The sequence below is a fragment of the Monodon monoceros genome, unplaced genomic scaffold, assembly GCF_005190385.1.
Source record: "Monodon monoceros isolate NGI ecotype Baffin Bay Population unplaced genomic scaffold, NGI_Narwhal_1 Super_Scaffold_3, whole genome shotgun sequence".
Taxonomy (NCBI): domain Eukaryota; kingdom Metazoa; phylum Chordata; class Mammalia; order Artiodactyla; family Monodontidae; genus Monodon; species Monodon monoceros.
The window spans coordinates 44944301-45016389 of NW_021703780.1; the positions used below are offsets into that span (position 1 = coordinate 44944301).

The window sequence follows — 72089 nt, forward strand, 5'->3', positions numbered from 1 at the left end:
TTGGGTCTGGGCAGCAGGAAGTAGCCTCTTCAGCCTGCTTAACCTTACCTGCTAATTATACCAACTCAGTGGCTCAACCCTTATTTATAATGATATTTCTGTTAAGAAAGACTCAGAAGAAAATCCAAATCCTTAGAGATAGCTAAATTGTTTCTGATAAAATGAGACAGTTTTGTCCAATGAGGAAAATCATTATAGATTTTAAAATTCAACTACAATTTTGACTTTAGTTGCATAATTGCCTGCAGTATGTAAAATGAAAAGTTGATTCAAACATCCTAAAAATTGGGACCCCAAGTGCTTTTGTTTAAATTACTGAGTTTAGTGACAGTTTACTGGATACTTGCTTCAGGGATTAAGTTGTATACGTATTGAGTATTATAAAGTATAATGGCTTTATGTAAAAAATGGTTTAATATGGAAAGAATTGAAAAGGGCCTCTTGGGGAAAAGTTCAGTGTTCCAAACAAAGTGTGTGTGAAGTAACTAAGGTGAAACAGATTTTAAGCTTTTAAAGTCTGTTTGCTTTTGTAGATTTAGCCAAAAAGAAGAATAAAGACTTGAGGTAAAAAGTAATAAGACCCCATTTTTATGCTCAAATAATCTTAGGTATGGTTCTCTGTTCCACTTGATAACAGAAATCATCTTTGCTTTTGCTTATGCCAGACACCTAACAGGAATTTCCCTTTGGAGTCCCTTAATCTCGCTTTTGTGCATTTTTTTCAATACATTACTTGTTTGGAACAGTTATCTTTCTTTTTTGTAATCAGGTAACTTCCCTTAGGTGTTTTTATAAGCATAGCTATTCTGTGAGTCTATTGCAGTGACAACCCATCAGGAAAAGGAACAATGTTAAGTCAACAGTGAATGGTTAAAAAAAAAAAATCAAGAAACCAGAACCCCTGAGACATAACCTCCTTATCTGAACTATAACTATTAAATTCATTTTATATTTTATTCAGGTTCAACCTCCCAAGGCAGAAAGAGTCACACTTGGAGAATGCCTTTCAAAATAAATTGGAAATATACAAAAAATTGGCTTGTGTGTTTGTTGCTATTCTTAACAATATAAAAAAATTATAAATCATTTCAGTTTTGTTACTAAGAAACATTGGCTCTACATAGAAAATTTATTTTCATTATTTATATTAACTTAAAAATATAAATTATACAAACACATGAATGGAAAATAAAATAGCATGAAAGAGCTGGTTATGAAAAACAGCAGTTCCTAACTGTAACCGTTTCCACCCATCCCACCCAGGCCTGATCCCAGGGGCAAAACCTCTCAGTGGTTTCCTCTGTTGCAGTTGACTTCTGCCACTCTTTCTTTTCTTACCAACTGTGGACTTTATTGTCAACTTCCACTTTCCAACCCCCCAAATTTTTGCCTACTATTGCTGTTTTATTTCCTCAGTTGTTTACCTATGCAATCAGTAATATACGTAATATAGATACCATACTTAACCTTGATCTCTTTCCTTTAACTAGAGTCAGTATCTCTTGACTCCTCAGTTTGTCAGAGAAGAAAATTAGTGCCCCTGCCTGTTCTTTTCCCTCTCTTTTCCTCCTTCTGTAACCAAGCAGGGCCCTATGGGGCCTTCCTGGGAAAGACTGCCCCCCTCATGCTCTCTGCCTACCTCTTGTTTGTAGAAAAGCTGTAGTCTCCCAGGCCTCCCCTGACTCACAAAAGGCTGGCTCAAGAATTAATGATTGAAAGAAGGTGAACATGTAGTAATAAGAAATAGCCAGGAGAACTGATGACAAATTAAAAAGTAAATCACCATATAGCAGAGTCATAGAATCCTTAGCTCCTCTCTGAAGGATATGTCCATATTCCTGAATTATTACATAGACACTAAAACCCTCACCAGATAGAAGAAGTTAACTGCATAATGACCATGAGCACGTAGCCCCCAGACCAGCTGGAGCGTAATATGTATAAGTGCAGGCAGAGATTGGATGGTAAGTCAGCAGTGTAGTAAATGGTGATAATGACCATCCACAGTATTCTCAAGAGTTTTTCACATAAAATAAAATTTGAATAGCCTCATCCACCAGAGGGCAGACAGCAGAATCAAGAAGAACTACAATCCTGCAGCCTGTGGAACAAAAACCACATTCACAGAAAGACAGATAGATCAAAAGGCAGAGGGCTCTGTACCAGATAAAGGAAAAAGATAAAACCCCAGAAAAACAACTAAATGAAATGGAACTAGGCAATCTTCCAGAAAAAGAAATAAGAATAATGATAGTGAAGATGATCCAGGGCCTCAGAAAAAGAATGGAGGCAAACATAGAGAAGATGCAAGAAATGTTTAACAAAGATCTAGAAGAATTAAACAACAAACAAACAGAGATGAACAATACAATAACTGAAATGAAAAATACACTAGAAGGAATCAATAGCAGAATTACTGAGGCAGAAAAACGGATAAGTGAAGATAAAATAGTGGAAATAACTACTGCAGAGCAGAATAAAGAAAAAAGAATGAAAAGAATTGAGGACAGTCTCAGGGACCTCTGGGACAACATTAAACTCACCAACATTCGAATTATAGGGGTCCCAGAAGAAGAAGAGAAAAACAAAGGGACTGAGAAAATATTTGAAGAGAATATAGTTGAAAATTTCCCTAATATCAGAAAGGAAATAGTTAATCAAGTCCAGGAAGCACAGAGAGTCCCATACAGGATAAATCCAAGGAGAAATATGCCAAGACACATATTAATCAAACTATCAAATATTAAATACAAAGAAAACATATTAAAAGCAGCAAGGGAAAAACAACAAATAACACACAAGGGAATCCCCATAAGGTTAACAGCTGATCTTTCAGCAGAAACTCTGCAGGCCAGAAAGGAGTGGCAAGACATATTTAAAGTGATGAAAGGGAAAAACCTATAATGAAGGCTACTCTACCCAGCAAGGATCTCATTCGTATTTGACAGAGATATTAAAACCTTTACAGACAAGCAAAAGCTAAGAGAATTCAGCACCACCAAACCAGCTTTACAAAAAATGCTAAAGGAACTTCTCTAGGGAGGAAACACAAGAGAAGGAAAAGACCTACAAAAACAACCAAAAATAGTTAAGAAAATGATAATAGGAACATATATATCGATAATTATCTTGAATGTAATAGGTATAAATGCTCCTGCCAAAAGACATAGACTGGCTGAATGGATATAAAAAACAGACCCGTATACATGCTGTCTACAAGAGACCCACTTCAGAACCAGGGACACATACACACTGAAAGTGAGGAGATGGAGAAAGATATTCCATGCAAATGGAAATCAAAAGAAAGTTGGAGTAGCAATTCTCATATCAGACAAAATAGACTTTAAAATAAAGACAATTCCAAGAGACAAACAAGGACCCTACATACTGATCAAGGAATCAATCCAGGAAGATATAACAATTGTAAATATTTATGCACCCAACGTAGGAGCACCTCAATACATAAGGCAAATACTAACAGCAATAAAATCAACAGTAAAACAATCATAGTAGGGGACTTTAACACCCCACTATCACCAATGGACAGATCATCCAAAATGAAAACAAATAAGGAAACACAAGATTTAAATCATACATTAAACAAGTTGGACTGAATTGATATTTATAGGACATTCCATCCAAAAACAACAGAACACACATTCTTCTCAAGTGCTCATGGAACATTCTTCAGGATAGATCATATCGTGGGTTGCAAATCAAGCCTTGGTAAATTTAAGAAAATTGAGATCGTATCAAGTATCTATTCTGGCCACAACGCAATGAGACTAGATAGCAATTACAGGGAAAAAAATCTGTAAAAAATACAAACACATGGAAACCAAACAATACACTACTTAATAACCAAGAGATCACTGAAGAAATGAAAGAGGAAATCAAAGATTTCCTGTAAACAAATGACAAAGAAAACATGATGACCTAAAACATATGGGATGTGGCAAAGGAAGTTCTAAGAGGGAATTTCATAACAATACAATCCTACCTTAAGAAACAAGAAACATCTCAAAAAAACAACCTAACCTTACACCTAAAGCAATTAGAGGAAGAAGAACAAAAAAACCCCAAAGTTAGCAGAAGGAAAGAAATCATAAAGATGAAATCATAAATAAATGAAAAAGAAATGAAAGAAACGATAGCAAAGATCAATAAAACTAAAAGCTGGTTTTTTGAGAAGATAAATAAAATTGATAAACCATTACCAGACTCATCAAGAAAAAAAGGGAGAAGACTCAAATCCATAGAATTATAAATGAAAAAGGAGAAGTAACAATTAACACTGCAGAAATACAAAGGATCATGAGAGATTACTACAAGCAACTGTATGCCAATAAAATGGACAACCTGGAAGAAATGGACACATTCTTAGAAATGCACAACCTTCCGAGACTGAACCAGGAAGAAATAGAAACTATGAAGAGAACAATCACAAGCACTGAAATTGAAACTGTGATTAAAAATCTTCCAACAAACAAAAGCCCAGGACCATATGGCTTCACAGGTGAATTCTATCAAACATTTAGAGAAGAGCTAACACCTATCCTTCTCAAACTCTTCCAAAATATAGCAGAGGGAGGAATACACCCAAACTCACTCTATGAGGCCACCATCACCCTGATGCCAAAACCAGACCAAGATGTCACAAAGAAAACTACAGGCCAATACCACTGGTGAACATAGATGCAAACATCCTCAACAAAAAACTAGCAAAAAGAATCCAACAGCATATTAAAAGGATCATACACCATGATCAAGTGGGGTTTATCTCAGGAATGCAAGGATTCTTCAGTAAATGCAAATCAATAAACGTGGTACACCATATTAACAAATTGAAGAATAAACACCATATGATCATCTCAATAGATGCAGAGAAACCTTTCAACAAAATTCAATACCTATTTATGATAAAAACTCAGCAGAAAGTAGGCATAGAGGGAAATTTCCTCAACATAATAAAGGCCATATATGAAAAACCCACAGCCAACACCACCCTCAATGGTGAAAAACTGAAACCATTTCCACTAAGATCAGGAACAAGACAAGTTTGCCCACTCTCACCCCTATTATTCAACATAGTCTTGGAAGTTTTAGCCACAGCAATCAGAGAAGAAAAAGAAATAAAAGGAATCCAAATAGGAAATGAAGAAGTAAACCTGTCCCTGTTTGCAGATAACATGATATTATACATAGAGAATCCTAAGGATACTACCAGAAAACTACTAGAGCTAATCAATGAATTTGGTAAAGTAGTGGGATACAAAATTAATGCACAGAAATCTCTAGCATTCCTGTACACTAATAATGGAAAATCTGAAAGTGAAATTAAGTAAACACCCCCATTTACGATTGCAACAAAAAGAGTAAAATATCTAGGATTAAACCTACCTAAGGAGACAAAAGACCTGTATGCAGAAAAGCATAAGACACTGATGAAAGAAATTAAAGATGATACAAATAGTTGGAGAGATATCCCATGTTCTTGGATTGGAAGGATCAATATTGTGAAAATGACTCTACTACTCAAAGCAATCTACAGATTCAATGCAATCCTTACCAAACTATGAATGGCATTTTTCACAGAACTAGAACAAAAAATTTCACACTTTGTATGGAAACACAAAAGACCCTGAATAGCCAAAGCAATCTTGAGAAAGCAAAACAAAGCAGGAGGATTCAGGCTCCCTGACTTCAGAGTATACTATAAAGCTACAGTAATCAAGACAGTATGGTACTGGCACAAAAACAGAAATATAGATCAATGGAACAGGATAGGAAACCCAGAGATAAACCCGCACACATATGGTCACCTTATCTTTGATAAAGGAGGCAAGAATATACAATGGAAAAAAGACAGCCTTTTCAATAAGTGGTGCTGGGAAAACTGGACAGGTACATGAAAATATGAAATTAGAACACTCCCTAACACCATACAGAAAAATAAACTCCAAATGGATTAAAGACCTAAATGTAAGGGCAGACACTATCAAACTCTTAGAGGAAAACATAGGCAGGACACTCTATGGCATAAATCACAGCTAGATCCTTTTTGACCCACTTCCTAGAGAAATGGAAATAAAAGCAAAAATAAGCAAATGGAACTTAATGAAACTTAAAAGCTTTTGCACAGCAAGGGAAACCATAAACAAGACAAAAAGACAGCCCTCAGAATGGGAGAAAATATTTGCAAATGAAGCAACTGACAAAGGATTAATCTCCAAAATTTACAAGCAGCTCATACAGCTCAATATCAAAAAAACAAACAATCCAATCCAAAAATGGGCAGAAGACCTAAATAGACATTTCTCCAAAGAAGATATACAGATTGCCAACAAACACATGAAAGAATGCTCAACATCATTAATCATTAAAGAAATGCAAATCAAAACTACAATGAGATATCATCTCACACTGGTCAGAATGGCTATCATTAAACAATACAAACAATAAATGCTGCAGAGAGTGTGGAGAAAAGGGAACCCTCTTGCACTGTTGGTGGGAGTGTAAATTGATACAGCCACTATGGAGCAGAGCATGGAGGTTCCTTACAAAACTAAAAATAGAACTACCATACGACCCAGGAATCCCACTACTGGGCATATACCCTGAGAAAACCATAATTCAAAAAGAGTCATTTACCAAAATATTCATTGCATCTGTATTTACAATAGCCAGGACATGGAAGCAACCTAAGTGTCCATCAACAGATGAATGGATAAAGAAGATGTGGTACATATATACAATGGAATATTACTCAGCCATAAAAAGAAATGAAATTGAGTTATTTGTAGTGAGGTGGATGGACCTAGAGTCTGTCATACAGAGTGAAGTAAGTCAGAAAGAGAAAAACAAATACCATATGCTAACACATATATATGAAATCTAAGAAAAAAAATAAATGTCATGAAGAACCTAGGGGTAAGACAAGAATAAAGATACAGACCTACTAGAGAATGAACTTGAGGATATGGGGAGGGGTAAGGGTAAGCTGTGATAAAGTGAGGAAGTAGCATGGACATATATACACTTCCAAACATAAAATAGATAGCTAGTGCGAAGCAGCTGCATAGCACAGGGAGATCAGCTTGGTGCTTTGTGACCACCTAGAGGGGTGGGATAGGGAGGGTGGGAGGGAAGGAGATGCAAGAGGGAAGTGATATACGAACATAGGTATATGTATAACTGATTCACTTTGTTATAAAGCAGAAACTAACACACCATTGTAAAGCAATTATACTCCAATAAAGATGTTAAAAATAAATAAATAAATGGCAGAGTTAATATTTGAAAAAAAAAGGATGACTAATGAGAATAAATAAATAAATAAATGAAATTTGAGAGATATTAGTAATTAAACCTCAAGCTTGTGCTTGTAAACTTTACAGGAGTCATATAATATGTACTTGGTGTTTAAAATTTCTTCTGCATTCTACTTTATCATATATGTCTAGTCAGAATCAGACTACTTTATTTAAGAGCAAATTACTGGTAGCAGTATATGGCTCTGAAAATTAGTGCAGTAGTGTTTTACTTTTTAGGCCCGTGTAGTTGGAAAAGAATAGTTCACTTGCATTATGAATTTGTTTAATTGATTTTATCATAAAGAATAGAAATAACTGATTACATCTTTTAATACCATTAGCAGTAAATCACTTTAGAAAAGAATATTCAGGATTCATGAGCTATTTTATCTCTGCTGTAATACTTTATTTTCTTATCTCTTGTGTTAGGTTATGGATGAAGCCACCACCCCGAGCTCCTTCCCCCAGTTTCCTCCCACAGGAGCCCCCTCTCCTGGAGTCTCTTGCCCTTCTTTCTCTGAAAACTCAAACTTTATTTACTTTATCCTGAAACAATATCTTCTTTTTCATATTCTCAAAATACTTTATCTGTACCTCTCTTGCAGCACCTACCACTTTACATCATGTAAATATTCTTGGTGGTAAAGGTCACACTCTACACTTAGGTCCAGATGCCCTGGACTTGGCCAGTCTGAGGGCCTCCTCTGAGGCTCAGGGAAGTTCTTACCAGCCTGTGAAGCAAATCTAAAGCTTGAATTGTTAATACAAGTAAATCAGGGGCTTCTTTATCATTCTTGTGCCTTGGGGGATGAATAAAGGGCAAGAAAATGTCAAATTTTTTTTCACATGACAAGTACTAATATTAAAAAATAAATAAATAAATAAAACAAAAATAACATCCTGGTTCCAGACAGCAAAGATGGATCCCTAAAATGATCTCTTTCTAGCATTAAAAAATGATCTTACCAGGAAAGTTACATGTTAATCTAATAAAAATTAGTGACTCACTTCAAATGAGAAAGTAAACAAGCCAGGCGTCCACTTTGGCATCACCATCTTTGTAGCAAGGGCACCAATACTGCAGGAGGAACAGCTGGCCCTGAGGACAGGATGACCGATGTGTCAACACCCTTTGTTCCTGCCTTTTAAACAAGCACCTGGAAATGGCGATCCAAGAGGAAACATTCTCTGGGTCCAGGGAGTCATAAAGCACACATACCATCACCTCAAATGAGAGACACATGGGGTTCTTACTCGCCTGAGACTGCAGGTTCAGGGAAGAAAAACTAGCATTGCCACTTTCCTGATGTTTATTGCTCTCAGTTAAAAGAAGCTTTCTTTATTCTCTGCTGAGAGTATGATGCACCAAGAGGGCTTATTAAGAGTAGCTTTAATCCTCGTGAATTAGTTTTGGAAAACCAGAATAACATATTTACCCCGTTCCTTAAATCCTCTAAATCAAGAGAGAAATCGAACAAGTAGGAGAATAAAGGGCAGGGGGTGGTCAGATGGGGAAAATATCTAGAAACTGAGGCAGGAAAGAAAGAGCTGAAGAAACTGGTTGTTTAATCTGGAAAAGAGAGAATTGAGAGGGTGTCCTCCTGATAACTTTTCAAATAGGACAGCTATATTTTTTGTGTGTCAACAGAGCAAGCAGACCTAAGACTGATGAAAATCCTATACTGGGAGGTAGATTTTAGCCTAAAGGAAGGGGAAAAATATCTGTCACCAACAAACCAACAAACAAACACAAACTTTGACCATAAGAGAAAATAATTGCTTTCTCATGAAGTAATTAGTTCTGGGTCATTGGATGTGTTCAAGCAGAGATTGAATGACCACTTTTAGGGAATAGTACAGAAAAGAGTCCAACATCTGATAATGGTTGGGTTAAATGGCCTGTAAGATTCCTCTGAAATCTAACATTTTATGTTCCAAGAATGTACCCAATTTTATGCCTTGGATGTAAGGTTCAGGAAGCCATATTATTTCTAAGCAATTTTCTGTGTCCCATTTAATAAAAAATAAAGAAATAAACTAGTTTCTAAATGAGAACGAAATAGAACTGGGGCTTTATATTTTTCTGGGCAAAAGAGGCCTTCCATATCTTTTGTCCTATGCTTTCTAAGAAAATAATACTCTAAAATCTAACACTTTCTCTGTTTAATATTTCCTTTTGTGAAAGCTAGTTTCATTTCTCACCTTGTAAGGAAAGACTCAGCTCCAAGTTTCATAATTTTATGATTCCCTTTACCTCAGAGAGCAAGGCACAGTTTAATTCAGACTGACCTGGGATACTTATTTAAAAGTTAGATTCCTGGTCCCACTTTAGCAAATGAACCAGAATCTTTGGGATGGTGTCTTTGAATCCTAATGTTTAACACATACCTTCTGATGACTCCTATGCATATTAAAGTTCAAGAATGTGTGCAATGGATCTTCACATCTGGGGTTTCAGTATGTCAGCATGGTTTATTCTCATGTTATCAAATCTCCAAAAACCCACTCTTTCTTGTGGAAGGAAGAAATAGTTAACTTTAAAAATATTTTTCTTGATGTAGTTTTTTCATTTGCTGGCTTTTGTTTATCAACTTGACAATAAGAAAAATCACAATATATTTGTTTTTGAATATGAGCATATACTTTTAATCTCATAGCAGAGCTGTGTCAGGGGATTTTGAAAGAAGAAGGAAACATTTTTTATATTTTATTTGTTCCTGTAAAAGTAGTTGGTGATGGGTTAGCTTATTATTTACAGCAGTATGCCACTGCATCCAAAGGTATAAGTCAGGTACCGATGCAGTCAATAATAGTGTGTTTCACTCCATGGTTTAAACATTCACAACCTTGAGAGAGTAATTGTGTTTTTCCAGGACTTTTTTTTATTGTCAGTGACAGAAATGACACGCAAACTAGCTTAAGAAAACAAAAAACTTATGTAATGGGAGATGATAAGAATGGATTTTAGGCACGTCTGGAGTTGAGAATCAAATGATGTCAGCAGAAGTTTGTCCTGAGCCATTCTTTAGCTCTGATTTTTTCTGGATTAACTTCATTCTGGTAAAGTGTTCCCATGTGGTGACAAAGACAGCCATCATCAACTCTAGTCTTACATTGATCACTCTTAGTGGTGGTCCCAGAGAAAAGAAAGTGCATCTTTCCAAATTCTCCTTGCAATGACCTTCCTTGGCCCACAAAAGTCACATGCCCATTCTTGACTTAGTCCTAGTGGTCAGTGGGATGAAGTGCTTGAGTTCTCTGATTGTCCTTCCTAGACCACACATCATCTTTGGAGCCAAGGTCTGTATCACCTCATGGGTCTCTGAGGATATGTGAGTCTGAGCATTGTTTTCCCAAAGGAGGAGATTTGAGCAAAAGAAAGTAGCTGATGTTCTCCAATGGGATGACTTATTAAGTCCTTCTTTCAACAGACATTTATTTTTTTAATTTTTTTGTGGTATGCGGGCCTCTCACTGTTGTGGCCTCTCCCATTGCGGAGCACAGGCTCTGGACGCTCAGGCTCAGTGACCATGGCTCATGGGCCCAGCCGCTCCGCGGCATGTGGGATCTTCCCAGACCAGGGAACGAACCCATGTCCCCTGCATCGGCAGGCGGACTCTCAACCACTGCGCCACCAGGAAAGCCCCAGACATTTATTGATCATAAAATATTAGAGAGTTAGAGAAGAACCCACACTGACTTCCACTCAGATTCAGTCCAGTGGGTGGAACTGGTCTTTAGCAATTGCTATGTATAATGGTAAGGGCTATAGTGGAGGTAGGGATGAAATTCTGAGGGAACGAAGAGGAGCATGTAAGTGGGACTCAGTAATTTAAAAAGAAAACATCAGAGGTGACAGTGAGATGGATCTGGAGAACGGGTGGGGGCTGTAAGGTGGACACAATGGGAAGGGGAGCCCAGGAAAAGGGACCGGCAGGTATAAAGACACATACTCTAAAAAGGAAAATAAGTAAGAGTATCATCTCCTTAGATGACACCTAGATAATCAAAATAGGCTTTACAAGCAAGCAGGTTGAAAAAAATCATGACTTGGTAAAATTTGAGTTTCTTGTCTGTTTTGGCTGAAAGCCAGTGCAACTTACTGTAGATAACTCAATCTCTATTAAATGGAACTGCATTTCCACCTGTAAGAAAACTCTATTGTGGAAATAATGATTAATTTTTAGATCAGGTTGTTAAGATAAAATGTAAGAAAACTCTTAAAGGCATTTGCAATGAAGTTTAACAATTTTCCTTCTTACTGAAGGAAAAAATAACATGGCAGCAATTCAGGAAAGGCACACTTAAAATTCAGTGAAATGTAGAAGCAACAGAAGTTAAAAGTGAAGCAGTTTTCTGTGATTTCAGTTATTTTTAAAGATGATAAAGACAGCTATTAATTCCATAGGCCATTGGTGATGATTCAAATGTAGAATATTATAAATATGATATCAGTTTAACATGTAAAGATAAAAATGACTTTAAATATTTTGAGGTGGAGTGGAGGGCAGAGGAGCAAAGGAAAAGAATGAGTGAGGAGGTGGCATGATCATAAAATAATGTTTGGATTCAGTTTTTCACCGTGACTCTGTAGGCATTAGGTTCAATAGTATGGTCTGCTTTAGAGAGACCAAATAATCATGTAGTGATGGTGCAGATGAGGATAATAAGAGCATTGTTTTAAATCCTGTATCTCTATTGCCTTTCATTCTCAAAATGACCCTTTAATTGTAGGCTCAGTATCATCCCCACTTCAACAATGAGGTTGAGTAGCACAGCCATTGTTAGACCCAGGGCCCTGACCCACAGGGAGTGATAGTGGAGTCCAACTTTGGATAATAATGGCTAGTAGCCATTATTTAACATCTACTCTAAGCCCAGACTTACACGTGCTTTATCTATTTTGCTTTATCTATTTTATCTATTTTTTCACAGATGTCCTGTGAATAGGTGTTATTTTAAACCTATTTCACAGATGAAAAATGACTTGAGATGTTGAGAAAATTGTCCAAGGAAAGTTAATAAATGCCCAAACCTGGACTTAAAAGTCAGCTTCTATGTTGATCTCTTTCCTGTATGGTCATAATGAACAGTGGGAATCCAGTTCCTCATTATCTTTCATGAATACACAGTAAATGCCTATTTAACGACAATATGCTACTCTGCTGAGACTTTAATAGTAAAGAATTACTAAAGAACTTAAATATGGTAGTCACAAAAGTAGTTGATTTTAAACCTATATCTGAGCTAAGTATAGGAGTCTAGGATTTAAATTTATTTATGAAAAATTACATGTCTCATATACTGATTCTTAATACCTCTTTGAATTTTTATTATTTGAAAAATACCTCTTTGAATTTTGTTACTGATTTTAGATATAAAACTATTAGATGTCTGTTTAAGTAGACTTGGTAACATTCAAGAGTTTAAAAATTTTAGCACAGGCTTATGTTTTAATATGGCAGGTTGAACATATAATGATATGTACTACTGAGTTCAAAAACTCATCGTACTAGGAATAAAAATGTAGAAATAGGACATGGAGGGAGGTTCAATGGTGTGTGAAAGATTTTATGAAAATACAGGATGTAGAGAGTGAGTGAAGGAATAGAGCCTGATTCAGAAAGGGAGAGGAAACCACAACTTAGAAAACATCCAAAGAGGGGAACAAATCAGAAAGGCTTCACCTTACAAACCCTGTGGGTTAGGAGAGGGGTCCAAGTGAGTGTAACCTTGAAAACAAGGGCATGGAGGTAAATGGAAAGATTGTAGCTGGATAATGTTCACTTCCCACACATCTTTACCTCCAGCACAGAACTCAAAGCAAAAATGCATGAACTAGAACATAATAAATAAATTCCCTCTTGTGAGAGCACCAGAATCACAACTAACTGCTGAAAGAAGGAAGACAGGAAGACACTGGATCTCACCATAAAAGATACCCCACATCCAAAGACAAAGGAGAAGCCACAATGAGATGGTAGGAGAGGCTCAATCACAATAAAATCAAATTCCATAACATCTGAGTGGGTGACTCACAAACTGGAGAACAATTATACCACAGAAGTCCACCCACTGGAGTGAAGGTTCTGAGTCCCAAGTCAGGCTTCCCAACCCAGGGGTCCAGTAACAGGAGGAGGAATTCCTAGAGAATCAAACGTTGAAGGCTAGTGGGATTTCACTGCAGGACTTTGACAGGACTGAGAGAAACAGAGACTCCATTCTTGGAGGGCACACACAAAGTAGTGTGTGCATCAGGACCCGGGGGAAGGAGCAGTGACCCCGTAGGAGACTGACCCAGACCTACCTGCTAGGGTTGGAGGGCCTCCTGCAGAGGCTGGGGGTGGCTGTGGCTCACCATGGAGACAAGGACACTGGCAGCAGAAATTCTGGGAAGTATTCCTTGGTGTGAGCCCTCCCAGAGTCCACCATTAGCCCCACCAAAGAGCCTGTAGCCTCCAGTGCTGGGTCGCCTCAGGCAAAACAACCAACAGGGAGTGAACTCATCCCCACCATCAGTAGACAAGTGGATTGAAGTTTTACTGAGCACTGCCCACCAGAGCAACACTCAGCTCTACCCACCACCAGTCCCTCCCATCAGGAAGCTTGCACAAGCCTCTTAGATAGCTTCATTCACCAGAGGGCAGAAGCAGAAGCAAGAAGAACTACAATTCCACAGCCTCTGGAATGAAAACCACATTCACAGAAAGATAGTCAAAATGAAAAGGCAGAGGCCTATGTACTAGATGAAGGAACAAGAAAAACAACAAAATGAAGTGGACATAGGCAACCTTCCAGTAAAAAAATTCAGAATAATGATAGTGAAGATGATCTAGGACCTTGGAAAAAGAATGGAGACAAAGATCGAAGAGATGCAAGAAATGTTTAACAAAGACCTAGAAGAAATGAAGACAGCCTAAGAGACCTCTGGAACAACACTAAATGCACCAACATTCGCATTATAGGGATCACAGAAGGAGAAGAGAGAGAGAAAAGACTGAGCATATATTTGAAGAGATTGTGGTCGAAAACTACCCAAACATGGGAAAGGAAATAGCCACCCAGGTCCAGGAAGTGCAGAGAATCCCAGGCAGGTTAAATCCAAGGATAAACATGCCAAGACACATAGTAATAAAATTGACAAAAATTAAAGCTAAAGAAAAATTATTAAAAGCAACAAGGGGAAAATGACAAATAACATACAGGGCAACTCCCATAAGGTTAACAGCTGATTTTTCAGCAGAAACTCTACAAGCCAGAAAGGAGTGGCACGATATATTTAAAGTGATGAAAGGGAAGAACTTACAACCAAGATTACTCTACTTGGCAAGGATCTCATTCAGATTCGACAGAGAAATCAAAAGCTTTACAGACAAGCAAAAGCTAAGAGAATTCAGCACCACCAAACCAGCTCTACAACAAGTGCTAAAGAAACTTCTCTAAGTGGAAAACACAAGAGAAGAAAAGGACCTACAAAAACAAACCCAAAAGAATTAAGAAAATTGTAATAGGAACATACATATCGATAATTACCTTAAATGTGAATGAATTAAATGCTCCAACCAAAAGATACAGGCTCACTGAATGGATACAAAAAAAAAAGACCCATATATATGCTGTCTACAAGACACCCACTTCACACCTAGGGACACATACAGACTGAAAGTGAGGGGGTGGAAAAAGATATTCCATGCAAATGGAAATCAAAAGAAACCTGGAGTATCAATACTCATATCAGATAAAATAGACTTTAAAATAAAGAAAGTTACAAGAGACAAGGAAGGACACTACATAATAATCAAGGGATCAATCCAAGAAGAAGATATCACAATTATAAATATACATGCACCCAACATAGGAGCACCTCAATACATAAGGCATATGCGAACAGCTATAAAAGAGGAAATTAACAGTAACACAAAAATAGTGGGGGACTTTAACATCTTACTTACACCAATGGACAGATCCTCCAGACAGAAAATTAATAAGGAAGCACAAGCTTTAAATTACACAATAGACCAGATAGATTTAATTGATATTTATAGGACATTCGATCTGAAAACAGCAGATTATACTTTCTTCTCAAGTGCACATGGAATATTCTCCAGGATAGATCATATCTTGGCTCACAAATCAAGCCTCTATAAAATTAATAAAATTGAAATCATATCAAGCATCTTTTCTGACCACAACGCTATGAGATTAGAAATAAATTACAGGGAAGAAAACCCCTTAAAAAACACAAACACATGGAGGCTAAACAATATGTTACTAAATAGCCAAGAGATCACTGAAGAAATCGAAGAGGTAATCAAAAATTACCTAGAGGCAAATGACAATGAAAACACGCTGATCCAAAACTTATGGAATGCAGCAAAAGCAGTTCTAAAAGGGAAGATTATAGCAATACAATCCTACCTCAAGAAACAAGAAAAATCTCAAATAAACAATCTAACCTTACACCTAAATGAAAGAAAAACAGATAAAACCCAAAGTTAGAAAAAGGAGAGAAATCATAAAGATCAGAGCAGAAATAAATGAAATAGAAACAAAGAAAACAATAGCAAAGATCAATAAAACTAAAAGCTGGTTCTGTGAGAAGATAAATAAAACTGATAAAACTTTAGCCAGACTCATAAAGAAAAAAAGGGAGAGGACTCAAATCAATAAAATTAGCAATGAAAAAGGAGAAGTTACAACAGACACCACAGAAATACAAAACATCATAAGAGACAACTACAAGCAACTCTATGCCAATAAAATGGACAACCCAGAAGAAATGGACAAATTCTTAGAGAGGTATAACCTTCAAACACTGAACCAGGAAGAAATAGAAAATATGAACAGACCAATCACGAGTAATGAAATTGAAACTGTGATTAAAAATCTTCCAACAAACAGAAGTCCAGGACGAGATGGCTTCACAAGTGAATTCTATGAAACATGTAGAGAAGAATTAACACCCACCCTTCTCAAACTCTTCCAAAAAATTGCAGAGGAAGGAATACTCCCAAACTCATTCTACAAGGCCACCATCACCCTGATACCAAAACCAGATGAAGATACTATAAAAAAAGAAAATTACAGACCAATATCACTGATGAATATAGATGCAAAAATCCTCAACAAAATACTAGCAAACAGAGTCCAACAACACATTAAAAGGATCATACACCATGATCAAGTGGAATTTATCCCAGAGATGTAAGGATTCTTCAATATATGCAAATCAACCAATGTGATACACCATGTTAACAAATTGAAGAATAAAAACCATATGATCATCTCAATAGATCCAGAAAAAGCTTTTGACAAAATTCAACACCCATTTATGATAAAAACTCCCCAGAAAATGGGCACAGAGGGATACTACCTCAACATAATAAAGAACGTATATGACAAGCCCACAGCAAACATCATTCTCAATGGTAAAAAACTGAAAGCATTTCCTCTATGATCAGGAACAAGAAAAAGATGTCTACTCTTGCCACTAGTATTCAACATAGATGTGGAAGTCCTAGCCATGGCAATCAGAGAAGAAAAAGAAATACAAGGAATCCAAATTAGAAAGGAAGTAAAACTGTCACTGTTTGCAGATGACATGATGCTATACATTGAGAATCCTAAAGATGTCACCAGAAAACTACTAGAGCTAATCAATGAATCTGGTAAAGTAGTAAGACACAAAATTAATGCACAGAAATCTCTTGCATTCCTATACACTAACAATGAAAGATCAGAAAGAGAAATTAAGGAAACACTACCATTTACCATTGCAACAAAAAGAATAAAATACTAGGAATAAACCTACCTTAGGAGGTGAAAGACCTGTACTCAGAAAACTATAAGACACTGATGAAAGTAATCAAAGATGACACAAACAGATGGAGAGATATACTATGTTCTTGGACTGGAAGAATCAATATTGTGAAAATGACTATACTACCCAAAGCAATCCACAGATTCAGTGGAATCCCTATCAGATTACCAATGGCATTTTTTACAGAACTAGAACAAAAAATCTTAAAATGTGTATGGAGACACAACGAATAGCCAAAGCAATCTTGAGGGAGAAAAACGCAGCTGGAGGAATCAGGCTTCCTGACTTCAAACTATACTACAAAGCTATAGTAATCAAGACAATATGATACAGGCACAAAAACAGAAATATAGATGAATAGAACAGAATAGAAAGTCCAGAGATAAACCCATGCACCTATGGTCAACTAATCTATGACAAAGGAGGCAAGGATATGCAATGGAGAAAAGGCAGTCTGTTCAATAAGTGGTGCTGGGAAAACTGGACAGCTACATGTAAAAGAATGAGATTAGAACACTCCCTAACACCATACACAAAAGTAAACTCAAAATGGATTAAAGACCTAAATGTAAGACCAGACACTATAAAACTCTTAGAGGAAATATAGGAAGAATACTCTTTGACATAAATCACAGGAAGATCTTTTTGACCTACCTCCTGCAGTAATGGAAGTAAAAATAAAAATAAGCAAATGGAACCTAATGAAACTTAAAAACTTTTGCACAACAAAGGAAACTGTAAACAAGATGAAAAATTAACCCTCAGGATGGGAGATAATATTTGCAATTGAATCAACGGACAAAGGACTAATCTCCAAAATATATAAACTGCTCGTGCAGCTCAATATTAAAAAAACAAACAACCCAATCCAAAAAGCCAGAAGACCTAAATAGACATCAATCCAAAGAAAACATACAGATTGCCAAAAGGCACAGAAAAGCTGCTCAACATCACTAATTATTAGAGAAATGCAAATTAAAACTACAATGAGGTATCACCTCACACATGTTAGAATGGGCATCATCAGAAAATCTACAAACAACAAATGCTGGAGAGGGTGTGGAAAAAAGGGAACCCTCTTGCACTGTTGGCGGGAATGTAAATTGATACAGCCGCTATGGAGAACAGTATGGAGCTTCTTTAAAAAGCTAAAATGACCCAACAATTCTACCCCTGGGCATATACCCAAAGAAAACCGTAATTCAAAAAGACACATGCACCCCAGTGTTCATGGCAGGACTATTTACAATAGCCAGGTCATGGAAGAAACCTAAATGCCCATCAACAGACGAATGGATAAAGAAGATGTGGTGCATATATACAATGGGATATTACTCAGCCATAAAAAGGAACAAAATTGGGTCATTTGTAGAGACGTGGATGGACCTAGAGACTGTCATACAGAGTTAAGTATCACATATTAACGCATATATGTGGAATCTAGAAAAATGGTAGAGATGAACCAGTTTGCCAGGCAGAAATAGTGACACAGATATAGAGAACAAACGTATGGACACCAAGGGTGGAAAGTGGTGGTGGGGTGGTGGTGGGATGAATTGGGAGATTGGGATTGACATATATACAGTAATATGTATAAAATAGATAACTAATAAGAACTTGCTGTATAAAAAATAAAATAAAATTCAAAAAAGAAAAAAAAGAACATAAGTAAACAATACACACAGAAAGTAGAACAGTGTCTGGGGATTTGTGGGAATGGGAAGTTAGTGTTTAATGGGCACAGAGTTTCAATTTGGGAAGATGAAATTGTTCTGGAGATGGTTGGTGGTGATAGTTGCACAATATGAATGTACATAATGCCACTGAACTGTACACTTAAAAATGGGTAAAGTGGTAAATTTTATGTTATGTTTACTTACCACAATAAAAACAAGAATGGAGACTTCATATCTACAGGAATGTAAAGGACTGTCTGGTAAAACCAGGTGTTTTATGTGGGAACTAGCCTTCTAGAGTGAAGCCTTCAACATCTCAGCCTTTCACAGCAGCTGACTTGCCACTGATTCAACAGAAGATGAAACCTGCAAGTTGGTAAACTTTTGTCCATCAGTACAAAGGCCTCTGCTAGATTTTCTACTCTCTTAACCTTAAATTCAAACAGGAATTAAAGGATGACCAGACAAATGAGAAACGTCAAAAAGAAAGAGCAATGTTAATAATTAGCAACAATGGCCAAAGAGGGAATGATTAATCCAAAAACAGAAGAGAATTTTAAAATTCTCTCTATACCTGGTATCTTTAGAGATCTTTTAGAGAGATATTACATTTATTAAATAAGAACAATATGCTGTAAAATAGGAACATATAAAAATGTAACCAATGGAAAAACTCAGTTGAAGAGTACGGAAAGAAATTAAGCAAATCTAGGAAAAGAATAAATCTAGGACCAAGAACAAGAAAGGAAAATATGAGAATAAAGATTAAACACATATGGATAAATTCAAGATTTGCTACCTAAAAATGGAAGTCCCTGAAAGAGAAAGAAGAGAAATGATAAACCATCAGAGAAATGATAAAGGAGGCAACACTGAACCAAAGCATGAGTCTCTAGGTTGGAAGGGCCTACCAGGTGCCCAGCAAAGGGAAGAAAAGATGTTTGCCTGGACATGTTATTGTGAAAATTCAGAATGCTGAAGTTTCCAGAAAGAAAAGAACAAAGTTAAAAAACAGGTCACCTTTCAACTCAACAATAAAAGGAAAAATAACTCAATTTACAAAATGGACAAAGGATTTTAATGAACAAGAAAGTAAACAAATGACCAATAAGCACATGAAAAGATGCTCAATAATCATTAGCCATCAGGGAAATCCAAACCAAAACAGCAATGGGATACCACCTAACAGCCACTAGGATGGCTATGATCAAAGAGACAGATGTTAAAAAATGTTGGTGAGAATGTGGATGGATCGAAACCCTCATACATTGCTGTTGGGGTGGAGAGTGGTGTACTGCCTTGGAAAACAGTCCGATAGCTTCTCTGAAGGTTAAACGTTGTTACCATATATATGACCCAACAATTCCACTCCTGAGTATCTAGCCAAGAGAAATGAAAACAAATATTCACACAAAAAGCTGTAAATAAAGTTCATAGTGGTATTATTAATAGCCCCAAAGTGGAAACACCCCAACTCATGAAGGGATAAATAAAATGTAGTGCTGGAAACACCCCAACTCATGAAAGGATAAATAAAATGTAGTGTATCCATACAATGAAATATTATCTGGTCATAAAAAGGAATGAAGTACTGACACGTGTTTCAACAGGGATGAGCCTTGGAGATATTTTCCTAAATGAAAAGTCAGTCACAAAAGACCACATATTTAAGATTCCCTTTATATGAAACGATGAGATTAGGCAAATCTATAGAGACAGAGAGGAGATTAGTGGTTGCCTAGGGAAGTGGAGGTTGGGGGAAAAGGGGGAGTGACTTTAATGGGTACAGATTTCTTCTGGGGGGAAGAAAATATTCTAAAATTTTGGTGGGGATGGTTGCACAGCTCTGTGATTATACTAAAAGCCATTGAATTGTACATTTTAAATGGGTGACTTGTATGATATGTGTGAATTATATCCCAACAAATCTATTTTTTTTTAAAAAGGCACACTGTTATCAGGCTTCTGAGTAGCCCTGGATTCTAGAAATTTATATACAATGTGGAAATAAACAAAGACCACACAGATGAGATTAAGAAAATGCTATTTATTCACGTTTCTATAGCAAGGGAGTCAACCACCATCACTTGGTTTTGCCAGAAACTCAAAGGCAGGCAGAGGATTGGGAAAGCTTTTTACTGAAAAAAAGGGAAGGTTTCAGGTGTGCTCTAATTGGAGACTGGGGTGTTGGAAATCTGTAGGTGGGCTTGCTAGAGGCAGGGCATCCCATGTGATTGATTAGGTGTGTATTTGGCTTTCTCTGGTTGGCACTAAATTGAAAGTGGGAACAAGACTTAGAGAAGCTGTCAGTTGTTAATCAAATTCTGGCCATTTTGGGTCAATTTTTTTTAAGGGTTTATTGTTTGATCTTCCTGGATTTTTTGTTAGAGACAGTGATGTGACCTACAAGTCTGACTTGTAGATAGTAGGCTGGTTTCCTGGCTCTTTAGATAATGGCTTCATTTCCTAAGCTGGTTGCCACAGATTTGGGGTCAGAGTTTTATTTAATTAATTAATTAATTTATTTTATTGAAGTGTAGTTGATTTACAATGTTGTGTTAATTTCTGCTGTAAAGCGAAGTGACTCATTTATACACATATATGCATTCTTTTCTTATATTCTTTTCTGTTGTGGTTTATCACAAGATATTCAGTATAGTCCCCTGTGCTATATGGTGGGACCATATTGTTTATCCATTCTATATATAATAGTTTGCATCTGATAATCCCAAACTCTGAATCACCCTCCCCCTCCCCCATCTCCCCACTGGCAACCACAAGTCTGTTCTCTATGTCAGAGTTTTATTTTTATATATGGTTTGGGCATTGTCCACTTGTATATTCAGTCTCTCAATAAAAATGCTTCCAAAATTATGAAGGAATGAAAAAAATATATTAAAAATATACCTAAGGAGGGTCATCTGTGCCTTGCCTCTCCTTGATCCAGCCCACTCTGCTGCCACCGCAATGGCCCAAGCTGATATTGCCCTGATTGGACTGGCTGTCATGGGCAGAACTTAATTTTGAATATGAATGACCATGGCCTTGTGGTCTGTGCTTTTAATAGGATAGTCTCCAAAGTTGATGATTTCTTGGCCAATGAGGCAAAAGGCACCAAGGTGGTTGGTGCTCACTCCTTGAAGGAGATGGTCTCCAAGCTGAAGAAGCCTTGGTGAATCATCCTGCTTGTGAAGACTGTCCTGGATGTCGATTTTATTGAAAAACTGGTACACTTGTTGGACACTGGTGACATCATCAATGGAGGAAATTCTAAATACAGGGATACCACAAGACAGTGTTGAGACCCCAAGACCAAGAGAATCTTGTTTGTGGGGAGTGAAGTTAGTGGTGGAGAGGAAGGGGCATAGTATGGCCCATCATTTATGCAGGGAGGGAATAAGGAGGCTTGGCCCCACATCAAGGCAATCTTCCAAGGCATCACTGTGAAAGTGGGGACTGGAGGACCCTGGTGTGACTGGGTGGGAGATGAGTGGGCAGGACACATTGTGAAGATGGTGCACAACAGGGTAGAGTATGGAGGCATGCAGCTGATTTGTGAGGCCTACCACCTGATGAAAAACATCTTGGGCGTGGAGCACGAGGAGATGGCAAAGGCTTTTGAGGAATGGAATAGGAGAGGGTTAGAGTCATTCCTGATTGAAATCACAGCCAATATTTTAAAGTTCCAAGACCAATGGAAAATACCTGCTGTTAAAGATCAGGGACAGTGCGTGGGCAGAAGGGCACTGGGAAGTTGACCACCATCTCGACCCCAGAATACGGTGTCCCTGTCACCGTCATCAGAGAAGTGGTCTTTGTTCGATGCTTATCATCTCTGAAGGATGAGAGGATCCAAGCCAGCAGAAAGCTGAAGGGACCTCAAAAGATCCAGTTTGAAGGAGATAAGGAATCATTCCTGGGGGCATTCGAAAGGCCCTCTATGCTTCCAAGATCATCACTTATGCTCAGGGCTTTATGTTGCTAGGACAGGTAGCCACTGAATTTGGCTGGATGCTCAACTATGGTGGCATTGCCCTGATGTGGAGGGGGTACTGCATCAGCAGGAATGTATTCCTAGGAAAGATAAAAGATACATTTGATCGAAACCCAGGGCTTCTGAATCTACTACTAGATGACTTAAGTTGGCTGTGGAAACTGCCAGGACTCCTGACGGCAGGCAATCAGTACTGGTGTCCAGACAGGCATTCCCATGCTCTGCTTCACCACTGCTCTTTCTTTCTATGATGGATACAGACACAAAATGCTGCCAGCCAACCTAATCCAGTCTTAGCGAGATTACTTTTGGGTCCACACCTATGAACTCTTGGCCATGCCAGGACTGTTTCTCCACACTAACTGGATAAGCCACAGTGCTAGTGTGTCCTTGTCTTCATACAATGCCTGATCAGATTCTGTTAGGCGCCATGACTCCGCAAACAGGGGCATTCCATTTGCCACACAGCAGTGCTTCCATGGCCCTTTGACCTAATTTCTGCTCAGATCTCTCTCTCTCTTTTTTAATTTACTAGTAGTTTTATTTATTTATTTATAACATCCTTATTGGAGTATAATTGCTTTACAATGTTGTGTTAGTTTCTGCTGTATAACAAAGTGAATCGGCTATTGCATACATATATCCTCATACCCTCCCTCTTGTGTCTCCCTCCCACCCTCCCTATCCCACCCCTCTAGGTGATCACAAAGCACAGAGCTGATCTCCCTGTGCTATGCAGCTGCTTCCCACTAGTTATCTATTTTACATTTGGCAGTGTATGTATGTCCATTCCACTCTCTCACTTCATCCCACCTTACACTTCCCTCTCCCCGTGTCCTCAAGTCCATTCTCTATGTCTGCGTCTTTATTCCTGTCCTGTCCCTAGGTTCATCAGAATCTTTTTTTTTTTAGATTCCATATATATGTGTTAGCATACCGTATTTATTTTTCTTTTTCTGTATGACAGACTCTAGGTCCATCCACCTCACTACAAATAACTCAATTTCGTTTCTTTTTATGGCTGAGTAATATTCCATGATATATATGTGCCACATCTTCTATATCCATTCATCGGTCGATGGACACTTAGGTTGCTTCTATGTCCTGGCTATTGTAAATAGAGCTGCAATGAACATTGTGGTACATGACTCTTTCTGAATTATGGTTTTCTCAGGGTATATGCCCAGTAGTGGGATTGCTGGGTCATATGGTAGTTCTATTTTTAGTGCTTTAAGGAACCTCCATACTGCTCTCCATAGTAGCTGTATCAATTTACATTCCCACCAGATCTCTTTAAAAAGTGTCATAAGAGACTCCTCTGAAGAGTCAACTCAAGTCTATTTGTAAAGTAGTTCTGTGAGAACCATCACGCCCTCTGCCCTCACCTTTTGGGACAGAGCAGGAATTGAGCGTGTGCACCACAGTGTAAGCCAGCTCTGTGAGGTGGTGTTTCTCACATGTCCCCTGTGGACTTGGGAAGCAGAGTATGTTTGCTCTGATAGAGGCAGCAGCACTTATCACATAGGAGGGAAAGGTTTTTGTGGAATTTGATCAAACTGGAACCTTTGTATTATGTAGGTGAATTTCCTTTTCCCTTTACTTAATAAAAGTAAAAAGAAAAAAAAATCCCCTAGGAATAAATAAAATCTGAGAGCTGAATACAAAATACATATTCAAGGATTCATAAACTTTACTTCCTAAGTGCCTTTCCTTAGAAAATTAATTGAAGACATTTTCCAAAAAATTAGCATAAAAAGGGAAAGACATGACATTCAGAAAGAGATGATGCAATCCAGAAGAGCAGGGACCTGAAGTTCCAGGAAGAGCACTGTTTAGTACTTCTAGAGAGCAGCCCTCCAGGATGGAGGCAAGAACCCAAGATGCCTGCAGGGAGTTCTATGAGGGGAGGGAAGAGAGGGAGTTTAGAAGAGAGCTGTAGTAAAGTATAATGGTACTGAGGATATGAAAAGGGTGCAAGGGGAAAAAGAGGCAATTTACAAAGCATTAGACATGCCAGGAAAAACAATAATATATTATAGTGTTTGCAGTTTTTAGGATTTGAATTATTGCTCAAGCAGAGCCTGTAATTACAAAGGCATAATAGTACAAGCACTATTGTTTTTCAGTGAAGACAAATGTAAAACAATTAGATGTACTTATAAAACAGAACATAAATATTGTCATCCTTGATAAAGTAGAAATACAGATGACAGTGGGAAGGTGAAAACTGGGCAAAAGGCCAGGGAATGGCAGCTCATGTCATCAGGGTAAGATAGGAAGCTAGGTGATGTGTTTATAGTTGATAGAACAGGAAGTAAATGTGTCAGTTTATTACTGAGAGAAATAATGGTGTTCACATGCATTCACACACCAGCATACAAACTTGAACCTGAATTCTTCCTTAACAATACTTTGTAGACATCTCTCAGTGTAATACATTATCATTTGTAACTGAATCATACCTTTATTGCTAGATTTTTGGGTTGTTTCTAATTATTCACTATCGTCAAAAGTGCTACAAGTATGTCCTAATTTGTTTGTGTTTTTGCAATTTACCTATTATTTACCTTATAACAATTTCCTAAAAAATGCAATTCTACATCTAATGTTATCTATATGTGAAAATTTAAATCTATATACAGATTGGTTTCCAGAAATGTTTATCAACTCATATTCTCTATTTAATGTATATTTCTTGCCCACCATAGTCACCATTTTAACCCATAGCAGTCTCCTATTGGTGAGGGAGATTAGCGTTGCTTTCCTGGAAAGAAGAGTGCACCACAACAATCTTCTCAGATTTAGTCTGCATTTTCAAATTCCACCATCTCAGTGGGAGCTGGCCTTAATCCATATAGTAACCCGAATGATACCTAAAAAGCATTTCAATGCAATTGCCAACTGGAAGCTATCACAACCCTTCAAGAATAGCTTTTAAATAGTTTCAAAATGCTTTATTGCTAAATATAAAAAAGAACTATGACTTTTCATAATAGAATTATACTAGATAGACTCACCCAAAATAGTAGAGAGTAAATTCATTTAAACAGTTCAAATATCTGTGTTAGAAGAAAAAGTGGTGGATGGTGGAAGTGAAATTGTACTTTATGCTTACCAGGTGGCACTTTAAGTAATATTTTCCACAGGAAACTCAGTGATGAGTTTGTGTCTGTGTGAGTGCACGTTTATTAACAAGCATCACATCTGTCTTCCTATTTGGCTTTCTTCTGATGTCCCATCCATTTTTCTTACTCTTCATTTCAGTTCTATCACATTTATAGCATCTTTATTCACAAGATTACTCACTTTCCTGGCTCAGATTTCATGGTATTTAACAACTATAATTATACTTTTCAAGTGCTGTACCAATCTTCAGTATTACATTCCCTGTAATATTCCCTGGCAGGGATATTAGTTTTCAAAACTGCCGAAAAGCTCTTAGAGGTTTCATTTGTAAAGATGGGCTGTACTTAATTTTGATGACAGTTATTTTGTTTATAACCATACTAAAAAGATCAATCTCATTAAATGTGTGTTACAATTGGCAAATCTAAATATGGACTAAATTCTATCATCAAATTTGTAGAAGTGATCTTAGATATGAGCTCCTTGGAGTTTTTAGAGGAGAGGTGATAAAAGTAAAATATTCTTACTTTCTGGGTAACTATTGTTCAAGCTTCAAAGATAGGGTGATATATGTCCTATTTCACACAGCACAGTCCCAGTTTATTCCTGTTGTTTTAGCTTAATTAATCATCCCCCTTCACTCTCAAAAGTGTCTTGGAATGGGTGATAATTATATGATCACCCTGTTTGCAGAATTTCTACTAAATCTGAGATTACTTGATCAAAGTCGTTTAATTCTTTCTTCCATCTTCCTCTAGTACCTGCTATGTTACAAAGCTTGGATGAGTTTTTAAAAATAGTTTAAAATTATGTATATGAATATATATGTGTATATATATAATAAGATATAAAATGTCAATTTCAGACTATACACAAATGTGTATGCCCTTAAAATAAGATAAAGTGTACAGAGCCTCAAGGCAGATGACTGCATGCTATTTTTATAGACTGTCTCACTTCACATATCCTAGTATGTATATATTTTGTACCTTGCCTACTCTACTGCCATGGATCTTAGAGCAACTGTAAAGACCAATAAAATTTCTTGCTCCCTAAACCAAGAAAAACCTGCATAATATAAAACTTGCAATAACATTTGAGAAAGGATTTTTCACTAAGGACAATTGAAATTTAAATTATGCGACTATCCTGTTTATTATTATTACAAATTTGACCTAATGATAATGTCTCATCACTGAGAGAACACTGTGATGAAGACCAGTAAGTAGTTTATAATTTTTTTGCTTTGCAAAATAACTTCCTTGGTTTTAGTGATAGAATTCTTAGGACTATGTGTCAAGGTTTATTTTTCCATTTTACTTATTATGTATTTTTCACACATAGAAATGTAAAATGTAATATTTAAATGGTTCATATTCCCACCAACCAGGTAACTTAATACTATTAATATTTAAATACAACCAGCCCCCCTGCCACACACACATGAAATTTCATTTTTATACATGTATTTGTTATCTATTATTTAATAACGAATTACTCTATGACAGGTTAGCAGATTAAAGCACAGACATTTATCATTTCCCAGTTTCTGTGGGTCAGGAACTCAAGAGTGGCTTAGCTGGGTGGTTCTGGCTCAGGGTCCTCCCCTCCCAACGCTGCAGTCAGGCTGTCAGCCAGAGCGACATCATCTGGGCTTGACTGGAGCTGCAGGATCCATTTCCAGGATGGCTCACTCGCACAGCTGTTGGCAGGCCTCTGGTCTTTTCCATGAGACCTCTTTGTAGGCCTGCTTGTGTATCTTCAGGACTTGTAAATAGGCCTTCCCCAGAGCAAGTGATCTAAGAGATCCAAGAAGAAAGCTGCAAAGTCCTTTTGTTACACACCATCACTTCTGTCATATTCTGTTCATTAGCAGCAACTCACTAAACCCAGACCTCACTCCAGGGAGGGGAATTAATCTCAACTCTTGAAGTGAGGAGTAGCAAAGAATTTGTGAACATGTTTTAAAACCACCACACATGGTAAAAATGCAGGAAGCTAGTGTAAAGTGAGGACACTTGAAACGAAAACACTGCTGAGAGAAATTAAAGAAGACCTGAACAAACGGAAAAATATACCATATTCAGAGATTGGAGACTTAGTACTCTTATGATCTTAATTCACTCCAAGATGATTTGCATATTCAACATCAAAATAAAAACCCAGCAGTTTTTCTGGTAGAAATTGACAAGATGACTCCTAAATAAATATGAAAATGTGAAGGACCCAGAACAGCAAGGTGATCATGAAGAAAAATGAAAAATACACACGAACACATTTCAAGATTTACTATGAACTTAGAGTAATTAAGACAAGAGTGTTTTTGGCATAGGATAGATAAATAATTCAATGAAATAGAATAGAAAGCCTGGAAAGAGACAGATAATGTCATTTGATTTTTAGCAGAAGTGCCAAGCAATTTAAAGGGTAAATTCCTAAACTGGAAACAATCAAAGTTAATCAGTATGAAAATGAATTAATAAACTGTGGTATATTCATACTCTGGGCTATAATTACTCAGCAATAAAGAGAACAAAATACTGATACATGCAAAAACATGAATACATTTTTAATATGTTTTGCTGAGTGAAAGAAACCAGGTGCAAATGAATACATAATATGCTTTCATTTATATGAGGTTAACAGATACAACTCATCTATGGGAATAAAAATCAGAATAATAATTATGACTGGGGGATAGTGTAGACAGGGAAAGGGCAGGCTATAATTGCTTATTAATTGCAGGGTTTTTTGTTTTGTTAATTTTTTTAAATTTCTCACATAGATGATCATGCCATCTGTAAACAGTCAGTTTATTTCTTAATTCCCAATCTATATACATTTTATTTCTTTTTCTTGTCTTATTTCATTAAGTAGTACTTCCAGTAGTATGATGTTGATAAGGAGTGGTGAGAAGAGACAGCGTTGCATTCTTCCTTATCTTAGTGGGAAAGCTTTGATTTGCTTAAGTATAATGTTAGCTATTGGTTTTTTGCAGATACTTTTTTTATCAAGGTGAGGAAGTTCCCTTTTATAATTTTTATCTTGAATGGGTATTGGATTTTGTTAAATGCTTTTTTATATATCTATTGATATGATCCTGTGCTTCTCTTTTTTAGCTATTTAGTAATAGATTCCATTAATTGATTTTCAAATGTTGAACCAGTCTTACAAACCTGGGATAAATCCTTCTTGGCTGTGGTGTATAATTCTTTTTATAGATTGTTGGATATGATTTGCTAATATTTTGTTGAAGTTTTTTGTATCTGTGTTCATGAGAAACATTGGTCTGTAATTTCTGGTTATTACAGAGTACTCTGGTACATTTCAAACTAGTTCCCTTTCCCCTTGCCCTGCTGGAAGTGCAAGTGGATTTTTCTCAGATATTTACTGTGGGAACCAGGTTATGCTCCTGTATGTAATACAGTACTGTGGGGACCTCCTCATGACTGGATTCCCCCTGGAGTTTTTAACTCTCAGACTTATCTACACTGAGCCTCCAGCAATCTGTCAATTACCATCATGTTTTCCTCTCCTGGCCCTGGTTCCCTTGGTTTCTGCTCTTAAGCCTCTGCTACAGTATTCACCTGACTTCCTGTACTCACCTGTCTCTCTCTCCAATTTTGGGTGGCAGTTTGCCCTGTGTCCTCCCCTCTATTATGGAGCCAAGAAGAGTTGTTGATTTTTCAGTCTGTTCAGCTTTTTACTTGTTAGGGCAGAGTGACAACTTTCAAGTTTCCTACATGTGGAACTGGAAACCAGAAATCAATAAATATATTTTTTTACAGTGAAGTTTTGTTTTGTAATATGAAAAAGTTGTTTTAAAATTTAGTATAAAGTAAGAACACTCTCCACTCATGACAGATTGATTTGACATATCATTTAAACTGAGCAAATGATGATCTTTGAAAAGACACTTTTAATTACACCACAAGTTCTTCAAAGCATTTTGTATATTCCCCAAATATAATATACAAAATAAAAATTTGTCTTGCTATTAGAGGTTTCAGAAGAATTATTCTTTTTGATCGTTCATAATATTAACTGATGTCAAAGAAATGTAAAATAATTTTAAATGGTTAGGCTGGCTTAGAGGTAAAAGATAACTTGAGCCATATGTTAACATCAAAAGAAAAGATTTAATAGAATCATTGAAAATTATAATTTTAAATTTAAAAAGACCTTAAAAAATAGACTACTAAATTTGTTGAGAGACAACTGACTCAACATTTTTATTGAAGTCAGTGTTAGTGACATATAGATTTCTGCATCATCATGTATCATTCACTGTCATCATCTCAAAAATGATACAAATATGCTGTCTTTTGGAGCAGTCAAGTTAATCCTAGATTGACACGTGTTACTCAGACTGGGTAGTCATGTTGTGGTTTTATTTAACACAACTCTGTAATGAACTTGCCTATCCAAAGATAACTCTTCTAATCTCCTACCCTAGGATTCTGAATATTAAAGTTACTGCTTTCATCTAAGCCAAAAAATCAAATGAACAACTGTAAATGAGCATTATCTATGATCATTACAGTAAAAGCTACAATTTTTTGTGTGCCTCTTATGTGTGAGGCACTTTACAGACATTATCTCACTTAATTGTCTTTATCATCACCCTGCCAGTATGGGGGTCCCTATATTGTAGGTAAGGGAATAGACTCAGATTGCTTAAGTAACTTGTGTGAAATCAAACAGTTAAGAGGCAGACAAGTTAGGAGTCAAAGTAATGTCCTTCTACTACAGTGAACACTGTGAATAGATTCTGCAAGCAAAAAATAAGAGTTTTTGCATTCAATAAACTGTATCTAGAGAAAGAGGGAAAAAGTGAATTGTTATGTAACAAGGTTAGAAATAATTTAAAGACTAAATACATATTTGAAAAATTCAGATAATACTTCAAAGAGTAAATTTTCCTTTTGAGGAAAATGGTCAGGGAAAAATTCATGATAGCAGGTTTGGAAATGTGTATTTGAAGGATGGAGAGGACTTGGGTACCCAGAGATGAAAGAATATGTGGCAGCAAGAGGTAGAAGACCCAGGGATAAAAGGAGGTGAGAGGGAGATATTTGAGTAGTGAAGGGGACATTTTTCCTAAGGATGCACTTTGAATACATGCTTATACAAGTGTTACATGTGTTAACATTATCACCTTTTAATATTTCATGATGAAGTTGTTTGGGAATGACACATTGGGAAGATACTGACAAAAATAGAAAGAACATTTTTCTATGCTTAGAAAGGGAGGTAAATTCAGGTGGAGGATATAATATTGGGCATAGATAATTAGAAAGCATCAGAGAGAGCAGATATTTTGGGGGAAAATACAAATAAATGGAAATGACAAAAAACATAATGGGTTGCTAAAAACAAATTTTAAGTTATTGACATTTTTTTCTGCTTTGACTATTTGTAGAGTGACTCAAAAATACATAATATGCCATGAAAAACTAGAGAAAATGAAAGAATCAAGGGAAAATGTTAAGCTAACTTTTATTGAGCATTTCCTATGTGCCAGGCTTTCTGGCAAATATTTTATATTATTTTATTTGTTGCTCAGCATGTCTGTGAGTTAGAGCTCTTATTATTCCCATTTTATAAATAAAGAATTTGAGGTTAAAAGAGAGTAAGTCACTTTCTCAAGACCTCAGAGCTGGTTAGGGGCAGATCTTGGGCTTTAACTCCAAAGTTTGGGCTCCTCGCCACCTACTGATACTACTGCAGATGAATGATATTCTCATGGAAGCTGAGACAATAGACAAATTTAGGCTTTGTGCATGAGAGCACACTAAGGTAATATAATTCATCCAATTTTATGGCATACTTTATGACTAGGTCCTAGTTTCACTCTAAGTTAATTTCTAAAACTTTATCATAACTTATTTCATGACTGGAATCTCCAGTATCTTCTCTATAAGGCTAATACCACCACTTGTCTGAAGTAAGTTTGTATTTCATGCTAAAGTCCTTCTGATTTAAATTTATTATTGGTATCAATATCCTTAGTGGCTGGAATTAGTTTGGCCTTACCAAGAAATAAACAAACAACAAACACTTCCCTCCAAAACAAAACCTATTCACTAAAGGAATAGATGATAAAACAGCATTTACTGTATCTTGAAAACTGTCAATAAACCTGTACCTATGAGCTTCTTAATAGATATTGTAAAATATCTTCTGAAATTTTCTATTTAGAAAATATCTGGAAACCAAAGCTCTAATTATCATCAGTCACCGTAATGTTTAAACTCAGTAGCTTTTACTTTGAGGAAAAAAATTGCCGTTTGGCAATAGGAATACATAAAACCACGTCATAAGCCCCCAGGCTTTATTCTCTGAAACTTTTACTAAAAATTCTAATTGCTTAGAATTTTGTTTTAACTTTACCTTAGGAAAAACAAAACAAAACAAAATAACAATATGAGAATATGAAAACTCTGGGTTATCATAAATGCATAGGTTTCATTTCTTTTTGAGGATTAAAATCTTCATTTGAACATAAAAATGACAGTGTGTTTTGCAGATAGCTGTCTAAAACAAAGTTAACAAATTTGAGCTTTTATTTAACTCTATATTATACTGTTAAGCATATCAGATTATAAGAAGTTCGTGTTGTGAAAATACATTTTTAAAGCCTGTGATTTTTCTTCACCAAATGGTACGTAAATATCTTATGTAGTCAAACTATTTCTTTGCACACAACACGATCTGAAGCCTGAAATTTCAATGAATATTGAAATTCAAAGAATATTTAAAGAATAGGCCAGAGAGTTAATTAATTAAAAATAAAAATTCCCTGTTCTATCCCCAGTGTTCTAATTCATTACCTTTGGAATGGGACTCAGAAACTATATGTTTACTAAATATTTCATTATGTTGAATGCAGTAACTCTGGAGATCATACTTGGTGATATACTGATAACATTTTTTTGCCAAAATTTTTAGACTTTTACTAATGGGGGAAAGACCAACCTGGAAATTTGTTATTTAAATTTAAATATTTGTGTTTAGTATTGCAACCTGCTTTGCTTTCAAAATCTCAGCTCTGATTTCTGACCCTGATAATCATGAAATGTAGCTTGAAAACAACTTGAAACCTGATTAAAACATAAAATATCAGTTTGAGAACAACTTGGATTACTACCCAGGTAATAAGGACAGGAGGAGTTCAGATCTTAAAAGAAGAACAATAAGATGAGACATATTTGGCATTGCTTTGCTCTCTCAGTCCTGACTGAGAGGCTGAGCATATGAGCAGAAGTTTCAGCAATTCTGTAGATCACGATGGGAGTGTGGGCACTGGAGTTCCAAGTCCTAGAAGGAAGGAGGGCTTTTGTGACTGTGGTACGTGCATCTATGTATCTATATATTTCTCCCCACCCTCTCTTGATTAATGATATCACTTCTGGAGCCAGAACAAACTGGATTTAAGTCGTGAGTGTTTTGGAGTCAGTTACCTAATGTTCTTTATCAGAACCATTTTTTCATTTGTTCATTCACTTGATAAATATATAATGTGTGTCAACTATATCCCAAGACTTTGGTGTCTATTCTATTTTATTTTTGAGATTTTTTTCATGTTATGTCTTTGATTTTTTTTTCTTTTTCTCTTTCTTATTCTTTTTTTTTTGGCTGCACCATGCAGCATGCGAGATCTTAGATCCCCAACTAGGGATTGAACCCGTGCCCCCTGCAGTGGAAACACGGAGTCCTAACTGCTGAACTGCCAGGGAAGTCCCTGATGTCTAGTTTAAAGGATAATACCTACTTCATTAGGTCATTGTGAGGATTATAATTTGGTGATTTTCAGCATCTATCACAATGACTGGTGTATAATAGTGCTCAATAAATATATGCTGAAGAAAGGAACTGATTAAAGCAGAAGTATCAGACTTCTAATGGGAATCTCTTTTTGCTTCATATGTTTTCACTTACTTTCTAAAAAAATCTAAATGTCATATGTTACTATTGTTTAATTTAATTGCCACAGTATCATTATAAAAAGTTTGTCATAATTAATAATTTTATTTCACACATGTAAACAAAAAGTAACTCAAAGGGAGATGACAGGTTCATGATATTTTCTCTAAATCTTATTCAAATTTATATTCTGTTTTTTGTTTGTTTTAAGCTAGATTCTTCTTTTTTATTGTGATATAATCAATATATAATATTGAATTAGTTTTAGGTGTACAGTCTAATGATCTGGTACATGTATGCACTGAAAAATCATTACCACCATAAGTTTAGTTAACATCTATCAACCACACAGAGTTACAAAGTTTTTTTTTCTTGTGATGAGGACGTTTAAGATTTACTCTCTTACAAACTTTCAAATATACAGCATAGTTTTTTTCACTATAGTCACCATTACACCCCCAGGACTTAGTTATCTTATAGCTGGAAATTTGTACCTTTTGACCACGTTCATCCTATTTTGCCCATCTCCTAACCACTGTCTCTGGCCACCACCAATCTGTTCTCTGTATCTATGAGTTTTTGTTGTTGTTTTTTAGATTCCACATACACATCAGATCATACAGCATATGTCTTTCTCTGTTTGACTTATTTCAGTAAGCATAATGTCCTCAAGGTCCATCCATGTTGTTGCAGATGACAGAATTTCCTTCTTTTTAAGGCTGAATAATATTCCAATCTATGTATATACCATATTTTCTTTATTCATTCATCCATCAATGGACACTTAGGTTGCTTCCCTATCTTAACTATTGTAAATTATGCTGCAATGAACATGGGGGGGGTGCAGATGTCTTTTCAAGGTAGTGATTTCCTTTCTTTTGAATAAATACTCAGGGTGGAATTGTTGCATCATAGATTAGATTCTCAACATTGTTCTTATGAAAACTTTTCTAACCTCGGTAAAATTCTTCCAAATTCAGGATAAAATTCATCTTAAACCAAGGTTAGGCTCTCCAGCCTTTAGAGCCAATGGTGTTCAGCTTGCTATCCACCAATGATACGTCTGATTATTTGACTATTGGATTCTGTGTAACATTAGCTCTTTTCAGATACAAAACAAAATACTAATGTTTGCTAGGTATGTGTGAATATTTCACATATGATTTACAATAGATTATAAAATATGCATTCTAAAAATGAATAAAATTGTCATCTGAAAACATTTTATAAGAAAACCATATGAATTTTAAAATATCCTTTCTATGATAAAGCTGATCCTATAGGTATAAGGTAAAAATAAATTAAGAATGAGAGGACAAGCATCAAGACTGGGTTTTTTTTCTTTTTTTAATTTCTTCTACTCATCTTAGAAATCTTCCTTAATTGGGATCTCTTGCCAACACCCTCCAGTAACAGAACATTGTATCTGAACTTCTATACATCTTTAACTCACAACTGAGAATCGCCTTCATTTTCCTGGCAGGAGTAGTTTTTCCTCTTTACCTTTCAACATAGCTTTCAATAATAAAGCTGCTTAATTTTGGTATTCCTTATCTTTTGACTTAGGTTGTATTAGTATCATTTCGGTCTACTTGCACAAAATTTTAGTTACTTTGCATTTTATCATTCTTATAGTTATTCATTTATTTATTCTTTCAATATTTATTGTGTAGAAACTATTGATATCAAAGTTGCCAAGTCTGATATTTGCTGTCAAGAATCTCGGTCTGTTGGGAGTGGGGGTACTGGTGGAGATGGATGCTAGGATTGACATACAAAGAGAAAGTGCTGAAGCTTTACAAATTAGCTTAAGTCTTAAGTGACTTCTCTGTATCTACAGATTTGTTTTAAAATCAATTGAAGAAATTTAAAGACTGATGATATAAAGATTACAAATGCAGCTTACTGGAAGTTTCCTATACTGGTCTACATTTGAAAACCCATTAAAGGAAAGCAAAACCAAACAACTTGCCTGGATGTTTGGTGCTATTCTTGACTTAACTAACTAGTAAACCCTCTCTTCCATATCCTATCATATGGCCTAGGATCCAGCACCTGCCAGATGCTTGTGAAGGTATCTGGAAATTGAGATACTTAATAAACTTTTTCACTATTCAGTAACATTTTTTTTTTTTTGCCTGGATTTGTGCAATCATCTTTGGCTTCTTCTAGCACAATTCTAGTTCCCTATAATTATTTTTCTAAATAAAGGTGGGACACTCACAAAAAATGATAGGAAATATTACTTGAGATATAATTTCAGTTTAGAAATTGATAAATTCTACCCACTAACTTAGAGAATTCTTATTTTTTTAAAATGAAATTTCAAAACACATTGTTATATTAGTGTCATCTTTAATTGCTGGAAATCACACGAGGCAGGCTGCCTCCATTATGTGTTTAGACTAAGTGCCCCCTAAACTACAAGGAATGGCCTACAGAGCAACCCACCTTCATTGAAGTCTTGGCTTCTCAGATCTGGAAACAGCCTGAAATTCAGGGTAGGGTGGAATTCACCCTCTGAAAACTTAACACGTAGCCCTAAAATGTCTTTTGTAAAGCCATATATCTTGTACTTTAGGTCTTTAAACAATTTTAGTGTCTCTAATTTAATTATTGTGTAATAGTTATTCTTTTGAGCACCTACCATGCTAGTTACTGTATTGGGTGCTTTACATATTTTTACATAAAAGCCTCAAAAAATCCCTGTAGTTTTTCCCATTTTAGACTGTAGGAAAACTGAGGCTTAGATTAAATAGCTGCTCAAGGTCAATCCATTTCTTACCAAGCTGGTGTCAGACCAGAGCCTGTCTTTGCTCTTGGTCTTCTGTCACTGAGAGCACTTTGTCTGGTTTCCCAGCAGGTCAAAAGCAGAGACAAGGATTGGATGGTTGTCTGATGCTAACACAGGAGGAAAGAGGGTAGATGGGGGTCTGGAGGGTTGAGAAGTGCTGTATCCACTCTCTCTGAGAGTCTGGCTCTCCCATGGAGGCCCTGTGAGGTTGCAGCAGGAAGCAGGAACTATTTCTTAGACCCAAATGAGATCTGTTTGTGACTCAGGGGCAATGCCTGAGTCCAAGATGATGACCAAGGCCAGCGATGTGGGGCGTTTGGAACTCCCAGACTAGCATGTGTCCTGCGATTGGGCAACCCTTCCACCATTTTTGCCTAGGTTTTTTTAAAAATTATTATTATTATAACCATCACAAAAGTACAAAATTTAAAAATTTAACAGATAATTTGTAGAACTCTGAAACCTGTGGACCCAAAGTTGGTATATCCTGATTCAGAAGGGGTAATTATCTGATAACTAACCATAGAAACTTTAACAGATATTTGAGTAACAGCCGGTCTAGATGGGCTTTCATTGGGAAGCTCTTTCAGAGGAGGAGAAACAAAAAGTCCCTTTTACCAATTTGCAACTAGTCTGGGGGCTGGTGCTGATTCTAGGAGACATTTGTTTTTAGCTAATGGGTTGTTTTCTTTTCAGCTTACCTAGACAAAATTTGAGCTTATCACATTAATGCCAAAAATACTTGCAGGTTTTTCAGAAATTACATCTGTGTTCAGCACTATATTTGAGAGAAAGTTACAATAGGGACCCTGCAAATAACTAGTACAATGCCCATAATGTCAAGATAATGTTCTTCTTTTGTAACAGGGTGAATTGACAAAAAGCATTGACACTAGCCCATCTCTGCTCTCAGGAGAGCTGTTAGGAAGGCTATGGAATGAAATTGGGGACAATAAAAGGACCCTCTCATGTCATTTGTAAAATTCTTTATAGCAGCCCTTGAAATTAAATGCATTCTTTATAGCTATGCTTATATTGTAGTTTTATTCAAGTACTTATTTGAGATCTTTGGGGAAAATTGTTCTTACAGGCATAGAAAAAGTTGTAAAAGTGAGGTGAAAATAGAAATAAATAAATGCTAGTGCTTAAACAGGATTCCCTAGGTTTAGAGGGCTCCAACGGAGACCATATAAACAAATAATTAATAATATGTCAGATAATAACTGGTTCTTTTATTTATGTGTGGAGTCAAAATGTCTTTTCATCTCAGAAACAAAACAAACATGGATGTGCTCAAAATCAGACTATTGAAGGAAACCACCTGAATGTAAAATAGGTTTCAGTGCTTTTCCATGCTGATCATAACACTTTCACCACTTACTGGAAAATTATTACATAGCATAAATCATAACAAACACATTGGGTAATTTTTATTACTCTAATCCCAAATATCCATGTAATGGAATAAAAGCTCTAAATTTTTCTCTAGACTTCACTTAGCTCTGTTAGGTAAACACCTCTGGCTTCTCAGGGAGATTCTTCCCACAGCTTTCATTATTGATTTGTTTCCTAAGCTTTGGGCAAGATCTGTATTGAACGTAATCAACCTACCAACCAACCCACCACAGAAACCAACCAACCAACATGTACACACAATTTGGTTCTAAACTGTTTTACCATGAAGAGCAGAAAATATGTTCTTTTAGATGTCTGAAGGAGGTATATGTCATCTTTTAAAACTGTTTTCCTTGATTAAGAAAGAATACAAAGGAAAGAATAATTATAAAAAATTAGTTTTCAATGGAGGAATGACTATTAGCTTAAAATGGTAATTACCAGGAAGGATCACACTTTTTGGTACTGATCATGCAGCCATAAGGAATCACGCCATCTCTAGTTTAGGGTTGTACTTTGCAATTGTCATTAATGCTATTCACAGATATTTGTGATTCTCCTTCTTGAGGTCTGTAGAATGGAAATTTCCTGCTTTTCAAAGTTAATTTTGGCCAGGTGACTTGCCTTGCCAGCGAAATGTAAGAAGTGATCCAGGTTGTTTCTGGAAAGAAGGGTTCAGAACAGAAGTGTGACTTGCCTCAGCCTTTCTCTATGATATGGTGATTCCAGACAATAGCTGCTGTGTTAGCTTGGTTCCCAGAATGAGGACGACCCAGGGCAGAGCTGTAGCCAGACCAGGAGGGACCAGGAGCATCCATGATAAATATGCCTTGTTTAAAGGTACTGAGATTAGGGTGTTTGTATTACTGAGTCTTCACTAATGGTGTCCCATGTCATCCACTTTCTATGGCAAGAGTCAGCAGAGACATATAATGGCTCACACCCATCTACATGCTCAGAGTCTAAAAGGGAATATATTTGGGGAAAAGTCAGGAGAGACAGGGAAAGAGAGAGGTTAGTTATGGGAGGGAAGAAACATTTAGAGAAGGGAAGAGGAAGACCTGAACATATTTTGATTATTTTTCATTCAAATAATTGTTACCTGGGGCGTTCATTTTTCTCACTTAAAGAGTATATTATGAAGAAAAGAACTTGGGAAGGAAAGCATAAAAGCTTATTTTAAGTAAATTCCCATATAAATTCATTTCAGTACACATGTAGGATGATTGGAGAGTAAAAGAGCCTATAAAATTCATGTTCCAGCGTGAAAAGATTGATTGTGGTCTTAATGTCTCTGTGGAACATTCAGAGATCACTGATGGTGATTGTTAGCAAATGTAGTTGATGTACATGAAGGTGAAGATACCACTTCTGCTTGCCTGATGACAACAAATACAACATATGTTGAAAAGTGGGAAGTTCAGATCCTCAAACATTTTTTCTGAACATCATCAGTCAGTTGCATGGACTCATTATTTATTTTTCTTTAAGACACCACTAAGAAGAAAGAAAATTCCAATTCTAAATAAGTCAATTTGTTTGCTACTAAAATTACCCATTCAATACCAACAGAAGAGATTGTATACATTAACTATGCTGCAAACAAATAAAAATAATCAAAACAAAAAGACAGGTGCACTCAGACTCTTCCATTAGATTCTGAAGCTAATTCAAGAATCACACAGTGTTTGCCACATGCTTTGTTCATGAACCATGATGTATTGTCCCATCACCCAACAAAAGAAAACAACAAAAACAACAATAAGAAAACAATGGTTAACTTTCAGAATGCTTAATAATTATTAGGACTTGGAAAAAGTGCTTTAATATGAAAAGTTATTTAATCCTCTCCATCACACTGTTAGGTAGGTACTACTAATCCTGTTTTACAGAGGAAGACAATGGGCCAGAGAGAGGCTAAGTGACTTGCCTGTAGTCTCATGGTTAATGGGTGGTTAAATCAAGAATCAAACCCAGATTAACGGGGTTATAGGGTCTGAAGTCTTCTACTCTGCTTTCTTGGAAAGAGGGCAGCAAATTGGCGGAATCTAGGCATAAAGTCAGAATCTGATTTCCAGTAATGGAGATTGGCTCTTATTTTGTATTTAAAATTTTAAAATACTATTACAATGACAAAACTATATTTTTAAAAGGAATCCATCTTTTCTCTTACTCTCTATGGTTAAACTATGTTTACTTTTTCTTTGTTATTCCAGATTTTTTCAAATGCATACAGAATTTTTATATAGTTGTAGGTGTATAGAATATATAATTTTATATTCTATTTATTTTATTTTTCCACTAAATAATTCTATATACCAATGCAGTTTTTAATAATTTTACATTTTAATGGATGTCTAATATTCCACAGAGTTGATATACTAAAATTTATTAAATTATTTCCTGCTACTGGCCATTTAAGTTGTTCTTGAGTACTTCATTTTATAAATAATGCTGTAATGGATTTTCATGAACTATTTCCTTAGAAAAGTATATTATCATGATCTACTTATAATTCATGAATTTTATTGCCAAATTATGTTCTAGTTTATTCTGTCATCAGCGTATAAGTGCAATACTGTTACCATAATTTTAATAGCATTTGGAATTATTATTTTAGGTTTTGGTTAGTTTAGAAGGTATGAAAGTGTATATGTTATTTAATTGGTTTCTTTGATGTAGTGGGGTCATAAATTGATACCCTATCCTCTGATATGCTAAAAAATATGTAGCATTTTCATTTCCTATTGTAATTGATGTTTTTTATGTGCCAGTTCATACAGTATTGTTTCTGTTTAAATAACTAGTCTATTCAAAAGTAAATTCTTTATTTGAAGTGACTGAGCTCGTTAAAACTGCTCAGTCTCTCTAGGGAACTGCTTCCTGTTTTACAGTTGCACCCCCCCCCCACTTTGCATGCTGGAGATCTAAGGGGGCTATTTTTTCTCAGTTGTGGAAGGACAGGGGGCCTTGCATCCTTGCCTGTCATCTAGACACTCATAGAAGCTCAGCAATTTCTGTGGGCCGGTGCTGATTCGGTTCTGCCCTTTGTACCAGTGAACACTGAGGTGTGAGTGATGCCACTGATGCCTTCTGGCTTTTGGGATGATTCCTGGCACTCCTCCAGGAGCTCGTGCCCTGAACAGCAAACCCCATGCACAGCAGCCCCTCTGTCCTGACGTGAGGCTCTGCTTCTCCTGCAACACCCTCTCCCCCTCTCCCCTCACCTCTCGCTTGTGCATGGGGCAGCTCGTGGGTCCCCTGCACACACAGCACAGAAACCAGAGGGCTGCCACCTCCCTTGGGTCATTCACCTGGACATCTGCCCCAGCGCAGCACTGTGCCCTCTCCCACGTTGACATTAATCCTGTGAAAGGATTCCCTCCTAGAGGATGTAAGCTGCCTGCACACGACAGGGGGAGAAGGTGAGCAGTACCTATTGGGTTGGCCAAAAAGTGACTTCAGTTTTTAAGTAAAAATAAAAGGCACATTTTTTATTTTCACCATTTTATTGAACAACATATTCACCATTTTGCCATTTTTCAGGCAACTTCATAATTCCTTTCATAATTCCATCTTCCCAAAACTTCTTATCTTTTTTGGGCAAAGAACTGGTCCAGGTGACTTTTACAGTCTTCCAGGGAATTGAAATTTTTTCCATTAAGAGAATTTTGTAAAGACCTAAATAAATGGAAATCCGAAGGTGCAATGTCTGGTGAATATGGCAGATGAATCAGAACTTCCCAGCCAAGCTGTAACAGTTTTTGCCTGATCATTAAATAAACATGTGGTCTTGTGTCATCCTGATAGAAGATTATGCGTTTTCTGTTGACTAATTCTGGATGCTTTTCGTTGAGTTCTGCTTTCAGTTGGTCTAATTGGGATTGGAATTAATCCTCTGGTTTCCTGGAAAGAGCTCACAGTAGAGAACTCCCTTCCAATCCCACCATATACCCAACATCTCCTTCTTTGGATGAAGACCAGCCTTTGGTGTGGTTGGTGGTGGTTCATTTTGCTTGCCCCATGATCTCTTCCATTCCATATTATTGTACAGTATCCACTTTTCATTGCCCGTCACAGTTTGTTTTAAAAACGGAACACTTTCATTACATTTCGGTAGAGAATCGCAAGAGGAAATACGGTCAAGAAGGTTTTTTTCTGCTTAACTTATGTGGAACCCAAACATCAAAGTGATTAACATAACCAACCTGGTGCATATGATTTTCAATTCTTGATTTGGATATTTTACGTATGTCGGCTATCTCCTGTGTGGTATAACCTTGACTATTCTCAATTAATGTCTCAATCTGATCACTATCAACTTCAACTGGTCTACCTCACCATGGAGCACCATCCAGGGAGAAATCTCCAGCATGAAACTTCACAAACCACTTTTGACACATTTGATCAGTCGCAGCACCTTCTCTATACACTGCATAAATCTTTTTTTTGCATTTCAGTTGCGTTTTTACATTTCTTGGAATAATAAAGCATAATATGCAGAAAAAGTTGCTTTTTTCTTCCATCTTCAATATTAAAATGGCTATACATTTACCAATTTTAATTTTTTTTAAATGCACACTGATATGACAGCTGTTACAGTACAATCTAACAAAATTGTTTTGAATGAAGTTAAAGACAACTAAGTGCTACTAGAGCCACCTTACAGAAAAAAACAGACAAGCTTTTTGCCCAACCCAATACAATCTTCCCAGTGGTCCTTGTCTCCCTAAACATGGTTTTATATATTTTACTGGACATTCCCCTCTGGAGCTCCACTAGGAGACAGTGAAACAAAGATGTGTACTGTATTCACTCCCCCTTATTCCTGTCTTTCATTTTTCTGAAATCTGCCGAGCAGGAATGGACAGATTTTACTTTTCACTTCCTATATCATGTTATATCCCATTTTTTCTAATGTGTTATCTATCTTTCTTCCTTCTATGAGACTCAGTGGCCATGGGGCAGGGGAGGGAAGTTAGTAGCTTACTAAACAAGAAACAAACATTTAGAGTCATTTTTAAACTTGTAATCTGAAGTGTAATATACAAACAGTAATATGCACACTCTATGACTTTTCACAGAGTGAAAATACCTGTAACCATCATCTGGGTCAAGAGGTAGAATATGAACAGCAGCCAGACACTTCCCTCCTGTTCTCTCCCAAATATCACTCATCATCCCTCTGTGCTAGTGGCCAGGTGTGGTTTTCTTTTCTTTTTTCCTTTATTTTTCCTTTATTTATTTATTTATTTATTTTGCGGTATGCGGGTCTCTCACTGTTGTGGCCTCTCCTGTTGTGGAGCACAGGCTCCGGACGCACAGGCTCAGCAGCCATGGCTCACGGGCCTAGCCGCTCCACGGCAATGGGGATCTTCCCGGACTGGGGCACAAACCCATGTCCCCTGCATCGGCAGGTGGACTCTCAACCACTGCGCCACCAGGGAAGCCCTCTTCCTTTATTTTATGTTGTTGTTTGTTTTTCTCTGCCTGAAGTACGAAAAGTTTCTTGAAACTTTGTCTTGATGTCTTTCACCAGTTTTGAAAAATTCTTGGCTAATACCCTTTATTGCTTCTTCCTCATCATTTCTACTTCTTGGACTCCAAACACTTTCTGAATTTGTTATCTATCTTTTACATATTTTCTATCTTAAAGCTATACTAATCCTAGTTTCTGCCATGTCTAACCTGCTTTTAAATCTATCTGTTGAATCTTTATTTTCAGCAATACTATTTTTAACTTCTATCATTTTTACTTGATTTTCTATGCAGATTCCAATTATGTGGTACAGTTCTTCATTTTTCACCTATATTCAAATATATTAATCATAGCTATTTAAATTCCATGTCTAACTCCAAGATTTCAGTCCTCTTGGGTCTGTTACTATTCTTTTTTTTTTTCTGCTTTTGTTTCAAGTTATTTGGTTCTGTACCTTAGCATGTCTGGTAATTTTTGATTTAGTTCTAGATATTAGGCATGTAAATGTTAATGTTTCCTCCCTTTGGCCAGAGTTAGTATATATCAGTCAGACATACCTTATTGATCATTCTGTAGCCTTCTCAATAGTTAATGTCAGTATTTATTTTATTTATTTATTATTATTATTATTTTTGTGCGGTACACGGGCCTCTCACTGGTGTGGCCTCTCTTGTTGAGGAGCACAGGCTCTGGACGCTCAGGCTCAGCGGCCATGGCTCACGGGCACAGCCACTCTGTGGCATGTGAGATCTTCCTGGACTAGGGCATGAACCTGTGTCCCCTGCATCGGCAGGCGGACTCTCAACCAATGTGCCACCAGGGAAGCCCAGTAATATATTTTTTAACATCTTTATTAGAGTATAATTGCTTTACAATTTTGTGTTAGTTTCTGCTGTATAGCAAAGTGAATCAACTATATGTATACATATATCACCATATCCTCTACCTCTTGTTCCTCCCTCCCACCCTCCCTATCCCACCCCTCTAGGTGGTCACAAAGCACAGAGCTGATCTCCCTGTGCTATACAGCTGCTTCCCACTAGCTATCTATTTTACATCTGGTAGTGTATATATGTCAATGCCACTCTCTCACTTCGTCCCAGTTTACCCTTCCCCCTCCCCATGTCCTCAAGTCCATTCTCTACGTCTGCATCTTTACTCTTATCCTGCCCCTAGGTTCTTCAGAACCTCTTTTTTTTTTTTTTTTTTGCTTAGATTCCATATATATGTGCTAGCATACGGTATTTGTTTTTCTCTTTCTGACTTACTTCACTCTGTATGACAGACTCTAGGTCCACCCACCTCACTACAAATAACTCAATTTCATTTCTTTTTAAGGCTGACTAATATTCTATTGTAAATATGTGCTACATTTTCTTTATCCATTCATCTGTCGGTGGACACTTAGGTTGCTTCCATGTCCTGGATACTGTAAATAGTGCTGCAATGAACAGTGTGGTGCATGACTCTTTTGGAATTATGGTTTTCTCAGGGTATATGCCCAGTTGTGGGATTGCTGGGTCCTATGGTAGTTCTATTTTTAGTTTTTTAAGGAACCTCCAAACTGTTCTCCATAGTGGCTGTATCAATTTACATTCCCTCCAACAGTGCAAGAGGGTTCCCTTTTCTCCACACCCTCTCCAGCATTTATTGTTTGTAGATTTTTTGATGATGGCCATTCTGACCAGTGTGAGGTGATACCTCATTGTAGCTTTGATTTGCATTTCTCTAATGATTAGTGATGTTGAGCATCCTTTCATGCGTTTGTTGGCAATCTGTATATCTTTGGAGAAATGTCTATTTAGGTCTTCTGCCCATTTTTGGATTGGGTTGTTTGTTTTTTTGATATTGAACTGCATGAGCTGTTTGTATGTTTTGGAGATTAATCCTTTGTCAGTTGCTTCGTCAGCAAATATTTTCTCCCATTCTGAAAGTTGTCTTTTCATCTTGTTTATGGTTTCCTTTGCTATGCAAAAGCTTTGAAGTTGCATTAGGTTCCATTTGTTTATTTTTGTTTTTATTTCCATTTCTCTAGGAGGTGGGTCAAAAAGGATCTTGCTGTGATATCTGTCATAGAGTGTTCTGCCTATGTTTTCCTCTAAGAGTTTTATAGTGTCTGGCCTTACATTTAGGTCTTTAATCCATTTTGAGTTTATTTTTGTGTATGGTGTTAGGGAGTGTTCTAATTTCATTCAGTATTTTACAGGCATTTAAAAATAAGGCATGTTGTTTATTTTCAGTGACCAAATTCATATACATAAATTAGATTGATCTTATTAATTATTTATTCAAGTTTTCAATGGACACTTATTTTTCTCTAATTCAATATGTAATAAAGTAAAAGAAGTGAAATAAAATCTTGTTGCTGCTGCTCTTTTTATCTCCTATAATTTCTGACATAACATTTTTGCTCTTATTTGATATTCAGTTATGACATTCATAACTGTACTATGTTTATTATTAGTTGTAGCTTTTGGTATCATGAAATTTACTTTTTGCCAAATTTAATACTTTTGGGTTGAAATTCACATGGTTTTATACTATGGCTGCAACATTAATATTTGCTTGTTTGTTTACAGTTGCCTATTCTTTTATTTTATTTTTATTTTTTTTTTGCAGTACACGGGCCTCTCACTGCTGTGGCCTCTCCCATTGCACAGCACAGGCTCTGGACGCGCAGGCTCAGCAGCCATGGCTCACGGGCCCAGCCGCTCCATGGCATGTGGGATCCTCCCAGACCGGGGCACAAACCCGTGTCCCCTGCATCAGCAGGCAGACTCTCAACCACTGCACCACCAGGGAAGCCCTATTCTTTTATTTTTAACTTTAAAGAATTACTTTGTGAGTGTCTCTTATAGACATCCTAGCATTGCTATTTAGCTTATGATCTAATCTGCATATGTTTTTCTAATAGGTGAGTTAAATTCATTTACATTTAATGTTATGACAGGTATGTGAGGTTTTAATTCTGCCATATGTGATATTTTCTCTTTTTAGGTTTTTTTCTTAAAGGTCTCTTACTTTATTGTCTGTTTTCACTTATTGTTTGTCTTTGTGTTTCTTATCACAGTTAGGAAGTTCATTTTCTTCCATTATTCTAGTAAACAGTGTAAATTTTCTTAGTGTTTACATTTTTGGTCTTAAATATGCTACTACTTTATTATTTATTTTAAATAATATTTTTATTGCCTCTTAGCTTTTAAAATGTATTAAACAACAATCTTATTCTATTTTGCAACTTTTCTCCTTCTGCTTTCAAAGTTTTAAAAGCCTTATTTCTACATAAAAATTTTATTAAATATTTTTATCCCCTTTTCTCTATTATTTATCTTAGGTAGTTAAATATTAAATGCTCATTTTTCATCTTTTTGCTGAATTCCTCTAGCCATATTTTAGTTAGCTAAAGTTGGCATCTAGCAGTTTCTTCAAGAAAAGCTGTTACCAAAGTTATTACTAACTTAGTAAGCTAAAAAGTTATTACTAACTTTTGAAGTAATAGTAAGCTACTACTTCAAGAACAGTATTACCAAAGTTCTTCCATGTTCAAAACTGTTTATCTGTAGTGTTTATAACAAAGATAGAGCTTTGCTGGATGTAAATTTCTAGGTTCAAACTTTTTAACTTGAATTGTTTTTAAATATTATTCAATTACCTTCTGATACTGAATGGTACTACAGAGAAAGAAGTTACCCTCTATTTTCCCTTTGTACATAGAGTGATTTTATAATATATCTTCAAGAACAAGTCTCTTTTGATAGGGAATAGAGTAATAACTGCACAGACACTGGGTAAACAGGTGCAAACCAGGACTCTCTTCATCAAGTCGGTATGCACGGACACTTTAAACTTATTAGAGTGCTTTCAGTTAAGAATAGCTGATTTTGTTTTTCTTAGAGAACCCAAATTATGAGAATGTTGGTTCTCTTTTGATTGTACATATTTCAATTATTTTATCTCCAGTAATTTAAAAATTTAAAGTTTTTTCATTTTATTTATTTCTCACTATCCCTTATTGTATTTCCCAGTGTTTAGTCTCTTTTTACTTCTTCCAACTTTGTCTTCTGTGTGTGTGTGTGTGTGTGTATGTGTGTGTGTGTATTGGTCTACTTTCTTTGCATGTGTGAATTCAGCCAACACATTTTAATCTACTTGTTATTTTGTCATTTTTTTGCTAAATTCTTTTTCTAGAAACAAGAATAATTTTTTTATTAAAGAAGAGTCTTTTATTGATCAAAATAGAATACACATTAAAATAAACACCTTTGTATTTAATGAATACTACACCAAACATTGGAGATATAAACTCACAAAAGCATAATCATATATACAGTAGTGATATATCTAGCCATACATAGAAATCTATTTCCTACTGACAAGAATATCCTCTATTTTCAAGTTTCCAGGTATCATTTACTGAAGTTTACTACATATTAGATGATGAGGAATAGTTTAATAAGAACAAAATATAAAATAATCCAGATCCCTTTTGCTGACCATAATATGATAAACCAAAAATTAATAACTAGAGTATAAACAAAAAGTCTTGGAAATTAAAAAAAAAGAAAACTCTCTCTAAATGACTCTTGGGTATAATAAAAATTTAAATTGCAATTACAAATTAGAGAATAACAGTAATTAGTACATTCTTTATCATAATTCATTAGATGTAACAAAAATTACTCAGATAAAAATTCATAGTCCTAAAAGCTTGTTTTCTTAAATGAGATAGAATGAAAATAAAACAACAAAACTTTTAGCATAAGAGGCTAGAAAATGAAAAACAAAACTTATCTAAGGAGAGAAAATAAAAGAAACAAATATACTTAAAATCAGAATCAATATATTGGAATAATAAAATAGACTTGGTGTAAATGCTGGGTTGATTCTTTGGAGAGCAAAGTAAGTTACGAAATCAATAATTAGTCCAATTTTTTAAAAAGGAGAGCTAATTTCCAGGTTTTGGAAATTGTTCTAGAGAATCTCAAAAGGCAAAACTTTTCATTTAAAAAATGATTAACTAAGTTTTGCCTAATCATGGCCAATAATGAGGCCTACTATGAATTCCCTTTTAAGAACAGGATCATTCCCCAGGCACTATTTTTTTCTTTTTTTTTTGTGGTACGTGGGCCTCTCACTATTGTGGCCTCTCCCGTGGCAGAGCACAGGCTCCGGACGCGCAGGCTCAGCGGCCATGGCTCATGGGCCCAGCCGCTCCGCGGCATGTGGGATCCTCCCGGACCGGGGCACAAACCTGTGTCCCCTGCCTGCATCAGCAGGTGGACTCTCAACCACTGCGCCACCAGGGAAGCCCCCCCAGGTACTTCTTATACCTTCTTATTCTTCTCTATTTGTTTTCATAGTACTTCTCACCTTGTAAAATATTATACAATGTATTTATCATGTTTATTGTTTATTTTCTCTTCTCCAGCAGCAACTAAAATGTAAGGTCAGGCGAGTAGGGATTTTGTCTTATTATTCACTAGAACAGTCTATGGCATATAATGGGTGCTAAATAAATATTTTCTGAACAAACAAATACAAATTATTCAGCCTTCACAGAAAGAACAGCAAAATAAAATACACAGAAAAGCATAAAAAAAACTATTTTATTGTTTATGCCACCACAATTTACAAAAAGAAAACAGAGACAAGGAATTAGAGTGATGCTCTGACATCCCAGAGTCCCACAGATGGGACAAGACTACATTGTATATATGCCTTTTCTCTTTCCAAAACTAAGCAATTGATCTTTAATTTTCATCTCAGTTACACATCAGGTTATAAATGTGTCCACATAGAAATAAAAATTCCAAAATACAGGACAATTTTCTAGCAACATTTCATAGCTGGTTAGTAGTAGAACTGCTGACCCCACCTCACAGGCATCACCAGTGTGTCCCCTACACTTCTCTACTTAGAGCCATAAACCAGAAGAACAACTAGTTAACTCTGGTGCATTAACAGTTGGTTTATATTCTGGTTCATCCACTAGAGTATTTTACTTTTTGATTATAAAATCTTCTAAATGTATCAAGTGACAATTTTGGCAGAGGGAGCTAAATTTTCATTAGTCAACTCTTGCATGGCCAGAGTTTTCTCAAAAAGGCTTAAGCAAACATTTTCTAATCTCTGCTGTTCAAAACTTTTTATAGCTATAAACAGTTCTATTTAAAGGATAGGTTGGCCCTCACTTTGTTTCCCTGAGTGTCTTATGTGTTGCTTCACTTTCTTCTGACACTGATTGTTCCTGTGAAGAAATGTGATGCGAAACTGATTTTCTTCTTTTTCAAATGAATTAATCTGTTTGCATATTTGACCAACATATTTTAAAAATTAACTTCAAAATTCAATGTGTTTGCAGAATATGTTAGTGTTACACCTTTCAGATTAATAGACAAGGAGACATTTCAATATGTAGAATTGAACCTTCTTTTATTTCAGGAAACTTCTCTGGAACTATATTTTTAATTTCTATCTTATTGCTTTTATTTTGTTCTCAGAAGTCTCCACTTCTGCTACATTGTATTGCCTCTGCCTATCATTTATATTTTTGTTGTGGCCCAATCCTCTCACTCCCTCTCTGCCTTCATTTACATTGCATTTTGTTCTTTCTTTCTTTCTTTCCATATGTCTCTTTCTGGGCTCTCTATGGGATCTATTCTCTGTTGAGTTCCTCACATTTTTTATTTTTTAAATTTTTATGGGGGTATTTTTTACAATGGTGTGTTAGTTTCTGATTTATAACAAAGTGAATCAGCTATACATATACATATATCCCCGTATCTCCTCCTTCTTGCGTCTCCTTCCCATCCTCCCTATCCCACCCTTGTAGGTGGTCACAAAGCACCGAGTTGAGCTCCCGGTGCTATGTAGCTGCTTCCCACTAGCTATCCATTTTACATTTGGTAGTATATATATGTCTATGCCACTCTCTCACTTCATCCCAGCTTACCCTTCCCCCTCCCCGTGTCCTCAAGTCCATTCTCTATGTCTGCATCTTTATTCCTGTCCTGCCCCTAGGTTCTTCAGAACCTTTATGTTGTTTTTTTTTTAGACTCCATATATATGTGTTAGCATACGGTATATTTTTTTCTCTTTCTGACTTACTTCACTCTGTATGACAGACTCTAGAGTTCCTCATAGCTTTTATCTTCCTTTCTGAAATGATTTTGCTGTCTGTTTATGTTTTCCTGAATTGCACCAGCTCTTGCTTCATGACCTCTTTTTTTTTTTTTTTTTTGCGGTATGTGGGCCTCTCACTGTTGTGGCCTCTCCCGTTGCAGAGCACAGGCTCTGGACGCGCAGGCTTAGTGGTCTTGGCTCATGGGCCTAGCCGCTCCATGGCATGTGGGATCCTCCCGGACCAGGGCACCAACCCGTGTCCCCTGCATAGGCAGGCGGACTCTCAACCACTGCGCCACCAGGGAAGCCCAGTCAGGGGCTTTTAAAGGCAAAGAAGGAAGGTTTGCATTACAAAGAATTTTAATTGGAGCCCGAGGCAGAAGCTAGCCTTGGCTGAAGGCTATTGATCGTTAAGACCATCACTAGAGGGAGGGAAAAGGCAGCGAGGCTAACAAGTTGCAGGTTTCCTAGCAGAGTCCTTGGAATATTTGTTTTTCGATCCAGTTCAAAAGTTCATGGTTCCACCTGATGAAGACATAGGTAAGGTCCACCTCCTTAATCGCCTCCCACTCCACTTGAAACCCTCTGGCACAAGTGACTCCATTTTATTTCACTTTTCACACTTACTAAGAGAAAACACCCATACTGGGTGGGGTTCCTAGACGGTCTCTCTCCATAAGCCCTCTGTCTTCTTACTTTCAGTATGTGATGACTGCCTTGGTTAGAATGTTGATCTGCGGTCTAAGTACAGAAGATGTGGATACTTGTGAACAAGTTCCTGCTTTGGGCAGCTTCCCTCCCGAGGGCTGTGGACTTCTGGGGTACCTAAGCCTTCATGGTATGTGCCAGTCTCACAGGGCTGAGAGCCAGTGTATTTTTCTAAGATGCTTCATAACTCTTTTCTTAGGTGTTGATTTTAAAGATTAAGTCTCAGAGTAATCTTATTTCTTTTATTTTTAAGTTCTTAGGGAAATGTCCCCTTAATACTATAACAGAGATTAAATTGGACAAACTTATTTTAAACAGAATTGATTGATCTAGCAAGAAAGTTTAGATATGAAATCTAGTCAAAGTAATTAGGAGGATGAAAAACAAAGACTACAAAATAACATTTACTCAAAATCTAAGATATTTAATAATGGAAGAATTTTATAGTCATCTTTAACATTATGGTTACTATTTAGATGAGTTTTCATATAAATTCAGGTGTACATATTAGAGCACAAAATGCAGATTACCATTTACAAAATAAGAAAATGTGCTATTTTATTCATTAAAAGAAATGAATGAGTCTCTATTATGAAGTAAAATATACTTCCTATTCTTTATTAAGCTATTTAAATTTTAGAGAAACCAGGATTTGCATGAACATAGAATTGTTATATGTTCTATATTTCATAAATGTTAAATTTCAAATTGAAACACAAATGCTGCATGTAATAGTAAATTCTTTTTTTTTGTGGTACACGGACTCTCAACCACTGTGCCACCAGGGAAGCCCATAGTAAATTCTTTATAAATGTGTCAATTATACTTTTAAAGGAGATGAAAACCAGTACCTTGTATTCATTGCCATTTGAATTTTCTCAAATCACATGTTAATATCCTTCCTTCAGATCTAATTTCTATCCAGTGTATCTTATAGAACATATGTCATGTTGGACATGAAAATCTTTTATTTGTGTTTAAAGTTAAATGAGCCCAGATGTTTGTAATTTTGACATTTGCCACCATTGTAAAATAAGTCTAGTGATTTATTTCAGTATTGTATATCTCCGAGGGTAAGTGGAAATAATAAGTGAATTCTGAGTCAGACTTAACTGGCTTTGTATTTCACAGCACTGTCTTTCATGTATTTTACACATAAATGCTTTGTGTTTCTCTATTATGCAAGCATAAAAGTCAGTATAAGTAAAGACTCAGTGTGAATCTAAATCTGCTTTGTTTCCACATTATTGAGGATATGGTGACATTGAAATAAATGATTTTTTAAAAATAGAAACAGTTAAGATATTCTTCCTCTTTTAGGAAAAGAAAAAAAAAACTTCTGTCATTGATTTATTGAATACTTATGATTTCTTTTTGTTTTTGTTGTTAAGAAAATGTAAAAATGAACAAGCTGTGTAACTTAAAATACTTTTTAGTGTTGGTAACAGTTTACAAATTCTCTGCTACATAACGCACTAAGTGTACTACTTGCTTGAAGATGCTTGTCGTCGTTCTCCACCATATCTGTAAGACAAAGTCCCTAAGGTCAGAGGTGGGGAAAACATTGAGCCACATACTTTGTAACTTGCATTTTGCAGATGAGAAAAATGAGGCTCAGAAAGGCTTCAGCTCCTTTATCACAGCCCCTCATGTTATAGGTGCATGAGCCAGGAAAGCTCACAGGCCTGCTAATCAAGTGTTCTTTCCCTTACCCCAAAACTGTCATACTGTTGAATTCCAAATACTATTTTTGATAAGAGTTTCTATAAGGGTCTATTTTCTATCCTAAGGCTGTTTCTATATCTAAGGGAGGGCGATCTCTTAGATTTGGTTGCAGCAAAAGATACCAACTATTCAAAAACCCACCTGAGAAGATATAGACAGGAAAGTAAATCTATGCTTTGACTCCAGCCTCTTTCAGGAATAGGTGGAAAGTTTGAAATGCAAAAAAGTGTCCTAGACACATTTTCAAAGTGAAAAGGTATTTGGGGGTTACCTACTCCTTTCTTTAAAATTTTTTTGTGGCTGGAGGTTTAGTTAGATTATTTGCAAAATTATTTAATTTCCTTGGCTGATCTTTAATATGAAGGGATTCTAAAATCTCACCCACATGATTTCAATATATTTACACAAATAGCTCAAAGCTTTCTCTTGAAAGGGATGAAAGTTTTAATCCCCAAAACAACAAAAGCATTTGATTTGATTCTTCACTTAGTTAAAGCTCTCTTATTGTAAGTTATGTATTTACAATACAGATTCTTCAATTTATTGAAGCTTTATCATATGAAATGCAGCTTCTATTTCTGGTTGTACAGTTGAAGTCTACTTTATAGGACATTAAAGCAGCCACTGTCACCTTTCTATATTTCCTGTTTGCATGGGACATCTATTTTTCCTTCCCTTACTTTTAACCAACTTGTTTTTAAAGTAGGTTTTGCTGATAGCATAGGGTTAGTTTTCATTTGTTTGTTCTAAATCCATGTTGATAATCTATGGCTGGCTTTTATTCTGAGCCCTTAGTTAGTGAGCACTTAATTATTATACAGTTGTATTTAGGTTTACAATTTTACCTTTTTTGTTTTTGTTGCTGTTATTTTGCTCTTTTTCATTTTTTCTGCCTTGTTTAGAATTATTAAATATGAATTCAAATAAAGTCTTAATTTATTGATTGTTTTTCACCTATCTCACTTTGCATTTTTTTTAGTGGTGGTTCTAGGAATTACAATATGTATCCTTCAAATCTTGCAGTATATATAGAGTTACTATTGTACCACTTGACACTGAATGTAGAAACATTGCTACTGTCTAGGTCTATTTACCCCACCTCCCATTGCATACATAATAGTTGTCATATTAGAGCTACATGAGTGCTATCTGTCACAAGACAATATTATATTTTAAACTGTAATATATGTTTAATTAAATTAAGAGGGAAAACAGTCTTTTAAATTTACCCATATGTATATCATTTTCAATGTTCTTCAGATTTTCTTGAAGATTTGAGTTTCAATCTGGCATCATACTCTTTTAGTCTACTTAGCCTTTATTGTAGTGCAGGTCTACTGGTGAAAAATTCATAGTTTTTTTTTTTTTAATCTGAAAAATTCCTATTTTTCTTTATTCTTGAAGGTTGGTTATGTAGGGTACAGAATTCTGTTTAAAGATGTCTTCTGGTCTCAATTTTTACAAACTAGAATATATTCTAAAGCACAGTTTCTGGGAGATCCAGGTTAAATAATGGCTAACATTCTAAGGTAGACAATTTCAACTGCAGTTTCCTATTTTTAACAGAAATTTTGGAATGAAAGACATTCTTCAGACAAAGAAGTAGAAAATAATGCTTTCATGTGTCCTTAATTTAAAAAGTCAATTTCAGACACACTCCTTTAACAAATAATATTCACCCATTTTTAATGATAAATCTTAATCTTTTTTTTTTTTGCCTTAACTTATACATGTAGAGTAACTTCACCTTTTTGTAAATGATGAAATAAAATTAGTCAAAGTGTCATCTAGTCAGTTGAATGCCTTTCTCAACTGGAAATGCTTTCTCCTTCCTCGTTTCTTTTCTACCATTTTTGTTCTTCTCCTTTGGTGCTGGAAATTTTTACTTAACATTAAATTATTTCTTCATTTGCTTTATTTCTCTTTCTCTAGCCTTTTTGACTCACTTGAATGCAAGAGTCACATCTTGCATTCACATCATCTGTGAATATACATATCCACTTAAACACTTAAAATTTCCATGAATGTAGAGTATTCAGTAAATATTTTTGATGTATAAGAGACTGCTTAAAACTCCTTTTGTGATTTTTTTTTTCTTATGAGGAAAAACAAGTTGCTAGCCTGTTTGTACTGAGGAATTACTGAAATATATTATGATCCTTTCTTGGTAAAAGAGGAAGGTAATATTCATGTTGAAGGTGTTTAAATTTAGCTATTTTGTATGTTTGGGCATCAATGTATATTTATGAGAAAGTGAATTAGAGCTCATTTTGTGCAATTTAGTGAGACTTTGTCATGAAGGTATTCTAACTTTAATTTTAATGCATTATTCATTTCTATCTGAAGTAAAATCAAGTAGGAGCTGATAAACTCTTGTTAATAGAAGTAGGCCTTAGAAGGAAATAAGCTACTGAAAAATAACCTAACATATCTGATGTAAAATTGATAAGATTGGATTATGAGTGAGGGTTAGGTATGTGTTTGATTGAAAGATGAACAAGGGCAGAAGTGGAGGACACTACGAAGGCTTGAGGCTGAGGGGAAATTCTTACCTGCATGTTTTCCTGAGAACAAAGGCATCATCTTTGGATTTCTTTTTGTCGTTGTTGTTGTTGTTGTTGTTGTTGCAGCTATTTATTTATTTATTTTTAAGCAGAGGGTGAGATTAGTCCAATTTGGTGTGCCCCCTTTAATTGAAAGGAGTTTGGATTCAAGAACTCTCCTTACATTCTTTCACTCTTCTTTTTTCTTTAATTTTTATTTTATATTGGAGTATAGTTGATTTAAAATGTTGTGTTAGTTTCAGGTGTATGGCAAAGTGATTCAGTTTTACATACACATATATCCATTCTTCTTCAGATTCTTTTCCCATATAGGTTATTACTGAATATTGAGTAGAGTTCCCTGTGCTATACAGTAGGTCCTTGTTGATTGTCTGTTTTATACATAGTAATGTGTATATGTTACTCCCAAATTCTGAATTTGTCCCCCCCACCTTTCCCCTTTGGTAACCATAAGTTTGTTTTCAAAGTCTATGAGTCTGTTTCTGTTTTGTAAATAAGTTCATTTGTATCACTTTTTTTGATTCCACATATAAGTGATATTATATGATATTTGTCCTTCTCTGTCTGACTTAGTTCACTTAGTATGGTAATCTCTAGGTCCATCCATGTTGCTGCAAATGGCATTATTTCATTCTTTTTTATGGCTGAGTAACATTCCATTATATGTATGTACCACATCTTTATCCATTCATCTGTTGATGAATATTTAGGTTGCTTCCATGTCTTGGCTATTGTAAATAGTGCTGCAATGAATATTGGGGTGCATGTATCTTTTTGAATTATGATTTTCTCCAGATATAACTAAAAACAGAGTTACCATATAATCCAGCAATCCCACTCTTAGGCATATATCCAGAGAAAACCATAATTCTTAGGCTTTCTTAGCAAGAAACTTGGAGGGGACCTAGAAGTCAGCTAGCAGATCCAAAAGGAGCTATTGATACCACAATAGGCATCCATCCTCAGTGGGTAATTACCCACTGTGACAGTATACTGCTCTATGATAGAGGCAGTGAGGATGTGGTACCATTTGTACTTTTTGTAAGTAACCAGTCTTAAGTTCTCAGACTAGTCAGGTCACTGGAAGAATAAAATAGGTTGTTTTTGTTTTATCTGATTAATGTGGAAGTCATCTGAGGTATTAAAATGAATAGATGAACCAATAAACATAAATTTTCAACAGTAAAAATTTGCTACAACGTACTTAAAGATATGCTTAAGAAGATGTATCATTTAGGATGCTTTTGGCTACACGTAAAATAAATCTTGAATATAACACTGTTTCTCATCTCACAGAGCAGGATGTCTGGAGGTAGGACCTTCTGGCCTCACACCATCAGGGCTCTGCTTCCATCTCTTTGCCACTCAGCATTTCTTTCTTTTTGGTCTTGGCTTTGGCTTTTCTCTTGTTCAGATGATGATTGTCATCACCTACTGGGCAACATTATCCTACTCACCTATGGTGAGAAAAAGAAACTCTCTTTTATTATGGAATTTAGTAAGCCCTCTTCTTCAGTCTGATTGATCTATATATCCTGTCCTAGGACAGTAACAATCTCCAGGAGAATGCAAAGTACCTTTGGCCTAACTCTGACTTTCTGAAACAAACAAACAAACAAACAAACAAAAACAACCATTGTCAAAGGTTAATATGATTGGCTTAGAATACTCAGAGCACAGACTAATTTTTTTTTAAAGGAGGAAAAAAGGAATGGATGCTGGTTAGACCACCTCAGCATTTACAGAAATATGTTATTGGTAATATAATAAGCATAGAATAGAGATGTGAAAGACAAAAAACAAAATAAATAAATCATTTTATTCTATTTTTATCCATTGAAATACCACCTTATTTCATGTTACTGACTGCATTTACCCATCAAAACTGAGAAAGTTAAGATCATGAATTCTGGAGATTTCTTCAAATTGTGAGAAAATCTGAAGGTTACAATTGATATTCTTTTTCTGAGTCTTAGAGGAAAACTGCAAAGTCCTAGCTTCTGTTAAAATTATTTGAAGGTTTTCTTCAATGTTTAGTTTGAGATGATAAAAATTACATTTAAAAGTTTCTATATATTAATTTAAAATTAGTTAAAAATAATAATGCCAATATTTTCATTAATTCATATATTCAGGTATCTGCTCTTCAACAATGCCAGTAAGAAAAAATGATAAAAAATTTAAAAGGTTCAGTTATTCAAGTAAACAAAAAAATACGTTCAAAGAATAAATGACTTTTTAAAAATGTCACAGGAATTAATCACCATTCTTTTTAAAATATGTGAGAAAGCACCTTGAAAACACATCGGGTAATCTTAATGTCTTCAATAGAGCCTAAAAGTTTGATGATCCTATTCTGAAAGTTTTCCTATTGTTATTCTTTTAAAACTCATAATGCCTATCTCCAGATTTACACAATTTGCAATAAGAAAAGCTTTAATAAGTCACATATATAACTTACCTAAGAAGGTTGAAATATTTCAAGTGATTTTTTTAATGGGGCTGTTTTAAGTGGCTTACTTTGAGGACTCAAATCATAATAGAGCTTCCTCTGGGATGGAAAAATATCTACTGGAATTTTTTATAATTAGCAGAGGGTCTTAAACTTTAAGTGTCTATTTATGACTAAAATATGATAAAATACTTAACCTGAATTGGCTCCTTTGTCTAAATTTTTTGTGTACTGTGAAAGGTCAAAATTTTGAAACATTAGGTATAAATCTGGCATAATATGTTTAACCAGTCTTAGTGCTCTTTCAGAAGTTGTTACTGACTCCCCTATATGTTTCTGCAGTCTAGGCCCTTGTCCCCCCACCCCTCTGCCCCTTGGCTGTGGGGCATTTCTCCTACTGTGCACAAATCCCCCTGGAAAAGTATAGGTAAAAAGAAATCTTCTTTAAAGTAAAAGTGACCTGATTTGATGCTTAATTCTTTCACAGACTAGGAATTTTGCTTTCTCTCTAAATTCCAAACCACAGTCTAATGGTAATAACTTATAGTCATTAGAAAGCTGGAGGCAGAAACTGCATCATGAAGTGAATAGGTGCCTCATTTTATAATCTACATTCATCTGATTTCTGCTTAGAAAGTTCATATGCACCAAGTCTGTAGAAATGATTCTACAACAATGTCAACTTCTTAATCTCCTCTAAAACTCCCGTAACTCTTACTACTCAAAGTGAAATTAGTTGAATAGAAATAGATAACGGATAATAGGCAACCTGAAAAGATATGTCTTTTTAGTATCACATACATAAGGTTTTTAGAAAGTATGCTAATAAAGTTTACCCATAAACATGTGAGAAAAATTATTTAACTTAAATATCAAGGAATTTTAAAACTGAACTGAAGTAGTTAAAATTAAAGCAAGGGCTGTTGTTTCTTTTATAAAAGGGACTTATATTATTAGGGAATTAAAGTTGGAAACATTATTTTATACTGGGAGCTCCATAGAAAATATCTGATAAACACGAAACATGTGGAAGATGGATAACAAATGAGGCCAGTGAAATTTACATTAATGTCAGTAAAGTACATTGTCCTCATTGGTACTACTCAGTTTATAGTAGTAAAAATAAGTCCTATCAATCACCTATTAGTAGACATATGCAGGGCCTTTAAACCAATTACATCAGTTTTTAACCAAATTGAGGTAGGATGTAGATGGGACCCCCAGGGTAAGCAATTGGAGATTCATTCCCTGTGAATATATTCCAAGATGAGAATAGCAGGACAATCGAGAGTACGCTGGGCCCTGCCCAGATAAAAGATAAGCGACCACATATTTCTCATTTTTGAAGTCAGAGACCTTACCAACTAGAAAGTTCCTTGGAGGTCAAAAGGGGAGTGATGTCAAATCCACTCATAGGCCTCTTCCGTGGGATCCATCTTGGCTGAGAGACACTCATGCACACATAGGAGGATCCTGTGATAAACCAAATACAGACTCAGAACCAGACAAATCAAAATGAATGGCCAAAGGAAACCCAGAAGAAATACCCCATATAAGTGATTTATTCTACCACAAGGGTGCGACTCTCCCTCTGAGTTTACCTGTGTGTCTATCCACATGTACTGTACTCTTTTCCTCCTAATGAACACTTTACTTGTTTCACTACTTTCTGTCTTTGTGGGAATTATTTTCTGCAAAGCTGAAGGGCCAGGGCCTTGTCACTGACCACTGGTCTAATGGCTAGGATTCGGTGCTCTCACTGCCGCAACCCAACCTCAATCCCTGACCGAGAACCGAAACCCTGCTTCAAGCCACTGCAGGCCGAGGACATCCAAGATCAAAATGACTGATTCTCCCATATTATGTAGACATAGCATTTATTGAATAGGTATAATTAAATTAAATATAATTCTGATAATTAGAGATAAAATGGTAAACATTTTAATTCTTTGGGGGAAAACATACTCTGTTAAATAGCCATTAACTACTATTATATTAGTCTCCTTTGTTATTTCAAGGAAGAATTTATCAAATATCCTACAAAGCTTTATCTTTTTGGTTTATAAATTAGTAAGACAAAGAATTAGGTTTTTTTAAGTAAATGAGAAAGTTGAAACCTCAATCAAACCCAACAGCAAACAAACAACAATCCTTGTAGAATAATTAATTTGTAAGTCTCTCTCATGAAACTTATTAGAAAAGAATTTGGCATAGTCAATAGACTTTTTTCCATGTTACAGTTTTAACTGAGAATGACTATATATGTATATTTATTATATAATTTTAATATATTAAATAGTATATTAATATACAGTTTTAGAAATATATTAAATATATACTTAATGTAGATTTTAAAATTGTTCTTCAAAGTGAACCACTATAATTTTTTTTAAGTTTCAGAGGTTTGCTACTAGATTATGAAATAAAACAACCAGTGATAATCCAACTGTAATTTGCACAAGAAGTGGCATAAAACCCAAATATTTTTTGAAAACATTAATTTGGAAAATAAGAGTCTGTTTCTGAATCTGTAACTGCTATTTCCTATGATATAAAAACAGATATGAATATTTGGAATTTGTGCTTTCAAAACATATTTGTATTCAATATTTTTTCCTTGAAATTATATTTAGGATTACATTAGAAAATAACTATATGTTTCTTAAATAAAGTTTTACCCACCTCTTTTTTCAAAGCAAGTGCAATGCTAACTCTGTTTCACTGTATTAGGTATGTAGTAGTTAATGTACATTGGTGAATAAGATATTCATAGCTTCTGGGAGTATTGATGACTTTATATTAAAAAGAAAAAAATGTCATGACTGTATCAGCAGACATTCAGAAAAAAAATGCTGTGTGTTTTTCAGTTGACCTTTGGGGTTTTTCAGCACCAGACGTGGGCAGCATTTGTAAAGCCTTTGTTAAGGGAAGGACAGTAGCTGAGTGGGTGAATCAATAATGCAGGGTGAATCTCTACACAGTTGTAGAGCTAAAAGGACCCACACAATCCATTCTTTCATTATCAGCTAGAATCTATACTGGGTTAAAGTATGGATAAACAAGGAAGCACCAATCTCTACAACTATTAAGACATTTTTACAAGTGTTTTGTCTACTTCCACACAAATGCAAAACCATTGACATAGCTCTCAACAACCCTGGAGTATATAAGATATGAGAGAGAACAACTTCATTCTAAGAGGGTATAAAGGAATTGCCTTTTAACCAAATTGAATTGAGTGATTCCCATATTTGCCAGGATTGCCAATCTGCTAGTTCCTTTAAACTTACTGAGAAATTCTATCAGAATGGAAAATCTGATTTAATTTGAAAGTTGTGCTTGGGGTTTTATTGGTAAAATCACACAATATAAATAATTTTGAAGCTAAAAAGTATATTTAAAAACGTTCTGTGGATGGTATCCTTACATGTAAAATGAACATAAAGTATTACATTATTGGCAAACGTAGACTTTTGTAATTCCCTGAAAATCTTGCTGTGTTTTAGTCCTACGGATTGCATCACCACAAAAGTGAAGAAAAGCTACATTACAAGGTTTAGTTATTCATTCAATAAACATTTAAGGATCATACCTACAGAGTGCCTGCCATGTGCCTGTGGGCATTGTGTCCTGAGTTTACAATCCACTGGGAAGTCACTCAAACACAGCTAAGTCTAAAACTGTGACCATACTTTTAGGGGTAACGTTTGGAATTACTGAAAGGAAATTTTCTTCCATAAAAACTTTGTAGTGGCTCCAAGATTTACTTTACTGGTAGAGCTAGTGGCCTTCATTTCCTCAATGAAGTGAAGCGCTGTGACCACACCACAGGGACTCTGTCCCCTGTGACTTCAGGGAAGACAGTGGGCACCTTGTCCAGGGCCCAGGCAGCACCTCAACCCAGTTCAGCTTCCCTTTGATCTTCTCCACATCTGCTCCTTCCTTACTCAAGGAAGGCTTTGATCATCTTCACACATGCAAAGCAGTTGAATTTATGCTAATATGCGATCTTCTTCTAAACTTTCTCATTAATTTTTGTAAATTGTTTTTCTTGTCCTTCACATTTGGCCACAGATTCTAAAGCTAAGTCCTTTTGAAACTCAAAAACCATAACAAAAACATTTTTTTCCAACTTTAGAAATATTGCAAAGATAAAATGATTTGGATTCAGACTCTTATGTGTGCTCTAGTCAAAGAAATGTATCCAGCCTTTCAGTATTCTAGGGCGTGATTATGGCTCTTTTCAGGGTCAAAAAACGAGGAAGAGCTTTTCTGCCAGTAAGAAAATGGAAGATGGAAAAGAGGGACTTTCAAGTTAAAATCTTTAAGTACTATCCCACTACACAACAACCATATTTCTCCAAATTTTGACCCTAATAAGTGTAGCTTGCCACGAGAAGGCCCTTCATACTTTGTGAGCTCATTACTAGGGGTTTATGGAGGAAAATTTAAAAAGGAGAGCAAGTGAGAAGTCACTCGATGGTTGATGGGAAGGGGAATACTTTTGGAAGTGTGTTAGTTGCAATCTTCCATTGCTCCTCATTACCTCTTTAAAATTTTTGCTTTGGTTGTTTCTAACACTTGGAAATGCATGGGCACCATGGTGTTGAAGTAAGCATTGGGGGAATATTCAGGTGTGGACATAAGTCAAAGAAAATAGTAATAAAATACATTAAAGTGAATGGTTTATATTAGAAAATAGATATTTGCTAGAATATGGGCTCTGGATGCCAATGCATTGCTCCTCTAGTTTAGACATTTTACTTCAGATAGAGCCTAGGAGGCTGATGCCCAGACTAACTGAGTGACCAGGCAGAAGACACAGGTGATGTGCATCCATATTCAGCGTCAAGTTAGGGTGCCACCTTCCTTTGTCAGGGAAACATCTAGCCTAGAGGAGTAAATAATAAACTGCTCATATTCGTGTCCTTTCCTCTGATCTGTTGTAGGGCTCCCTATCGATCAATGTGCCCAGAATCCAGAGGGCAGGGAAGCCCTTTTTCTGTGTGATGATCCAGTCCATCCAGGTCAGAGACAGAGAACAGGTGGGTAAGTGTACAGGACAAACTTGGAGGGGAAATGGAGATCTCTCCAGTGTGCTATGTTCTTTTCTTTTCCTTCTGAGATTTTTTTTTTTTTTTTTTTTTGTGGTACATGGGCCTCTCACTGTTGTGGCCTCTCCCGTTGCAGAGCACAGGCTCCTGACGCGCAGGCTCAGCGGCCACGGCTCACGGGCCCAGCAGCTCTGCGGCATGTGGGATCTTCCTTGACCGGGGCACGAACCCGCACCCCCTGCATCGGCAGGTGGACTCTCAACCATTGCGCCACCAGGGAAGCCGTCTTCTGAGATTTTGTCATGAGTTTAATTTGAAAACTTAAGTTTAAAAGTACATTATTGAATGTTATATTCTGGTCACTATTGTCTTTTACACTTATATTGATCTTGTAAGATACAGTGGGAAAAATATGTTTTTCTTTAGAAAACCAGGCCAACCTCTATTTTCCCCCACCACTCTTATCAAGACAAAAACATTACAATCTTGTGACATCAACCAAGTAGAGAATGGAGTCATAAGTTGGAGTTCAGCCCCTTCATGCTGATAAGAGTGGCCTTTATAACTAATTTAGTTTATTTTATGTTGCTTTTTAAAAGTAATCCTAAATGTGAGGGAATATTTTTCCATATTCCGGAACGTACTCATTGTGCTATCTGCAAGTGCTTTTATTTCTACCATCACATCACACACACACACAAATCAAATGTTGAATACATAGGCAAAAGGAAATTGTTCCTGACCCATGTAGGTGACTTGTTTGCATCCTGAATGTAATGTTTTATTACCCATATCATTGTCCTACTTTGAAAATCTTTATGAGTGGTCATAAAATTAGATTTCTCTCTTCCAATATTCAACTTGCAGCATATATGCTACTGACCTGCAGTGGAAGGTACTGTCCTGGTTCACTATACAAAATATATCTTATTTTTAGAGCTACTTCTTTTTATTGACTTGAAATTTACTTCACTTTAATTTTCCAAAGTTTTCATAATTTCACATCATAAAAAATTAGAGTTCAGAGCATAACCAGTTTTTATTGTATCCTTCAAAATAGTTTCCAGCCAAATACATTTTCATGCTTAACTTCTCCAGACAAGAAACATAATGTATGTGTGTATATGTACAGAAAAAAAAACAACAACAGAAAAACTCATTTATAAGTATTGTCTTAATATAGGAAACTAACTACATCACTTAGCATCTTTACCTTTTCTGTATAAGGAAAAGTTACCTTCAATGAACGTCTTAATATAAGATTTATGTAACAGAGATTATGTCCTAAAAAAATAGTGAGTCAGTTCCAAATTCTGCTGCGTTTAATTTTTTAAGTATAGTATTAGACTTGGTCCTTTAGAAATCAAAGCCCGAGGGAGGATTGAAGTGCTGACACTTTGGGAAGTTCAAGCCCAAGGCATTGAGGATGAAGGACAAAGGACACAACACAAAGAAAAGGATGAAACTGGCCACCACGGCACAACCAGCAAAGTAACATAGGACTGTGTTTAGCCAGAGGCACATTCTCTGTACATGTGAAAATTTCCGTGGGAGAGTCAAGAGGAGAAATCACACCTGAGAGAAGAGGATGAGAGGAAAAGGAGGAGGGATGGGTCTGTGTATTTCCCTTTCCTGCCCACTTCTCACTGATCAAGGAGCCTTCTACGCAAGAACATTTCCTGCCTTTCTAGGCTGTGTCATCCCTTCACTTGGCAACCACTCAGGAGGCTACAGCCCATGCTCCACCAAGGGTGGCATCTTGTCTGAATAAGAAAAGGCAGGCAGGTGTGGAGCTCAGTGATTCAGCACATCAGCCAGGTAGGTGAGCTTGGCAAAGGGAACCTTCCTTAGAAAGAAGGAGCCAAGGGAAAGAAGCTGAGAAGGCACACATTTTGTGCACTAGAAAAATAAATTAACTGATATGGCTTGAACTTGATAATGGCTTAAGAGTGAGGAAATGTTCAAGACAATGAAATATCTAATATTTAATGGTAATCATATTATATTAGAATAACATCTGTGCTTGTTTCTTCCACTGAATTGTGAATATTTGTGCAGAAACTTCTTTCTCATTTAACGTTACAATCCCTGAATGCTAAGGATATATAATTAGTGGACATAAATATATGCATGTATGTACATATATTCATTATCAAGATATTTCAAATAGTAGAGTTCCAAAAATGTTGTGGATCATGTATAAATGTATAATCTCTAAAGGTGGTAATCTTGAGGGGAAATTATGCTGTTGCTTGGTTAAAATTTTAGGTATTATTTGGAGGGAAATCTTACTGGATAGCAATACACCCAAGAGATGGAAGAAGTTGGAAATTTAAAGCACTGAATAAAAGAGGCACCACAAATTATCTCATTTTACAAGGTCTTGGTTGAATATTATAAAAACTCTGATTTATTTTATTCATTAAAAAATTGATTCAATAGTCATGAAATACCTACTGTATTCTGTATCCCGTACAGGTACTAGAGATCTCAAAATGAGTAAGACAATATTCCTTGCAGAAACTTGGAGTCTAATGAAGGAAACAGGCATGCAAACAATTCATTATTCATTACAATAACTTGTAAGAGGTTCTTTAATAAGCAAATAACAAACAAGCCAGCTTTTACAACTGCAAAATTGCTCTGAACTAGTTCCACCTAAAATCATAGCCATGACAAATAGAAAATCAAAATAATGCTGAACATTTACAACACCTCCAACATATATAATGAAAGAAACAGAATGAAAATACTAGAATGAAATCTGGCGTAGAACATTGGCATTTCATAAATGTAATGTAGTACACACAGACTGCTATCATTTTCTATAGAATAAATAAAAAATTTCTCCACAGCTGTAAAACACAAATGTCTGGATATACAAAAACCCATATAATTTTTATATTTTTTTAAAGTTTCATGTTAAATATCACGTGGTCTGAAGTTTCTTGGAAGGTGTTTTATCCTATGTTTTGATTCTGGTGCCCAACAGCAAGGGCATGTACTTGAGCTAGGAGAAAAGACGAAACACTAAATTATAATTTTGATGACATAGCATTAAAAACTCAAAACAGAATATACTTACACTTCTTTATTGTTTCCCCCTCCTCCTAAAAAAATAAAAAGATGCAAGACAACTTACAAAGATAAATCAAATCAAAGTAAGTCATAAAGAGAAAGACAAATATCATCTGATATCACTTCATGTGGAATCTAAAAAAAATGATACAGATGAACTTATTTATAAAACAGAAACAGACTCACAGACATAGAAAACAAACTTATGGTTACCAAAGGGGAAGGGTCAGGGGAGGGATAAATTAGGAGTTTGGGATTAACATATACACAGTACTATATATAAAATAGATAATCAACAAGGACCTACTGTATAGCACAGGGAACTCTGCTCAATATTCTGTAATAACCTATATGGGAAAAGAATCTAAAAACGAATCGATATATGTATAACTAAATCACTTTGCTGTACACCTGAAACTAACACAACATTGTAAATCATATATACTCTAATATAAAATAAAAATTAAATTAAAAAAACAAAGATAAAAACCCTAGTAGGGCTTCCCTGGTGGCGCAGTGGTTGAGAGTCTGCCTGCCGATGCAGGGGACACGGGTTCGTGCCCCGGTCCGGGAAGATCCCACATGCCGCGGAGCGGCTGGGCCCGTGAGCCATGGCCGCTGAGCCTGCGCGTCCGGAGCCTGTGCTCCGCAACGGGAGAGGCCACAGCAGTGAGAGGCCCGCGTACCGCAAAAAAAAAGAAAAAACAAACAAACAAACAAACAAAAAACCCTAGTAAATGAAAGGTAAAGGGAAAATAGGGTTGAAAACATGTTGTAGACAGCTTATTTAAGTTATTTGGGTTAGGATGTAGTATGTTTGCCAGGAGTGTGGCGCAAATGGGACATTAAACTTTTTAGCAGCTGTGTGTGTGTGTGGGGGGGAATGCAAGTCCTGAAATTTAGAGTTTATTGGATAACACTTTTATAAAGAGAAACATGATTATTCTTGATACTGAAGTTCAATTTATACCATAAACCTGGTGACATATTTCATAGGGTAATTTTCTAATATAAGTTGGTGGCATAATACCAAAGCACAAAACACGCTTACAGAAGGAGAGAACAACAAAAGTAATGGGACTCAGGTGTGTGGCTCTCTGATAATCTAGCTTATTTTGGGGAGAGATTTTAAATTATTTTAAGAATAAATGAGTCGGTATCCTTCCTGCTATATTACTGGGATAAAGAATTTAATACCCATTAACTCCATTTCTCTCTACTGAGCTTTCGTAAGCTTTCTGTTTCGAGAAAAAGCTTTTGAAGTTATACTCCTTGACAGGTGGCTGGAGCACTTGTATATGCTTTATGAAATAAGTGCACAGCTGTGTGTTGTTAATAGCTGAGCTGGGGGTAGGGCATAAATTTTAGAACCCAATAAAGGGGGAGAGAGTTGATATGGAATGCCATTCTTAGTCTTCGTGGAAGTGAGCAAAAAGAGACAATTGAAACCCCGTTTCTGTTTTAGATGATTTGGGGCTTAATAAACTTCCAAGGAAGATAAAAAGACAATTTTGCTTTACTTTATTTTATTTATTTATTTAGTTTTTTATTGAAGTATAGTTTACATATAACATTGTATATATTTCAGGTGTAAAAACTGTGTTGATTTGATGCACATGTGTTACCATATAATTACCACCGTGGTGTTACTAGCAGCCCCATATTGTCATATAATTGTCACTTTTTTTGAAGTGAGAACAATGAAGACCTAGTCTCAGCAACTTTGAAGTTTAAAATGTAGTATTGTTGACTCTAATCACTATGCTGTGCATTAGATCTCCAGGATTTATCTACTCATCACAAGTTCATACTTGAAACAACATCTACCTAATTCCCCTACCCTCTACTTCCTGGTAACCATCATTCTACTCTCTGGTTCCATGAGTTCAACTCTTTTAGATTCCACATGTAAGTGATATCATGTAGTATTTGAAGAGATGGTTGTTTTAGTTGTAAGAAAAGCCAAGGCAAATACACACACACACATACACACACACACACACACAAACATACACATATGAAACACCTAGAGAATGTTGAGGTTGGAGCTATGTATGCCATTTATGTACCTTCTAAGATAAACTAGAAACAAGCTGTATATAGGTAATGAATTGAAGTGGCTTGGAGAATATAGTGGAGTATCATTTTAGTTTTACGTGTCAAATTTTTTAAAAATCAAATTTTAAAGATGTTTGCTAAAATGGCTTTGGTAATAATTAATCAACTATTTGTTTAGTAATGTATACACAGGACTGGTTTCTGATAATAATTAGATAGCAGAAGCATCTATCCCCCCCAAACATTTCTAAGTCATGACAATAACCCCATTTCATCTCAGTAAAACATGTAAATCAATATACAAATAACAGGCAAAGAGTTTGCATCAGAGTGCTCAACATTGTACAAAATACTTTGGTAACAAATTAAAACACATGGGTCAGCTCGCATGCCATTTTATGTGTAATGGTGGGATTATACTTTTGAAATATCACCTTTAAAACAATGCCAGGAACTGATATTACTCTTTGGCTTTCTGTTCATGGAATGGACCCTTCTTTGTTTAGGGAAAGGGAGATACAGCCAGAGAAAAGGAACAAAGAAATTATGGGTAGCTTTGATTTTCAAACACAATTTTTAATACCCACAGAATGAAAAAAAAGTAGTCTTGAAAGTTCAGATTTCTTTTGCAGAAACCAGAAAGAATAAAGATTTGTGGTCCTGTGAGCCAGAGTAAAGAGAATGCAGAAAATGACCTCAGGGAAGTTTCCTGGCTTGCAGAGAAGAGGATGGCTCCTTCTGAGGCTGCAAGAGATGAATTGGGGGTGAAGAGTCAGAGAGATAAATAGACTTAGAAGTTATAGGTCTCAGAGATGGCCAGAGCCCATTGCATCCTGGGACGGCAGATTCCAATTCCCTTGTTTCCTGAAGCCCTGGAAGTGGAACCCTGCACACCAGAGACTTAGCTGCCCACCCAAGTTCTCCCTGGCAAGAGATTATCTAGCAGAGGAGCTCCAATCAGAGCCTAGAAGAAGGATGTGGAGGCTCCCCCAGCTTGATGAGGACAGAGCTGGGAGTACACACGTCTGAGGGCTTGAGTTACACCAAGGATGAGGGGATGCGACAGCAGGGGTGATTACTGTGCACTAATAGTTCTGAGGAAACAGACCACATCTTACACATACCACAAAAACTAAAGCACAACTGGTCTGAAAATAGACACTGCTGTCACTGTAAAGTGTCACATCAATTATACCTTATGGAGACCTTCAAGATGGTGGAGAAGTGAGATGTGGAAATTGCCTTCCTCACCACAAATACATCAGAAATACATCTACAAGTGGAACAACTCCTACAGAACCCCTACTTAACACTGGCAGAAGACCTCAGACTTCCCAAAAGGCAAGAAACTCCGCATGTACCTGGGCAGGGCAAAAGAAAAAAGAAAAAACAGAGACAAAAGAATAGGGATGGGACTTGTACCATTGGGAGGGAACTGTGAAAGAGGAAATGTTTCCACACTAGGAAGCCCCTTCACTGGTGGAGATGGGGGGTGGTGAGGGGAAGCTTCAGAGCCACGGAGGAGAGTGCAGCAACAGGGGTGCGGAGGGCAAAGTGTAGAGATTCCCGCACAGAGGATTGGGGATGACCAGCACTCACCAGACTGAGAGGCTTGTCTGATCACCCACCGGGGTGGGTGGGGGCTGGGAGCTGAGGCTCGGGTTTCAGAGTTCAGGTCCCAGGGAGAGGACTGGGGTTGGCTGTGGGAACACAGCCTGAAGGGGGCTAGTGCACCACAGCTAGACAGGAGGCAGTCCGGAAAAAATTCAGGACCTGCCTAAGAGGCAAGAGACCATTGTTTCAGGGTGGCGAAAAGAGGGGATTCAGACCACTGCCTAAACAAGGTCCAGAGAGAGGGGCAAGCCGTGGCTATCAGTTAGGACACCAGAGATGGGCATGAAATGCTAAGACTGCTGCTGCAGGCACCAAGAAACCTGTGTGCAAGCACAGGTCACTATCCACACCTCCTCTCCTGGAAGGCTGTGCAGCCCACCACTTCCAGGTTCCCGTGATCCAGGGGTAACTTCCCCGGGATAACACATGGCAGACCTCAGGCTGTTGCAGCGTTATGATGGCCTCTGCTGCTGCAGGCTCACCACACATTCTGTACCTCTCTCTTCCCCGGGCCTGAGTGAGTCAGAGCACCCTAATCAGCTGCTACTTTAACCCTGTCCTGTCTGAGTGAAGAACAGATGCCCTCAGGGGACCTACAAGCAGAGGCGGGGACAAATTCAAAGCTGAACCTCAGGAGCTGTGCGAACAAAGAAGAGAAAGGGAAATCTCTCCCAGCAGGCTCAGGAGCATCTGATTAAATCTCCACAATAAACTTGATGTATCCTGCATCTGTGGAATACCTGAATAGACAATGAATGATCCCCAAATTGATGCAGTGGATTTTGGGAGCAACAATATATATATATATATTTTTTTTTCTTTTTTCCCTTTTTCTGTGTGGCTGACAAGATCTTGTTGCTCTGTCCGCGTGTCAGGCCTGTGCCCCTGAGGTGGGAGAGCCAAATTCAGGACATTTGTCAACCAGAAACCTCCTGGCTCCACATAATATTAAACAGTGAAAGCTCTCCCAGAGATCTCCATCTCAATGCTAAGACCCAGCTCCACTCAAGAACCAGCAAGCTACAGTGCTGGACAGGCTATGAAAACAACTAGCAAGACAGGAACACAAACCCACCCATTAGCAGAGAGGCTGCCTAAAACATGCCTAAAACACAGACATGCCTAAACACACCACTGGACACAGTCCTGCCCACCAGAAAGACAAGATACAGCCTCATCCACCAGAACACAAGCACCAGTCCCCTCACCAGGAAGCCTACACAACTCACTGAACCAACCTTAGCCACTGGGAGCAGACACCAGAAACAACAGGAACTACAAACCTGCAGCCTGCGAAAAGGAAATCCCAAACACAGAAAGTGAAGCAAAATGAGAAGACAGAGAAACATAGAGCAGAAGAAGAAGCAAGGTAAAAACCTACAAGACCAAACAAATGAAGAGGAAATAGTCTACCTGAAAAAGAATTCAGAGTAATGATAGTAAAGATGATCCAAAATCGTGGAAATAGAATGAAGAAGATTCAAGAAATGTTTAGCAAGGACCTGGAAGAACTAAAGAGCAAACAAACAATGATGACCAACACAATGAATGAAATTAAAAACTCCCTAAAAGGAATCAAAAACAGGATAACTGAGGCAGAAGAATGGATAAGTGGCCTGGAAGATAAAATAGTGGAAATAACTACCACAGAGCAGAATGAAGAAAAAAGAATGAAAAGAATTGAGGACAGTCTCAGAGACCTCTGCGACAACATTAAATGCACCAACATTCGAATTATAGGGGTCCCAGAAGAAGAAGAGAAAAAGAAAGGGATGGAGAAAATATTTGAAGAGATTATAATTGAAATCTTCCCTAATATGTGAAAAGAGATAGTTAATCAAATCCAGGAAGCTAAGAGAGTCCCATACAGAATATATACAAGTAGAAACACGCCAAGACACGTATTAATCAAACTATAAAAAATTAAATATAAAGAAAAAATATTAAAAGCAGCAAGGGAAAAACAAAAAATAATATACAAGGGAATCTCTATAAGGTTAACAGCTGGTCTTTCAGCAAAAACTCAGTAGGCCAGAAGGGAGTGGCAGGACATATTTAAAGAGATGAAAGAGGAAAAACCTACAACCAAGATTACCCAGCAAGGATCTCATTCAGATTCGATGGAGAAATTAAAACCTCAAGCAAAAGTTAAGAGAATTCAGCACCACCAAACCAGCTTTACTACAAATGC

General features: G+C 36.4%; 1 pseudogene; it reads left to right on the plus strand.

The window, feature by feature from the left end:
- The first annotated feature begins 21776 nt into the window (after positions 1-21776).
- On the plus strand, positions 21777-23214 carry LOC114908012 (annotated as a pseudogene).
- The last annotated feature ends 48875 nt before the right edge of the window (positions 23215-72089 follow it).